We start from the raw sequence: 60,948 nt of genomic DNA, 5'->3' as shown, positions 1-60,948 counted from the left end.
GAAGTCAGGCTGTCTATGTGGGCCCTTTCTTCCTTCCTGAGGAATGCTTGGAGAGCTATAAATTTTCCCCTTAACACGGCTTTAGCTGCGTCCCATAGGTTTTGGCAGCTCGTGTCTTCATTCTCATTTGTTTCTAAGTATTTTTTGATTTCTTCCTTGATTTCCTTCCTGACCCATTCATTGTTCAACATTGAATTGTTTAATTTCCAAGTGTTTGACTTGATTCTCCTTGTCAGTGAGTGATTAGCTTCTATCTTCAGCGCATCGTGGTCTGAAAAGATGGTTGATACAATTTCTATTTTTCCGATTCTGTTGAGGTATGTTCTGGGGCCCAGTACATGGTCTATTTTAGAAAATGTTCCGTGTGCACTGGAAAAGAATGTGTATTCTTTCTTTTGGGGGTGTAAGGCCCTGTATAGGTCTATTAGGCCTCTCTCTTCAATTTCTTCTTGCAGACTCGGTGTTTCCTTGTTGAGTTTTGTTCTTGTCAATCTATCTAGAGGCGATAAGGCCATATTGAAGTCTCCGACTACTATTGTGCTGTTAGTGATGTCCTCTTTGAAGTCTGCTAGGAGTTGTTTTAAATATTTAGCTGGTCGTTCATTAGGTGCATATATGTTTAAGAGTGTGATTTCTTCCTGTTGTACATATCCCTTGATAAACAGAAAATGACCTTTGCTGTCCCTTTTAATCTTTTTCAACCTGAAATCTATGTTGTCTGATATTAGGATGGCCACTCCAGCTTTGTTAAGGGGGTTGTTTGCTTGCAGGATTGTTTTCCATCATTTGACTTTGAGTCTACGTTTACTCTGTTTGTTCAGGTGTGTTTCTTGCAGGCAGCAGAATGTTGGGTTTAATTTCTGGATCCATTTTGCCACTCTGTGTCTCTTTATGGGTGTATTTAGGCCGTTGACATTGAGAGAGATTATTGTGATAGGATTTTGTGTCATATTTCTGTGGTATTTGTTGTTTTTATGTGGCTCCACCTTGTCTTACAGCAGCCTCTTTAGACCTTCTTTCAAGTTTGGTTTTGAGTCTATGAAGTACCTGAGCTGTTGTTTATCCGAGAAGTAGTGTATGGTTCCTTCGAGTTTGAGTGAGAGTTTAGCCGGATAAAGTATTCTTGGTGAGGCATTCATTTCGTTGAGTCTTTTCACTATGTCCCACCATTGTCTTCGGGCTCGGAGGGTTTCTTCTGACAGGTCTGCTGTAAATCTGAGGGGTGCTCCTTTGTATGTGATTTCCTTCTTTGACCTTGCTGCTTGCAGAATTGTGTCTCTATCCATAGCATCCATCATTCTGACTATGATATGCCTTGCAGTCTTTTTATTCGGGTCTCTTTTTGCTGATACTCTTCGGACTCCTTGTATCTGGATGCCTGCCTTCTCCAGCTCTGAGAATTTCTTAGCAATGATGTCTTTGACTGTGTTTTTTCACTGGGGTTACTTCCCTGTGGTTCTGGTACTCCAATGATTCTTATGTTGTTTCTCTTGAAGTCATCCCCCAGGGCTCTGATTCGCTCAATAGCCATTTTGAGGTCGTTGGCCATGATTTGTTGTTGTCTATAAGCTTTCTGCAGCTCATCTTCCAGCTCGCTGATTATGTCTTCAGCTGTAGTTATTCTACTTTTGAGGGCATCTATTGTGATTTTTAATTCGTCTACCGATTCCTTTATTTGTGTGACTTCCGTTCGTAGGTTTGAGATTTCTGTTCTCATTTCTTCCTGTATTTTCTTGGTGGACCGTTCCAGTGCTTCATTCATCTCCTCCTTTAGTTTATTGGATGTCTGTTCCATGGTTGCTTGGAGTAGGTCGACTCTCCTCCAGATTTCCTCTCTGAATTGTTTATCTGAGAGGTCGTAGATGTGAGTAGCCCCCATTGATGTTTCTTGAATTTTTTCTTCTCCCTCTCTTGGTGGAGGGGATTTTCGCTGCTTCCTCATATTGTTACGGAAGTATAGAGTTGGAACTTTGTATTTATTCCTTTTTCTTCTTGTGGAAAGAAGGGGCTCTGATCGTGCTAAACTTCCCTTATTAACTGACAGCTTTTATAGTGTCAGACTAAGCTAATGGCTATTTTGCGTGTTTGAGATCGCAAAAGTGAATTTTTAAAGAAATACAAGTACCGATTGAGCTGAGGTAACAAAGAATAACTGTGGCCGCCTTAGCGGCCTCCGCTCTGAGAGGAGGCCACGCCCACTTTAGACCACGCCCACTAAGATACGGGACACGCCCTCAGTGTCTTCCTGAGAGGGCGCGCCGCAGTTAGGGGGCCAGGTCAGGAGACGGGGTGCGGAGGACACGGGGTGGGGCGGCTGCAGGTCTCGGGGAGTCCAGGCGGCAGGAAGCGGGGCACGGGAGGGCGTTATTTTCACTTCTTTTGAGAAATCTCCTTACTATTTTTCACAGAAATAGAACCAAACACTGACATTCCAAACCAACCTTGAAACCTCGTTCCTCTTTGGGGACATCCCAGTCCACACTAGTCATTTCCAGTTTTGATATCGGCCATTCTCGCTGGGCTGAGAGAATCCACCACAGTCCTTCTGACTGAAATTTCCCTGACAGTCAGTGCTGATAAACACTTCTATGCCTGCAGCCCACGGGGATGTCTCCTCTAGCACAGTCTCTGAGCATGCCCCACACCATTTTATAAAGAGGGATTTACAGTCAGGGATTTCCTAGTGTGGAGCTTTATGAGTGCTTGCAGTAACTTAGGTATTAAGGCTGCAGTTATTATGTTTGATGGGCAAACATTTCCTACCTTTTAATCTGTTATTTTTTTACTTCAGTGCAGTTTGCCTTGCCATGTGAAATCCATAAAACTGATTGGCTTTTTGGTTGTATGTTTGTTTGATTTTGCTTTTATTTTTTTACATTTATTTATTTATTTATTTTTAATTTTATTGAATCACCGTGAGATAGTTACAAGCTTTCATGTTTGCGTTACAATTCCACAATGATCAAACACCCACCCCTCTACCAGTGCATGTTCACCACCACCAATATCCGGGTATGCCCCCCTTTCTCTCCCTCCCCCTTCCTCCAAGGCAGACAATATTCCCCATACTCTCTCTCTACTTTTGGGCATTATAGCTTGCAACACAGACACTGAGAGGTCATCATGTTTGTTCCATTATCTACTTTCGGCATGCATCTCCCATCCCAAATGCTTCCTCCAGCCATCATTTTCTTAGTGACCCCTTCTCTATTCCATCTGCCTTCTCCCCTCTGCTCATGAAGCAGTCTTCCAGCTATGGGGCAATCTCCATGGCCCTTGTATCTACTGTCCCTGGGTGTCAGCCTCATGTGATGTTATTCTATACTCCACAAATGAGTGCAGTCCTTCTATGTCTGTCCCTCTCTTTCTGACTCATTTCACTTAGCATGATACTCTCCATGTCATCTGTTTTAGGGCACTCGGGTTGTTTCCATATTTTGGATATTGTGAACAGTGCTGCAGTGAATATGTAGGTACAAATGCCATTTCTACTGTGCTCTTTCGCATCCTCGGATATATTCCCAGAAATGGTATTGCAGGGTCATATGGAAGCTCAATTTCTAGTTTTTAAATAACTGTCCATATTGTTTTCCAGAAAGGCTGGAACAGTCGGTATTCAAAAGAACAAAAGCAACCAGTGATTTTGCTTTTTGATGTGATTTCCAATCAGACTCAAACTACTAATTATACCTCTCAGGGCAATATTGAGAGCTCTGCCTACATTTTCCTCAATGCTCTTAAGGACTTTGGCCCAATCTCCTGGCCATTAATGAACATAAAATTAACTTCTGTAGTTGATGTGAGACATGAGTTCATTGGCTTTTTATTCTTTATTTGTGCACTTTTTTTCAAGCAGCCACTTGCAAACAATTACTGTGGTAGATTGAAGGAATTATCTCTGGGCTCCAGATACCATTCCGGTGTGTAATCATTTATGCATATTCCTATAACAAACACATAGTTTACACAGGACTCAGTGAGGCCCTGTCCAGCACCAGAACCCACCCTGTTCATTCCAACCTAGCTCAGGCCCTGAAAGTCACACTGAGATTATGTTACAGGCATCAGTGGCTGCCTGAAGTTCTAGAGGCTCAGCACTGGTCATATATTGAGAGTAGAGCACAAATCCATGTCCAGATCACGCTGCACCTACATCCCTAGATCCCACGAAGCACCAGGAATAATGAAAACCAAAGAAATATTATGATTTCAATGGATGGGGACCAAATCAAATGAACACTGAGGTACACAAGAACATTCAGTGCTCTCTGTGTAAGGCCTGAGAGTAACAGGTCTCTCAGTGGTCACTGAGCCTAAGAAAACACTGACAGAAGACTCAAAAATCACAGTGAAGAAATGAAGAAGTTAATGAAAATATCATTTTAGGGCTGGAGGGATGGTGCAGTGTGCAGGGTTCTTGCCTTACACGTGGCCATCCAGGGTTTGATTCTGGCATCTCATGTGGTCCTCAAGCCCAACAGAAGCCTACCTCTTGGGTACACAGCTAGGAATAAGCCCTGAACTGGGTGTGGCAACAAAATAAATATAAATAAAAATAGAAAAACATCATTCCAACTACAATAATGGCACTTAAGTATGGACTTCAAGGGGAATGGAAGAAGGCAAAAATGGAATCGAGGGTTGGGGTTCGAGCACTGTGTGTGCATCTTGTTGCTGTGCCTTGTGCTGTAGTGAGCACAACCACACAAACATCTCTCAGGGTAATGGTTTCTGTGCAAGTACCCAAGGCTCATCTTCATGTGGAATGTAAGTCTGAAGGTCCCAAACCCCGTGAATCATCTGAGAAACTACTGGGAGTCATGAGTCCAGTGTCAGTTCTGGTTTGCTTGTGTGCTGTGGAAGCTGGAACCGCACACCAGACTGTGCTTTTTGCACGGAGAGCTGAGGGGAGAGCAGAAAGCTGTGAAGACACGGAAGGGAAGTGTCCTGAGTCCAAACGCCCCGTGATTTGTGTTCTTCACAATTCCACAGCTGAGATTTCACCGACAATCTAGAACGTGTTTGCACCCCGCATGGACGGTGACTTTAGTTTTGTGTGTGTGGTCAGCATGGAACAAGCATTGTGGATTTCCAACAACACACACTCCAAGTGCAGCAAGACACAAGATTCACTGATTTGTGTCTCCCCCCGTCCTGCATGCTGCTCCTCCTGACACACGTTTCCTACATGTAGACAGAAGCTTGAGCTCTGTACAGAAAGTGCTACTAGTTACCTCGTCCCACTTGAGGGCGCCTGTTGGTTCCTTTTCTCATTTGATGAAGGTGACGACTGATCTCTGTATCCCCTCTCTCCCTCCCGAACCCACCCCTGTCTTCTCAACCCAGGACAGTGGTGGCTCCTCTTGGGGTTCTGACGTGGTTGGTGCCAACACTCTTCCCAGGAACGCTGGCTCTTGAGCTCATGCAGCTCGAGGGTCAAAGTGGAGAGGAACAAGGACAGTGTCACCGTTTGGGGCTTCTCTTCCTTCTATCTCACCGTACAATGCCCAGGGGATACCATGCCAAGTCTGTAGACCACTGGGGACAGGGGGACAGAAGGAGGGTCAGCTCTGTCAAGCACATGCCCCCAAGCCAGTTTCCCCGTGCCAACACCAGGAACTCCCAGCCCCATCTGCTTGAGGTGACAGCGTTTTGGAGAGACATTGGCAAGTGACTTATCCCAGGAAGGCCCAAATGCCCTGGGCAGAGATCTTTTGATCCTGGGCAGGGGTTGGGGAGCAGACAGAGTCCCTGCTGTGCCAAAGCCCCAGCACTCGACCCACCCATAACTGTCTCTCACCCTGCCAGAAAATGGCTCGACTTCAGGATTGATCTCAGAGAAACCAGAGAATCACCTGCACCTGAGGGTCTCAGCTCAAAACCCTGAGGCCTGCCTCCAACTATGTAGCTGTGCAACAGACCCGAACTTCACAGGGCTGCCAGCCAAGGAGAAGAGTGGAAATTAGATGGGAACATTGAGTGGAAGCCCACTGGGCTCATGATAGAAACACTACCACAGAAGGCCCAAGTGCACCTCACAGCTCAGGAATACTCAGATCAGGATTGTAGCAACACCATTAGGAGACAGATGCTGTAACAAGCAGTGTAAAGTCAATTACTATGTGCTGCTCAGGGTGTCGGCTGGAGGGGTGGGGAACTGGGGACGTTGGTGACAGGAAGAGAAGATTGGTGGTGGGATGGTGTTGGCATGTTAAATACCTGGAACAACTGTATGGTGAAGAACTTTCTAAATCACAGTGTTTAAAGTAAGAAATGAGAGAGAGCTAGAGAGAGACAGAGACAGAGAGACAGAGACAGACAGAGAAAGAGACAGAGACAGAGATAACAGAGTTTCCATCAGTGATCGAGTATGAGCAGGTCAGTTCAGACTGAGCTTGTGCTGGGGTCTGCAGTGACAAGGGGGTCTGGGGAAAGGGTCTGTCAGACGCCCCTTAGTCATCTCCAGAAATACACTCCTCCCGGGACACTTGTTCCACTTCAGTGGCATTGAATGTCACCCACTGCGGAGGCACCTGATGGGACAACAGAACCGACTGTGGCACTGGTGGAGGGTGACAAGGGTGGGAACAGCGGGACCCTGAGCAGGGACACCCAAGCTCTGATGGAGATGAAAGATGTGCAGTTATGGACAGAAGCAGAGTGACCTCAGTGGAAACATTGAGATGTGGCAGTTGTAGGTAATTTTTTTTAATTTAGAAAAACAACAGGTTCCATGAAAAATGTAAAAAAGCATATGGAATTGTTCAAATGTAGTCTATAACAAATGTCTGCTCCACGAGAATACACAGTAGACCCCAACTCCAAAATGCAAATATCAGAGAGCCAGAGTGATAGTACAATTTGTAGTTTTCTTTTCTTGCCCTCGCCAAAAGGAAACATCCCCAGCATCCTGTATGGTTCCCCCCAAAGACTGCCACGAATAATTATTATTAAATAATTAAAATTTATTTTTAAAAAATTGTTCACAATATTTGATTACATTTAATAATCAAACACCAATCGCAGAATCATTACACCTTTCTACTACCATATTTCCATCCTGAATACCAACCCCTGCCCTCAAATCAGAACTTAAATCATTTATTTTGTATTGCTTGTTCTGAATAATCCACAAAAAAGAGACAAAAAAAGGTTCCTTAGAGGAAAGTTTGTGAAGATTGTTGTATTTCACCCAGAAGCTCTTTGGCCCTTGTATAAGAGATTAGTAACATGTTGTTAAAGGTTGAGCCTTATCTGCTTTTATACATTTATAGAGATGTATATATATATATATATGTATATATAAATATATTTAACACTAAGATCGGTTGTCTTCTACTTTAAACCCCATGAAATGAGGTGTGCTACTCTTGGTATATTGGTGGGATACAGTGTGACATGTCCAGGGACAGACTGGCTCTTGAGTGATACCCGTCCAAGCATGTGGAGAGCGGCCTTGAGCGTGGTGGCAGTTGAGTTCTGGAGGGTCTCGGCTGCTGGGGATTGCTCACTTGGGGCTGAAGGGGCCTCACCCGGCACCCCTTCGGGTTGCCCGGAATAAAATGGCCATTGCCAGGAGTAATTATTGATTGAAAAGCTATGAGTTACCCCCAAACACCACCAAGTGTGGCCCCAAACAAACAAACAAACAAAACCACAAGAATGAAACAGATTTTTTTCTATTAATTATATACTTTGCAAACAGTTATCAGATACAACAATATCATAATTTAATATGGAAAGTAATGAGTACTGGGAAGGGCAGTTTTATTTTGGATATAATTTTAGAGAGAGACTGATATGAAACAAATTTAAGTATGATTATAATTATAGCACAGCATGTAGGGCGTTTGCCTTGCATCCGGCCAACCCAGGTTCAATTACTCCGCCCCTGTCAGAGAGTCTGGCATGCTGCTGAGAGTATCTCACCCGCATGGCAGAGCCTGAAAACCTATCCATGACGTATTCGATATTCCAAACACAGTAACAACAACTCTCACAGTAGAGACGCTACTAGTGCCCACTCCAGCAAACCGATGAGCAATGGGATGACAGTGATACAGTGATAAATGGTGGTTATATTAAACATATTTTAAACATAAAAACACAAACTATTTTCATTAGAAAATTGAAGTTCAAATGATTGTGATTATTTTAACTTGACTAATACAGATTATTAAAATAAGTGAGGAGCCTCCTATGACCTGTTTCAATGTGTTTCATTACCAAGTGCTCAATCAACCAGACAGGGGATGTGAGTTCAACGCCCCAATGGGACAATGAGATCCAAGGTGAGAAAGTTTCCCCCTATAACAGACTGGGTCACCTCATGCAAATCCCTTTCAGGCTCTGGGGTCAAATGCTCTCTGGGCTGTGGAGCTCACAGCTGTCTCCTCACTCAGGGCTGAGTCTCTGGGGAAGGCAGAGCTGTGCTCAAGAAGATGATTCTGTGGGGTCTTCTCCTCTGCCTGGTGACAGGCCCTCTGGGTGAGTGTCCCTGATATGACAGGGTCTAGGGTAGGGAGTGACTGCAGGGACTGACAGTGACTGATTCTCCTTGTCCCCAGGTGTCCTGTTCCAGGTGCAGCTGCAGGAGTCGGGCCCAGGACTGCTGGCCCCCTCCCAGATGCTCTCCCTCACTTGCTCTGTCTCCAGATTTTCCATCACAACCAGTGGTTACTGCTGGTACTGGATCCGCCAGCCCCCAGGGAAGGGCCTGCTCTGGTTGGGGCCTATATTTATAATGGAGACAGCTGTCCTTCAAGATCCGCGTCTCCATCACCAGAGACACGAACAAGAACCAGTTCTCCCTTCAGCTGAGCTCAATGATCCCCGAGGACACAGCTGTGTATTACTGTAAGAGAGAAACAGTGAGGTGAAGTCAGGGTGAGCCCAGACACAAACCTGCTGGGACAGGCTGGGCTGCAAGGGTCTCCAGGGCCACCAGAGGGCGCTCAGGACTGAAAGGGGAACAAGGACCAGGAGGGGGTCAGGCCCACAAAGGGAATCCTAACAACACAGTAACTAACCCACACTGTACTCAGAGTGACCGCGGGGTCACACAGGGTCCCTGTCCTTCTATAATGGTCTATTCTTCTTGCATCTGATTTTAGTCCATTTGGATCCTTTATAGAGGTCACCTTTATGTATTCACACTTTATAGAGAAAATCTATTTTCTTGAGAAAAAACTGTTTAGATAATATTTAAAGACACTGAATTAAAAGACACTACAAGAAGTATTCCTGTTGATAGATATTTGCCATTCAAATTTTCACAAGATGTCAAATACCCAGCCGATATTCAAGTATACTTATCCTTAATGGGACTTGGAAATTCTACTGGCCTATGAATCAAACATCCATAGTAATCTACCGACAGTGGCCTTGAATTTCACAAGTTAATCTTTTCTTTCTCAGCATTTCTATCTTGTACTGTGGCCCTTTGCTCTCCCTTTGCAGGACTTCCCCATGCGGCCCTTTCTCTGTAAACCAGACTTACTCTAAGGTCTCTGTGAGCTGTGACGGGACTCAGGTGTGAGTGACCTCCACGTGGAGGCAGGAAGGATTCCCTTCTCCATGGGCTGTCTCTGAACACACCCCCCTGGGGAAACTGGTGTGAATCAGGCTGCGCTCATTTCCCAGTGCTCACACTTCCTGTAGCCGATGGTCTGAGGACACACTTCTCTATTCATAGGGGGAATTGGGTGAGTCTGAAGGACCCCCCCCTCGACCACAGGAGGGGGCTGCAGGGGCGCTTCCGACCACCAGAGGGCACTCGGGAGCCACCTCAGAAAAGGCCTCAGCCCCACCAGAGGGCAAAGAGGGTCACCATGTGCTAGAAGCCCACACAGGCCAATATTTTGTCACAACACAGAGACACTCAGCCCCCATCACCCCACACACTTCCATCCAGGCCCAGTTCCAGCGTCTTTCCCAGGACCCTTCCCCATCGCTCCCAGAGCAGCTCCACTTTCAGTGACACCCTCATACCCCCAACCCCCTACCTGTGGTCTGTCCTCTCTGTCCCCAACACTCACCCCACCTGGCCCCCAGAACTGCAATGCCTGGCAGGTGAGTATTAATAAGTACTTTCCTGTTTGTTATTTTTTTGTTATTTTTTGTTATTATTTTTATAGCGTTCTCTGTATATTCATGTAAGATAGAGAACAGCTTTTCCGCATTTTTCTCCGTCTTTCTAGAAAGCTCGTGTGACCTATTTTAAAGGTCCAGGACTGAGAGTAATCCAAGATACCTTCAGGCCTGAGTAAAAACCTATAATATTTCCCTAGAGTGAAAGGGAATTTTTTTTTAGTGAGTCACAGTGAGGGTACAGTTACAGATTCACACCTTTTGTGCTTGTTTTTCCCTCATGCAATGTTCCAGAGCCCATCCCTCCACCAGTGTCCATTCTCCACCACCAATGATCCCAGTATCTCTCCCACCCCCATCCCATCCCCCCCACCTACCCCACCTCTGTGGCAGAGCATTCCAATTTGAGGAGAACGACATTCTTAGGTCAATTCTCTAACTTAGTCTGTCTGAGCTTAGTTCTTACACATCCAAGGGCCTTAGGTAATCGGGATAAATATCTTTGACCCCAGAGATGTTTCCTCTGGGAGAAAGAACAAAGACAGCTGACACAAGGGCTTGCTTCAGTGGATTTTCAGAGGCAAGAGTTCTATTATCCGGTCATTCTGACTTTCTCCTGATTTTAATTTAACTCTTGCTTTCCAAAACATTGGCAATAGTGAGTGACTATTCCTTTTCTGTAGATAGTGGGACCAATTCTTAAAATGTATTTTAAGTATATTGTAAAAACCATTTAACCTTTAATGTGTCATACTATATCATGAAATAGAAAAAATAATGTATACACATTACAGGTTTATATAAAATGAATATTAATAACATCAATTAAATTTGTCATCACATAATAATTCCATACTGAAATAGCAGAGTTTCTGGATCTTTTCCTGGCACAGGCACCCTCAGAATCCCCCACCTGCTCTGGAGTCCTTGTTCTTTCTACAAGTTCAAAGATAACTTTTTATAGAATAGAAGGACATGCAAATAAGACTCTCTCCACAGTGATGAAAACAGCCCAGCCCAGCCTCAGCTCCTGGAGAGGAGTCAGTTCAGCGGTTCCCAGGGGCTCCATCCTGACTCACACAGAACCAACATGGCATGTGGGCTGAGCTGGCTTCTCCTGGTGGCTGTGTTGGGAGGTAACTCATGGGCGACAGAGACACGGAGCATGGGAGAGATGGGAGAGGCAGATCTTCTGTGTGAGGAGAGTTTCCTGACCAGGATGTCTTTGTGTTTGCAGGGGTTCAGTGTGAGGTGCAGCTGGTGGAGTCTGGCTTGGTGAAGCCCGAGGGGAACCTGAGACTCTCCTGTGTGGCCTGTGGATTCAATTTTGGCAGCTATGCAATGGGCTGGGTCAGTCAGGCTCCAGGGAAGGGACTAGAGTGGCTTTCAACCATCAGTCATGGTGGTAGTAAAATATACTATGCCGACTCGGTCAAAGGCCGATTCACCATCTCCAGAGACAACAGCAAGAACACACTCTCTCTGCAAATGAGCAGCCTGAGGGTGCAGGACACGGCCCTGTACTACTGTGTGAAAGACACAGTGAGAGGAATGCACAGTAGGCCCGGACACAAACCACCTGCAGGAGGAAGCAGGGTGAGCTTCAGGGGCGCAGGCCTCCAGGGGGCTCTGAGGACTCACCCCTGAGGAAACGTGGCTCACGACCAGATGAAACATCTTTCTGTAGAGATCAGGACTGACCTGCCCCTCAGCTTTCAGATGACACTAACCCTTCTTGTGGGTTGTGGTTGAGTCCTCCATCCCCAATGTGGACAGTAACGACTTTATCACACTCTCTCTTTTCTGATGAAAAGTTTCCATGATCCTTGACTTCCCTGGGGGCTGAGGGGCACATTGTTCCTTATAGAAATTAGCATGACCCTGTACAGGGATTATCACGGTCTCCTGGTAGGAGTCACTTGGTCAGAAAGAGGAATTTTGGCATGCAGTCATCTGTGTGCTGGCTCCTTCCTTCGGCTCTCAGACACACTCTGTGCCCACTGACCTCTACCCTCTGACCTGCACCCGGGTAGCCTCTACTTGGTCACCCTCCACCTGGGAGTCCTGCTCTGAGACGGGTTGACCTCTTATCCCCATTCACTCACTAAGTGGACATTCAGGTTTTCCTATCCCCTCTACACCCTTCAGTCCTTGTAGAGGAGAGATCAGGTCCTGTGACACGGACAGCACTGACTCCTCCACAGTGAGACAAGAAGCAGGACCCAGAGTATTTGTGCTCTCACTGAGCCCCCATTCTCCCCTCACCCCCAGATATCCCACACCTCAGAGCCCAGATACCCTCCTTATACTGAGGCTCCATACGGAGACCATTGCATATGTGACTCTTAATGATATTCTCATTGTGGTTACACTCAACTTCTGGTCTGCCCCCCCAAGGCAGAAACTTAGGGCTTAGAATCCATGTTTCTCTTTCCCCTCACATGCTGACCACCCCCCCCCCCCCCCGAAGCAGCTCTCCTGGTCTGACGACCTTCCAAAGTCACCTCTTTAAAATCACAAGTGTGAGTCTCAGGCCGGGGCCAAATCCGGCTCGCGTTCCACTAAGATTCGACCCGGGTGGTCATGCTTTTGCATGGCTGCTTTGCTGCTGAACGACCAAGTTCCAGAAGCCAGCTACACTACTTCTGGTCCCAGCAAGTGCTTGAAGCCATGTATTTAGACTGTGAACTAAGCCTTTGCCCCATGCTGCCCCAGGAAGGGGAATGATGCAATTTCCATTATAAATCTCCCTGGACTTAATTACTACAATATAGAATTCCTAAACCGCACTAGAGCCCGTGCGACTTCATATCTCTTTATTCTCATCAATGGAAAACTAATTATCAAATGCTTCCTTGTCAGTAGGCCTGTATTTTTTTTGGGGAAACTCCAACAACAATAGTGATCTGTGTGTTGAAATATGGAATGTAATCAAGGTAAAGAGAAAATGAAGTGAAATTTATCAGCTATGCAGGTGGGGGTGGAGGGGTGAGGGTGGGAGGTATACTGGGTTTTTTTTGGTGGTGGAATATGGGCACTGGTGAAAGATCGGGTGTTTGAGCATTGTATAACTGAGACATAAGCCTGAGAACTTTGTAACTTTCCACATGGGGATTCAATAAAATAAATTTAAAAAAATAAAATCACAAGTGCACCATTAATTCTTTACTTAGGGAACTCGAAGTTCCTTATAAATCATAATTATAAACCATAATTTATTTTTGCTCTTTTTTTGGTCACACCAAGAAATGCACACGGTTTACTCCTGGTTTTGCACTGAGGAGTTACTCCTGGCAGTGCTCAAGGGACCACATGAGATGCTGGGAATCGAATCCGGGTTGGTCACGTACAAGGCAAATACCCTACCCACTGTGCTATCCCTCCAGTCCTGAAAATCATAATATTTTAATTGTTCTACATCTGAAGGAGTGAAACAGCAACAACATGAGTCAAAAACATTAGGGAAGGCTGGAGTGATAGTACAGCAGGTAGGCCGTTTGCCTTGCACGCGGCAAACCCGGATTCGATTCCTAGCATCCCATATGATCCCCCGAGTCACCGCCAGGAGTGAGTCCTGAGTGCAGAGCCAGGAGTCACCCCTGAACATCGCTGGGTATGACCCAAAAAGATAAAAAAAGAACATTAGGGAAAAGAAACATGTTTAATTTAATTAGGTGAAAATAATAGAAAAATTGTTAATTTAGAGTTAAAATTGGTGTGTAAAACTTTCATAATTTTGGTGTGTGATATATTCATAATACAGGTGTGTGAAATTTTTTGATAAATTTAAGAAAGTGTCCTGTTGGTCTTGGTGAAACAGCTTTAGGAAATATTCCCAACATTCCCAGGCACTCCATCATCCTTCCTGAGGTCTTGGGGCCCAGCTCCCCTGGAAACGGCTGACTGTGGAGAGTACAGAGACTGTGCAGGTGGGTTCGGTCTATGAGGATTCACTGTCCCGGCCCAGCAGGTGCTCTGGGACAGAACACCTGGGGACAGACACAGTGAGTCACGTGCTTATACACGAGAGTGTTTATGAATCCTAGAGCCACCTGGTACCTGAGGTGTGTTGTCATCATTCTCAATACTCACGTTTTCTGAATTGTTGTTTGTGTGTCTCTGTGTCTAACCCAGCAGAATTTTGTAGATGCTGCTGAGTGTGTAGATGTCTTGTGATCCTTAATGTTGACTTTTTATTTTATTTTTAAATTTTTTTATAAATTATTTATTTTTTAATTAGTGAGTCACAGTGAGGGTGCAGTTACAGATTCACACCTTTTCGTGCTTGTTTTTCCCTCATGCAATGTTCGAATTGTTGACTTTTAAAACATCAAATTTTAGAGCATATATTCTGGCCCCTTAGATTTAACTCAACACTCAGGTGCTCCATGGAATTAGGGGGTACATGCATGTGACCAGTCTGTGTCTAGGTTCCATGCATTTGGGAGGGGGTGGAGAGCAGTGCCTGATGCCGTTCAGAGCCAATACATTTGTGCCCTTGTGAAATGTGTGAGTCTGAGCACTAAGACCAGGTTCCAGGTGCAAGAGTTTGTGGGTTGAGGACTCTCCAAGATCTCTTATCGGGCACCTGATGGGTCTTGGATTCCTGAATGATGACCCCAATAGCAGAAAAATGAGGTTCACGGTCATATTCTCGGTGCTGAGTTAAATATAGGATGGAGTTAATTGAGGTGCTTCTGGCCAGGCCAACCACACCAGAAAGGTCACTAAGCGAGGCATCTTCCTTGTCCCTAAATAGATTCAGCACCAGTGAGAATGAACAAATCCACGCAAAGAACTACCTTGAATCTCTCAGAGTGAAGCTGCATGAGGAAAAGGGATTTTCATTCAAGGAAAATTACTGAAAAAACACTGTGAAATCTGATTGACATGGATTGGATTTAGCCAATTCAGAATTCACAGGGACAATCACAGTGTCTGTTGGGCCTCAGGATTTGCCTTCACCTTGGGACAACAGGAGCCACCACAGAGGGACACGGAGGGGCAGGGGTCTCTCTATAGGGTAGAGGCCCTGGTTGGGCTGAGTGTGGTCATGGGACTCTCCTCCCAACTGCCGTTTCCCCCTCAGCAATTCCTGTTTCCTGAGAGCTCCTCAGCACATTTCCTGTGCTGGAGGAAGAGGCCTGGATCTGACAGGGCCCCAGGGACAGGCCTGAGTGCTCTGAGCCACAGTCAGCACCTCCTCCCAGGGAGCCCACACACCAGCCTCCCCCGGGTCCCTCCTTTCTCTCCAGAGGCTCCCCCATGCAAATCTGCACTCAGGACCCAGGATTAAAACCACGTTCACAGTCACCCCAACTCGAGCTCCCTCTCCCCCTGACACAGTGTCTGACATCATGACCTCGTGGGAGGAATGTGCATCAGTGTTGGTTCCTCCTCTTTCTGGTGGCAGCTCCTGGATGTGAGTATTCCTTGGACAGAGGCTCCAAGGTGGGCATGGTGTCTCTGAGCCCGTGACTCACTGTGGGTGTCTGTCCCCAAGTGTCCTGTCCCAGGCACAGCTGCAGGAGTCGAGATCAAGCCTGGTGACGCCCTGGCAGATGCTGTCCCTCACCTGCTCGGTCTCTGGATTCCCTATAACTAGCAGCAGCTCTGGTATAGACTGGTTCCACCAGCTTCCTGGAAAGCGGCTGGACTGGATTGGTGGCAGAAATAGTGCAGGGAGCACGTTTTATATTCCAAGTCTTCAGTCCTGAGTCAGCATCTCCAGGGACACCTCCAAGAACCATGTTAACCTAAAACTGAGCAACTCAGTAACTGAGGACACAGCTGTGTATTATTGTGCAAGAGACACAGTGAGGGCAAGTCCCTCTGAACCCAGACACAAACCTGCTGAGGGAGAGAGGGGAGCTGAGTGTGACCACGAGGGGGCGCTCTGCTCCAGGGTCGCCAGGGCTGGGTTCCATTAGCAGCGGGAGAGGGGCCTGTAAGGAGGGCGCTTTCTTCACTCTTTCATTGAAAAATAGCACTGTAGCACTGTCATCCCATTGTTCATCAATTTTCTTGAGTGGGCACAAGTAACGTCTCCATTGTCAGACTTGTTACTGTTTTTTGCATATTAAATATGCCTTGGGTAGCTTGCCAGGCTCTGCCATGAGGGCGAGGTACTCTCAGTAGTTTGCCGGGCTCTCTGAGATGGACAGAGGAATTGAACCTGGATTGGTGTGTACAAGGCAAATTCCCTACCCGCATGCTATCACTCCAGCCCGTTGAAATATCATCACTGTCACTGTATCACTGTCATCCCATTGTTCGTCGATTTACTCGAGCAGGCACCAGTAACGTCTCTTTCCTCTCAGCCCTGAGATTTTATCAACCTCTCCTTACTAGTCTTTTCCAATGATTGGAGGCCCTTTCAGGGTCAATGGAATGAGACCTATCGTTACTGCTTTTGGCATATCGAACACTCCACGGGTAGCTTGCCAGGCTCTGCCCATGCAGGCGGGATACTCTCAGTAGCTTGGCAGGCTCTCTGAGAAGTATGTATATATGTGTTACTGTATTTGTGATATGAATTCGCCACTGGGAGCTTTCCAGGCTCTCTCGTGCAGGCAATAAACTCTCGGTAGCTTGTCAGGCTCTCCAAGAGAGAGACCTAGGCTATTAGATGTATATAATATTTACATATTATATATCACTGTATCACTGTCACCCCTTTGCTCATGGATTTGCTTGAGCGGGCACCAGTAATGTCTATATTGTTGGACTTATTACTGTTTTGGGCACATCGAATATGCCATGCCATGTTTAGCTTGCCAGGCTCTGCCGTGGGGGTGGGATACTATTGGTAGCTTGCTGGTCTCTCATATATATGTATATATATAAATATAATGTATATATATATAAATATAATAGTGCGGCCAGATGCTTCCAGGAGCTTGGTTTTACATTCTCTGGATATTGGTCATTGATTGGATTACACGGGGCCAGGGGCAGTTTCTGGGTGTGACTGCCTAGCTACTGGAAAATGGAGAATCTGGGTGGAAGAGGCCAATTCCCGATCCAAGCAGCCTTGGAGACCTTCGCCCAGGTCGTGCACACCTGGATTCTTCTGCTGGTTCCTTCATGCGTGAGACTCATCCGAATGTGTGGAGAGTGGCCTTGAGGATGGCTGTGGCTGGCTTCTGGAGATGTTCAACTGTTGAAATATATAAAACAAAATTAATAAACCAAGCATATAAATTTCAGTTATAATTTCCTGTTCTGGTACAAATTTGTTTAATCATCTTCCTGTCTAACAGTCCACTAGAGACTGTTCAATCCCATTTGGTAAGGTGTAGCTGATTTTTCTTCCTAATTAGATCATTCCTTTTCACAGAAAGGAGAGATTGCTCCTGTTACCTTCATTATTATCACTGAGGGAACAAAACGACAGTAGTCTGAATGTTGATGCTGAATGTGGATCCCCACAGACCCCCACACTCTGTTGTGGCCTCTGTGCTCGGCCTCTTCTTCCCAGTGATCTGAGCCCCCACACGACTCCTGTCAGGAACCCCAGAGTGTGGTTAGTATGCAGGACCGTTATCATTGGATCCTGTCCATTCTGACGCTTTGTTCTCTGTGTATCACAGATGAATGTGATTATCCGAATTTATCCTTCTCCCTGGACTTACTTCATTTAATCTGGTATTTTTTAATTCCATCCACGTTGCAGCAATCTGTGATATTGTGTTTTCCTGTAGCTGCATAGTACACACTGTGAATATATACCACAACTTCTTATCCATGAAACTGTGATTAAGCATTAGGATTAATTTTATGTACTATCCAGTATATCAAATATTGCACTGAAATTATATTTGCATTTAAATATTACAATTATAATTAAATTATATCTTCTCAAATTGATGTTTTCAGATTTGGGCAATGTTGTCAAAAGTGGAATCACTGGGTTATATGGAAATTCTATTATCATTTTATATAGAAATTTACTAGTGTTTTGCGTTGACATTAAATGAGACAACAATCCACAAGTTAGAATATATATCAGGTAGCCTATCATGAAGAATTAGGGTAGTTTCCATGTCTCTGCCATTATTTTTTTTTTTGCTTTTTGGGTCACACCCGGCGATGCACAGGGGTCACTCCTGGCTCATACACTCAGGAATCACCCCTGGCGGTGCTCAGGGGACCATATGGGATGCTGAGATTTGAACCTGGGTCGGCCGCGTGCAAGGCAAACGCCCTACCCGCTGTGCTATCACTCCAGCCCCCTCTGCCATTATTATAAGCACTACAACAAGCATATATTCACACATTTCTTCTCAAGTAAATGTTTTCAGGTTTTAGTGTAGTTATCTGGGTGAAAACACTTGGTCATATAGAAATTATTTTAGTTAAAGTATTTATTTAATCACCATCAATCACAAAGTTACAAAACTATTCATAATGTGGTAGCTTTGTTTTCACTTTTTTTTTGAGAAACTGCCTTACTATTTTTCATTCATTGGATTAGAACAAAACATTGACATTCCAAACCAACCTTGAAACCGAGTTCCTCATTGAGGACAGCCCAGCTAACACTGGTTGTTTCCAGTCTCGATATCAGTCATTCTCGCTGGGCTGAGAGGATCCACCACTGTCCTTCTGATTGACATTTCCCTGACAGTCAGTGCTGATAAACACTTTCTATGCCTACAGTCAATGGGGATATCCCCTCTAGGCCAGTCTCTGTGCATGTCCCCATAGCATGTTATGAAGGGGGATTTAGTCAGGAATTTCCTGGTTTGAGCTTTGTGAGTGCCATCAGTCACGATCACATGATCACTATCATGAAATACCGTTAATCATCGATTTCTCTAGCGGGCTCCGTTACCTCTCCATTCGTTCTTTCCCTGAGATCTTAGAAGTCTATCTCGACTCGGCTCTCCCAACAATGTCGCACTGGAGGCTCTTTCAGGGTCAGGGAAAAGAGATCCAGCTTGTTACTGGATTTAGCATATGAATACACCATGGGAAGCTTGCAAGGCTGTCCCATGTGGGCAGGAAACTCTCAGAAGCTTGCCAGTTTCTCCCAGAGGGAGAAGTAGGCTACAAGATATCATGCGGGTGCAAAGCGGCCACGCACTTCTGAGAGCTTGCTTTTTTTTTTTTTTTGCTTTTTGGGTCACACCCAGCGATGCTCAGGGGTTACTCCTGGCTTTGCACTCAGGAATTGCTCCTGGCAGTGCTTGGGGGACCATATGGGATGCCAGGGATTGAACCCAGGTCGGCCGCGTGCAAGGCAAACGCCCTACCCGCTGTGCTATCGCTCCGGCCCCCTGAGAGCTTGCTTTTAAGTCTCCCTCTTGATGTTGGCCATGATGGGATTACACACACCTGGGTTTCTCTGCCGGTATCTTCATGCATGAGGCCTGTCCGAACGTGTGGAGAGGAGCCTCGAGCATTGCTGTAGCTAGGTTCCAGTGGCCTTTGGCCACTGGGAGCTCTGCTCGGGGTGGGGAGGGAAGCTGGAGCCCATCCCCTCCGAGGGGCCCCAGGGAAGACAGCCAGGCATGCCGGCAAGAGACTCTCTGCATCACTCTCTTCTGAGAGCTTGCTTTTAAGTCTCTCTCTAGATGTTAGCTGTTGATGGGATTACACACACTTGGGTTCCTCTGCCGGTACCTTCATGCATGAGGCCTGTCCGAACGTGTGGAGAGGCCCGAACATTTTTTCACTGACCCGGTGAGGCGCGTGAGGAGGGGTTTCGAGCCCCAAGGGGCTCTTGCTTTGGCCAAGCACCCAGCCGCACACTGGTCGCGCACAACCTGCTCTGGGGACAGTACCAGGTGGGGAGTTTGACTGGGGCGGTACACCTGTCAAACGGTAATGTAAGTGTTTGACAGGGAGGACAGAAACTTCCCGTGGAGCAGAAGGGCAAAAGCTCGCTTGATCCTGATTTTCAGTATGAATACAGACCGTGAAAGCGGGCCTCACGATCCTTCTGACCTTTGGGGTTTTAAGCAGGTGGTGTCAGAAAAGTATATATCTATATCTATCTATCTATATATATGTATATGTATATATATTATATATGTATGCGTGTGTTTGTAAAAAGGAAATGTATATTTCTAAGATTGGTTTTCTCCTGTTTTGAACCCTGTCAAATGTGGTGCAGTAATCCTGGAGCATGGGTAGAGTATTTGGTTTGAAGTATTGGGTGGTCCCTAGTTTTTATAGCTCCCGAAAGAGAGCAATGCAGAGTCTTTTACCCCCGCGCCTGGCTGTCTTCACCGGGTCCCCTTGGAGGGGGTGGGTTTCAGTTTCCCTCCCTGCCCCAAGCAGTGCCTCCATAGCCGAAGACTTCCGGAGCCCTGTTGCAGCCATGCTCAAGGCCCCTCTCCACACGTTTGGATGACCTCACGCATGAAGGAACCGGCAGAGGAACCCAAATGTGTGGCACCCAGGGCTGAGATCTCCAAGCCTTCTCCGATCAGGACTGTGCCTCTTCCGCCCAGATCCCCCCTTTTCCAATACCTAGGCAATCACACCCAGGGTCTGCACCCGGCGCCATGAAATCCAACCAACAGCCAACATCCAGAGACTATAAGAACAAGTTCCCTCTTATAGACTAGTCCTCCCTCCGGGAGAACCTGACACGCTACCGAGAGTTTCCTGCCCACATGGGAGAGCCTTGCGAACTCCCCGTGGCATATTCATATGCCAAAACCAGTAACAATGATGGATCTCATTACCCTAACCCAGAAAGAGTCTCCAATGCGGCACCATTGGAAAGGACGATAAAGAGTGGCTTCTAAAATCTCAGGGCTAGGACAAATGGAGACATTACTTAGATCGCTTGAGACATTCGACAATCAACAGGATGATGATAGTGTTGACGATGATGATGATGATGATGATGATGATGATGATGATGAGATGATGATGATGATGATAATGATGATGATGATGATGATGATGATAATGATAATGATGATGATGATGATTGGGTGGCTGCAAATGCATCTGAGTGATCTGAATGGGAGATTGACTTCTTTGAAAAAAAATGGATGCTGCCCAATATACTAATAATTGAGCTTTCATATGACCCAGAAATTCTACTCTTGTAATTGACCCCAAAGGACCCAAAGCACTAATTTGGAAATATATCTACAGGCCCATGCTTACTGAATCACATTATTGTATTCACAATAGTCAAATATGAAACAACAGAGTGTCTTAGAATAGTTAACTCGATGGAATATAGTACATCTACACAATGGAATACCATGTGGCACCAGGAAAAATGAAATCATGAAATTTGCTTATAAATTGATGAACTTTTAGAGCACCAGACTGATTGAAATAAGTCAGAAGGAAACACACAAAACTAGAGAGAGATTATGGGGGAAATTGTCTGTCGTGGAGTCAAGGGGAGGATTGGAAAGAGGGTATACTGAGAACATTAGTTTTGGAGAATGTGCATTGGTGGAGGGATGGGTGTTTGATCATTTTGTGAATGAAACTCAAACATCGAAGCTTTGTAACTGTATCTCACCATGATTCAATGAAAAGGGGACAAATATAGAATAATTGCTCTCTTCTATGTGATTTAAACTTTTGTATGAGATCAATAATCTGTGCCAGCAAACAAAGGGACCAGAAGAAATGGTCAATGCTTGGAAGCTTCCTACAAGTGAGTTCGGGAGACGAAGGATAAAAAAGGACCAGCATGGCAGGAATAGATATGATCACTCTGGACAAGGGGTGAAAGTCAAAAGTAAGAAAAGGGACATATATGGTAACCTATATGTATCTATATTGCAATCCATAGACCCCAGAGAGTGAGAGAGGGGGAGATAGAAAGAGAAAGAGAGAGGAGAGAGAGAGAGAACACATACAGGATCCCAGAGATCAATGAAGGGGAAGGATAACTCAAGTGATGATGAACAGATTTTGTGTTTGGATTTTCTTCCTGTCACAATCTTTTGCCATCTCTCTCTCTCTTTCTCTATTTCTCTATCTCTATCTCTATCTCTCTACTTGCAATTCTCTAAGTAAATTTCTTTAGACAATACTATTTTACTTCTATCTCCATCTCCCTTTTCCTATTATTCACAGAGAGACAAAAAGTGGATCTCTGAGTTTTACGTCTTTAGTATTTCACTTGTTCTGCGTGGAAAGATGTTTCCCAGACTTCTAACACGTCTGAGCAGAAACCAAAACTCAAGGATTTTTTCCCATTTGTCAAAGTCCATGTGGTCTCCTGAACATGGCTCTCTCTTTCTCTCCCCTTGCATTTCTCTAAGTAAATTTCTTTAAATAATACTATTGTGTATCACTGAAAAGGTCAGAGTTCAAGGCATATGTGCCATAAAACTTTATTAATTGTATCCTATTCATTTCTAAATTACATATATTTGTCCTACTAATATTGTTATATGATAAACTTGTTGGCAGATGTGTTAGACTCATACTTGGTTTTTGAAAAAGTCTTTATTAATTTATCACAGTCACTGTATCACTGTCATCCCGTTGTTTATCGATTTACTCGAGCGGGCAACAGTAGCATTTCCATTCTTCCCAGCCCTGAGATTATAGCAGCCTCTCCTTACTCATTTTCCCAACGATTGGAGGTTCTTTTCAGGGTCAGGGCAATGAGACCTGTTATTGTTACTGTATTTGGCATATCAAATACACCATGGGGAGAATGCCAGGCTCTTCCATAATTTTCCCTAGTACTACCAGGAATAATACCTGAGCACACCCAAAATCCAAATCACACATCTGGAACTATTATTACAGCAGGTAGGGTATCTGCCTTTCACATGGCTGACTGAGGTTCAATTCCTGGCATCTCGTGATTCCTGTGGTCTGGACCTGGCTCACGATAAGGCTTCTCATTGCCTATACTGTGTGACCTGCAAATGTTATAAATATCCAAATGAGGGAGCTTTCGAGACAGTACAGCAGGCAAAGCCCTTGCCTTTTACTCAGTCAATGCAAATTAAACCCCAGCACCCCATAGGGTCCCATAAGTCCCCAGGAGTGATCCCTAAGCACAAAGCCAAGAGAAAGCCCCGGGCACAGACAGGTGTGACCCAAAATCAAAGCAGGAAAATGTAGAGAAAACATACACATTCTTGAGTCTCTAAACTTCTTGTTTTGGGGTCACTCCTGTGAATAGTGGGTGTCCATGTGGTGCCAGGGGTTGAACAGAGGATTCCCCATACAAAGTACAAGCTCCAGCCCTTAGAGTCATCTCCCAGGTCAAAACTTCTTAGTCTTTTATTGAGAAACCATGATGGACAAAGTTAGTCATGCCTGAGCTTCAGGCATTATGATGGTCCAACATCACCTCACCAGTATCTACTTCCTTCCACCAATGTCCCCAGTTTGCCTTCCACCCACCAGCCTGCCTCTGTAGGGGTCACATTTCCCCCCAATTTTAGGCATTGTTTTATAATACTGTTACTGATGGGGCGTCATGCTTAACACTTTACCACTGTCCAGAACCACCTCTGCTGATCACCCATCATTTAGCAAATTGTAATCTGGAAAATAAGGGTTTTTTTTCCTGCCATACCCACAGGTGCTCAGGGGTTACTCCTGGCTCTGCAATCAGGAATCGCTCCTGGCAGGCTGGGAGGAGACTATCTGGGATGCCAGGGATCATCCTGGTTGTGTTCCAGTCCTGGGAAAATGTTTTAAATAGCTGCTGTGTGACAGGATTTTAGTCTGTTTCCGACCGTTTCAGTGTTTTTGTGACCATAGACCCCTTCTGACCTTGTCTCCTTCCTGAGGCCCCTGGTTCTACAATTCAACCGTCCATTTTCACCCGTGACTACCTTGAAGTAGCCTGGGGGTCCACGTGGGGTATATAAGTAACCCTGTTCTATAAGAAAAAACAAATTATTTGGGGTCTTTTTTTCCTTTGGAGCTTAAGTATGTTTAATCCTAGGTACCAGAAAACAAGAAGCTACAGGCCTAACTCATACGTTTAGTCTTCTCAAGTCTCTGGGAAAAGACTATCTTTACAAGTGTAGGTAAATAGGTGCTAGAGGGACAGGGCATTTGCTTTGCAAGCTGTAAAACAAGGTTCATCCCGGGCATCCCATATTTCCCCCTTAGCACCTCCAGAAATAATTCCTGAGCATCGCAAGGTGTGACACAAAAAGAAACTAAAAAACAAAAAAACAAAACAAAACAAAACAAAAACAAAGGGGGGGAAGCAGACTCAAAAGGCAGGCAAAATCTAATTAAGTATAAAACAGAGTAACTGTTACAAACGTAAGATGCTGGAATGTGTCAATGCTAATACACGGTTTATGAAGTGAGGAAAATGTTATAAACCTAATTGTGGTGATGACTTCACAATTTTCTGACTACACTAAATACCACTAAACTTGGCATTTTCAACGGGTCAACTGCATGGCATGTGAACTAGATGTCAATTCTAATAGAATTAGAGCTTTTCTAATTCTATTAATTTAACAAATCTATTATATTTTGGGGGACAGAGCCATAGCACAGCGGGTAGGCTGTTTGCCTTGCACGTGGTCGACCAGGACTTGATTCCTCCATTCCTCTCAGAGAGCCCAGCAAGCTACCGAGAGTATCCCGCCCACACTACAGAGCTTGGAAGCTAGCCCTGACGTATTCAATGTGGCAAAAACAGTAACAAGTCTCACAATAGAGATGTTACTGGTGCCCACCCAAGCAAATCGACGAACAACGGGACAACAGTGCTACAGTGGTACAATATATTTTTGTTTATATTAAAGTCCTTACTTAAAGACATCTGTATCACTGTCATCCCATTGTTCGTCGATTTACTCTAGCGGGCCCCAGTGACATTTCTATTCCATTCCGTCCTGAGATTTCAGCAGGCTTTCTTTACTCATCTTTCCCAACGATTAGAGGCTCTTTCAGGGTCAGGAGAAAGAGACCTATCGTTACTGTTTTTGGCATATCGAATATGCCACAGGTGGCTTTCCAGGCTCTGCCCATGCAGGCAGGACATTCTTGGTAGCTTGCTGGGCTCTCCAAAAGGTGTAACTTAAAGAATTAAATCGTTTTTTACTATTTTTATTTGAGTGAATTAATATTTATTGTATCACTTTTGCATAATCTCAGCAAAGAACACTCAGTGTCACCTTTTAATTATATATATGTATACATGTGTATATATATATATGTATATATGCTTGATTTGCCAATATTTTCCTACGATGCATTTACCTGAGTCATTCCTGAGCACAGAGCCCTATGTAAGTCCTCACAACTGCCAGGTGTGGCTCAAAACCAAAACAAAAATACCCATTAAAGAATATAACTGATGAACAAGGCTTCTGAAGTGAAGCTCCAGGATTCAATAATGAGTTAGAGATGACAAGAAGCTAAAGCCCCTGAAAACCCAGAGGCTCTCCCTGCAAGGTGGGGACCCAGATGCAGGGGGCGCCAAGTCCCAAGAGCACAGAGTTGCAGGCTAGAAGGGGTGCAGAAATGGGAGAAATGGGTTCAGAGATGCAGAAATCTCAGAAACGCAATTTCCTTCTTCAATATAAATAAGTTTGCTTTTTTCAAAAAAAAGAAAAGCCAAACTTAAGATAAGTATAGGACACAGAAGGATAAATTTTGCATACTTATCAATTTGTGGAGGAAAATTTATCATATTAATAAGGCAATAAAACCTGTATGCAGGTGGTGTTTCTGCAGTTCTTAATATCCCCAATGAAAACCACTGGGGCAATAGGATGGTTTTGTAATCTCATTATAGTATTCCTTGGGGAGTTACAGGATCCCAGAAATAACCTCAGAGCCCAGGTGTGTCCAGATGTCTCCAGGCCATACAGATGTGGGGGCTCGGAGAATGTCCTAAAAGGGCTTGGCCCTCCAGAGGGGAAGCTCTCTGTGCACAGAGTCCTGGGACAGGGCAGGTTTCATCTCCTCAAACAAGGATCCGAACTTAGACCTCTTCACTCCCCTTGAGGATGGACCCGGTGTTTCCACCAGCCCCTTCTCAGGTTGGACCAGGCCTTCAGCTATGAATTCTACCTCCTAATGAATATGCAAATTACATGAGGGACACTTAGTTAAATACAGATGTGTCTGTGTCTTGACAACCTCACACAGCAAGCACACCCACACCTTCAGAAACCCCTGAGTGACGGTCCCCACCATGGACTGGACCTGGAGAATACTCTTCCTGGCGGCAGTGGCTCCAGGTAAGCGTCCCCATTCCTTGGGCTGAGGGAACGGGGCCAGTCAAGTGGAGTCCACCCACTCCTGTCTGCTGTCCACAGGTGTGAACTCCCAGGTACAGCTGGTGCAGTCAGGGGCTGAGGTGGGAAAACCTGGGACATCAGTGAAGATCTCCTGCAAGGCATCTGGATACACCTTCACCAGCTACGTCATGCACTGGGTGCGGCAGGCCCCGGGACAAGGGCTCGAGTGGATGGGATGGCTAAGCCCTAGCAGTGGTAGTGCAAAGTACGCACTGAAGTTCCAGGGCCGACTCACACTCACTGCAGACAAGTCCAAGGACACAGCCTACATGGAACTGAGCAGACTGAGCACTGATGACACTGCTGTGTATTACTGTGCGAGAGACACAGTGTGACAACCACATCCTGAGTGTGTCAGAAAACTGAGGGGAGGCAGCTGTGGCGGGTGAGGAGATGACAGGGACGCTGATCCTCCTGACTTCCTCCTCAGAGAGTCAGTGTCTGAGGCACAGAATTGGGCTCACAGGGCAAGGCGTCATTTGAGGGGAAGGCTCAGAATTTCTCCCTGTCCTTCAGCAACAGCCAAGAGGCAGATGGCTTCTCTCGAGAACACCTGGTGTTATTCATATTTTCTTCTAGTATTGTTTAGTGGCGTGTTCCAGATTGTAGTAGAAGCAACACATGTAAGTTTCGGCTGGGATCATTGGAGGTTCCTGAACAGTAGGTTGACCCATGGCAGACTCCCAATGTTACATGGTCTGTTTGAAATTCTGTCTCTGCAAAAATCCTTTTCTCTGAGATGAAATCCTGGTGTTGGCCAGAGCTCCTTCTGGAGTTTCTGTGGAGCCCTGAAACTTTGTACACGTTTGTATCTCTATATTGCTGAGCTGGAATCCTTCCACTGCACGAGGGGCAGTAGAGGAGATGACCATCTATGAAAGGGACCATGGTCACATTTCTCCAATCACGTGGTGGTAAGGAAATGGTCAGGGTCAGGGTCTGTGAAGTCCTGATGTTGGGGGCATCTCAGTCCAGCCCAGGGGAAGGTCGTTACCCAAGCACAGACTCATGGTCTGGGGTGTTCCCAGGAGAGCTAGCAGTAGCATGGGCCAGCAGAAAGGATCTAGAATGAGGCTTCAGGTGCTGCTCCCTCCACCCCAGGGTCATCCATACAAGCTGAGTTTACCTGGGGTCTGATCTCACCCATTGATCAATATGTCTGGAAACCTGGAAAAAATATGGTATTGAGTGAGACATTAATTTTTGCATGCCTTGCACCTTAGAAATACATAATCAAAACTGATTACTTTGTCTCAATTGATATCGAGTGTGTATATCCATGCACAAATTATAGACCAGAGGAGTAGAATATGGAGAGATTGGTATATGTATCCTATTAATGTCCACTGGTAAGCCTTAGAGAGCATAACTACATGATGAGCTATTAGTCATGCAGAACACAGTATTACTGGGAATATTCATGCTCCCATAGTTGAACTATGACTTTTACATCTTATGCAGAATCCAATTCATACCTGTACTTTGAATTATGTTGCCATTTTGTCAAAATGGTAGTTTACAAAAAGTGAGCAAAACCCTTTCCAATGACAGGTAAAATGCACATATCAGATGTGAGAGTATTTTCATTCCCTCCCCTAGGAGAATACTGAACATACAGGAATCAGGACGACCCTTCAATTCCTGAAGGCACAATAAGCACTTATGGGCAAAGGGTCCAGCCCAGGTTAATGCAGAGCACAGAAGCAGGGGCCTTACCCGAAGGGCAGCCTGGATTATCAGTGTGAGTAGAGCAGAAAGGCGCAGACAAATTCCTAGGACACGGCAGTCTAGAAATCAGACCTCAATGATTGTTCTCAATGCTCCCTTCCTGCCTCTGCACAGAGCAGGCGCCTAGATGGGGCTCCTTGGTGACTGAACTGCTACCTGCAGTTCTGAAGTGTCAGACTGTTCTCTGACTCCCCTCTGTCCTCTGTGTAGTGACAACTCCAAGTGACACTGGGAATGCCACATTCTCAAATCACCAAGCACTCTCCTAGTGCTACACACTTCCAACTGAATCCAGAAAGTCTGGGGCATTGCGCTGACGACATTTTACTCATAAATTTCACATGTATGAGGAGCACCTGGAAAGAGTCCTAATCCTGTCTACTCTGTGTGGGCCTTAGCGTACTGAGTTGAAAAATCACTCAACTTCCTGCAATACAGCAAAAACTAGAGGATATCATGCTGAGTGAGTTAGTGAGCAGGAAAGGGAGAGACACAGATGATCTGTCTCAAAATATGGGGCTTAAAGGATACACAGCAAGGTAGCAACATGGGCTAAGAACAGCGCAATAGGAGAACTGATCCAAACAGTTGAGTGTTTTGGGGGAAGGTTTTGACCCTGATTTCAATCTCTGAATCCTCACAGCATCCTTTTACCTGAACTCGAAGACTTGATCCTGTTTCAATCTCCCAGGCCCTGCACCAAGTGCCAGGGGCGCAGAATGTTGTCCCAGCTGCACACAGACAGGGCACTGTGACAGAATTTCTCCCTTGTGAGCAGAAGTTTGGGGGAGTCTCCTAGCCTTGACACTGGTCTAACAATCCACCTGTGTTCTGGGACAGACCGGAACCTCAGTTCCCCTCACTCAGTCCCCGAGGAGACTTTCAGTTTCCTGTTCTGGGAAGACCCAAGGCATAGAGGCTCCTGCATTCAGCATCTCTACAGGGGGCCCTCAGTTTACATTGGAAATGACAGGAAGAAGTGTTTGGCTGACACTGGGGGCATGTTTTCTGCACCTTCTAGATTCTTGGGAAAATTCTCTCCTCTCAAGTTGTTGAGTTCAAAACTCCCAGATAGTTCAATCCATGCCCTGTCTTCCCTGATGAGGTTTTAGCATGAAGTGAGGAGCATCTCTGTGGGACTGGGGAAATGTCCCCCTTGCAGAGGGCCATTGATCAAATGCTTGGAACCCCATCTCCTTGCATGTAGTAATCTCGTAACTACAGGGACTCTGGGAAAAAGGAGATGGTCCATCTGTCTTGGGCAGTAGATGCTCAAAGATTTATGAGTGCAGAATGACTGGGACATAGCCGCCCTCATAGGCCATAGACCCTTAGTCATATGACAGAGTTTAGTAGGAGAATAATGGGTCCATAGAGGCTGAGGGAGAGTGTCTGTGTGCACTAAGGAGTGTTGGCAGATAGAAGCAGGGTACTCTTATGACTGGAAGAAGCTGCAGGAACACTGGCCTTGACGCTGTAAGGCAAAGGCGAGTTTGAAGTTATGATGACGTCAACGTTGTCTATTTCCCAAGCCTTGAGCCACTGGGCACCAGCCAATCAAGGCCAATTAATATACATTCACTTGTATCACTATATCACTTATCCTGTTGATCTTTGATTTGCTCGAGCAGGCGCCAGTATCGTCTCCATTTGTCCCTGTCTCGTGCTAGTTTTGCCCAGTGGCATCTATCGCTCCAGGAACATGAAGAGCCTCAAACCATTTGTTCAGGGTTTTGATGAAGTCTGACCATCTCAGAGGTGGGCGGCCATGTGATCTTTTACACAACTGCCGCCACGCTCCAGGCCACTTTTCCGGATGCTTGTGCCAAGCTTCACACACTAGTGAAGTTCCACAGAACCAGGTAATACAGCACTTTGTGACCTTGGACTCTATGGACTCTAGGCCCAACGGGATCCAGAAACAGAGATCCTCTGCCTGCTTCCACCATTCTCTGGTGACCCAGAGGTCGCACCATAATATACATTATTCTTAGAAATGTCACAATTTGGGGCCTGGGGAATTCTGTACGGGTCCTATGACCTCTAGTGGCCAAGGGGATGTGTCAGGGAGAATTGCAACACCTCAAGGTATCCAGTGGGACACTGTCCCCTTAATAATGAGCCCAAAGTTGGGTGGTCCACTGAGTGCTCTGAGACTACCTAAAGGGATTCTAAAGCAGGCAAGACTAAAAAACTCTCAGGGATGTGCTCCAGGCAAGAATAGACTAGGAAATTACCATCACTGAGTCATGCTTTAAATGTGATTGATTTTTAAAAGATTTTAAAAATATTTTATAAGTGAATCACTGTGAGGTACAGTTACAAGTTTATGAACTTTCATGTTTGTATTTTAGTCATACAGTGACCATTTACCCGTCCCTAAACCAGTGCCCATTCTCCTCCACCAATGTTCCCAGTATTCCTCCCACCGCCCCCACCCCACACCCCACCACCCCACTCTGCCTTTGCGGTAGGGCATTCCATTTTGTTCTCTCTCTTTCTGGGTGCTGTAGTTTGCAATAGGAGTATTGAGTGGCCATTATGTTTGGTCTATAGTCTACTTTTGGCACTCATCTTTCAACCCGAATGGGTCTTCTCACATCCTCTACTTGGTATTTCCTTCTCTATCTGAGCTGCCCTTTCCCCTAGCATGGGAGGCCAGTTTTGAAGCAGTGGGGCAGACCTTCTGGTCCTTATCTCTACTACTCTTGGGTGTTAGTCTCCCATTCTGTTACTTTATATTCCACAGATGAGTATGTTCTTTCTTTGTCTGTCTCTTTCTTTCTAACTCATTTCACTTAACTTGATACTTTCCATGTTGATCCATTTATATGCAAATTTCATGAATTCATCATTTCTAACAGCTGCATAGTATTCCATTGTGTAGATGTACCAATGTTTCTTTAACCAGTCATCTGTTTTTTGGCACTCCTGTTTTTTTTTTCCAGATATGGTTATTGTAAACAAAACAAAAAAATGTGATTGCTGGTTGTGTGATCACCCTATGGCTACAGCTCTGTGAATATCCCAGCCTTGCTCTTAAGCTATCGAACTCTTCTTAGTATTTGATGTGTTTTAGGCTTCGCTGGTGAATTGCCTCTTTCATCCTCCTTGTGAAGCTTGCTAGGATCCCTAATTTAGTTAAAGTTTATCTTTAACCTTTCCTTTTAATTTACCTCTCATTGTCTCAGTTCCACAAGTTACTCTTGATTACTTATAAGACAAAACTTTCTGGTAATTCTGAACTTTGTATTTGTACTGCTTTGTATTTGAAGTGCTGTGTGTTTGTACCTGCTTTCCTATCTCCCCTAAAGCCTTTTTATATTTTTACTATAGTGCAATGTTCTTTGATTAAAGTGTGGAGAGACGATTAATGCTATGCTCCTAATATTTGGGAGTTGATTGAATATGAAATATATCTACTCCTAGGAAAAATGGTGATAATTACTTGACTCAGGCTTTACTTGCTGTATTTCCTAACACCCCAAAAGTTAGGTCCCATCTTGGGACTGGGATGGACCCGGGGCAAGTGGAAAAGCTACCCTGGCATCAAAACAGGACATTCTAGGAAGCACAAATGCATGGTCTTGATGCAAGCTTATACAACCTAAGAGACAGGACTCCCATGGGGAAGGACAAGCTGAACTGGCCTGAGGACTTAGTCTGGGATTTATGGTAAAAGGCTTGTTTGCTCTCAGAGCCCAGAGAACTAAGTGTTGGGATCTTTGTCTCTTACTGTGCTTATCCAAACAATTGAAGGCATTTATAACAGATGCATCTAGAGCCAAAGATAAAAACAATGTAGATGTCCCCGGGAGACCATGTCTTCTTGAGTTCATCTCCCCAAGATAATTTCCTCTGTCAAATGTTTATCTATGTAATGATCAAATGATCCATCACACCTATTCCCTTACCTTAACCCCCCTTCAGACAGATGTTCTATAAATATGCTAACAACTCTTCATTAAATAAACCATTTTCACCATCTAGCTGTGCCCCCCACCTCTCCATGGGGGGGCTGGGGAAGTGGGGAGGTGGCTCTGGTCGAGGCCACCAAAGGCACAGGCACCATGCACAAGAGTCAGATCAAAATGGATTAAAAATCTCAACATCAGACCAGAATCCATTAGATACATTGAAGATAAGGTGTCGGCAAAACTCCACAATACTGAAGATAAAGGTATCTTCAAAGATGACACGCCACTGACCAACCAAGAGCGAACAGAGATAAACAAATGGGACTATATTAAACTAAGAAGCTTCTGCACCTCAAACGATACAGTGACCAAAATACAAAAACAATCTACAGAATGGGAAAGGACATTCACCCAATATCCATCTGTTAAGGGGTTGATATCAAGGGCACATAAGGCACTGGGTGAACTCTACAAGAAGAAACCATCCAACCCCATCAGAAAATGTGGCAATGAAATGAACAGAAACATCAGTCAAGGAAGATATCTGAATGGCCAAAAGGAACATGAAAAAATGCTCTGCATCACAAGCCATCAGGGAAATATGGATCAAAACAACTATGAGATATCACCTCACACTACAGAGACTGCTCCATATCCAAAAGAACAAAAGCAACCACTGTTGGCATGGATGTGGGAGAAAGAGACTTTCCTTCACTGCTAGTATGAATGCTGATTTCTTCAGCCCTTTTGGGAAACAGTATGGATGCTTCTCAAAAAATTAGAGATTGAGTTTCCATTTGACCCAGCAATACCACTTCTTTCAATATATCCGGAGACGCAAAAAAGTATAGTTGAAATGACATCTACACTTGTATGTTCATCACAGCATGGTTTACAATAGCCAGAATCTGAAAAAAAATGAGTACCCAAGAACAGATGACTGGTTAAAGTAACTTTGATACATCTACACAATGGAATACTATGCAGCTGTTAGAAAAGATGAAGTCATAAAATTTGCATACAAGTGGATCAACATGAAAAGTATCCTAACTGAAATGAGTCAGAAAGAGAGGGACATACATAGAAAGATTACACTGATCTGTGAAATACAAAGTAAGAGAATGGGAGACTAACACCCAAGAATAGTTGAGATAATTACCAGGAGTTGGCTCCATGGCTTAGAAGCCGGCCTCACATTCTGGGGAAAAGGCAGCCGAGATAGTAAAGGGAACACCAAGCAAAGGGGGTTTGGAGGATCCACTGGGGATGGGAGATGAGTGCTGAATGTAGACTATAGACGGAACACGATGGCCACTCAATTCCTCTATTGCAAACCACAACACCCAAAGGAGAGAGAGAGCAAAAGGTAATGCCCTGCCACAGAGGCAGGGTGTGGTGGGAGTGATGGAGTGGGGTGGGGGTGATGGGAGTGATACTGGGATCACTGGTGGTGGAGAGACACAGTGAGGGGAAGGCCGGGTGAGCCCAGACACAAACCTGCTGAGACAGACTTGCCTGCTTGGGTCTCCAGGGCCACCAGAGGGCGCTCAGGACTTAAAGGGGCACAGGGACTAGGAGGGGGTAAGGTCCACCATGAGAATCAGAACACCATAATAACTAATCCATATTGTATTCGGAGTGACCTCTGGTCCCTTCCCTGCCATCACTCAGTCTTTGGGCAGGTCCATTCGCAACGCCCTGCAAGGATCATTGTGCCAACTTTGATGAAGCTTCTCACACTTCCTACAACCTGTTACCACCCAGCCTTAATGAGTCAGGCTGGATCCAGCGTCTGTACCAGGACCCTTCCCCATCACTCCCTCAGAGCGGCTCCATGATCAGTGACACCCTCACATCTCAGTCCCCGATTCTCTTCCCCCAACACTCACCCCCCATCAGACCCTTCCAGAGCTGGTTCATGCGGCTGCCTCTGTCCTTCAATGACCACACGCTCCAGCTCATCTGTCCGTCCAGCACACAAACTCAGCCCAGTACTTCTTGAGATGTTTCTGTCTCTCTCTGTTTTTATCTCCATACTTGCCCCTTTCTATGCTTTCCATCACATCTCTTGCACAGCGCCATCCATGGTTTTCATTATGGTCCAGGAATCTCCGCTTTCACCTGAGTTCCTTCAGCTCAGGTCTCAGTGAGGCCGTCAGGTAACGTTCCCGTGTGTAATGTGTGATCCCTCCATGGCTCTGCAGGAGAGTGTGATGTCAGGGAAACTATCCAGATACAAATGCCTCAGGGTTCTTCCCCTCTGGCACTCCTCCTGGTGGGACTGTCCCACAGCCTCTCCCTTCTCTTGGGTCCAGCAGGGGCAGCCTAGGTTCTCACATGACGTTGCAATTCCTGTCATAGAGGATGGTTCTTAGTTTGTCTTATTAGTATTATGGTGTTCCGTTTAATAGGCACATAAGTATCTTTTTATTAGAATATTATTGAATTATATATTTTATTTTTATTAATTTATTTATTTTTTGGGGGGAGCCTCTTTTTGAAGCGAGCAGACGCTATTGGGCTACACTAGCACGTGACAGGAAGGAATGGAGACGTTACTGGTGCCTGCTCAAACAAATCGATGAGCAGCCCGCTGACAGTAATACAATGATTTGCTTTTGGTTTTTGGGTCAAATCTGGCAATGATCAGGGGCTACTCCTGTCTCTGCACTCAGGAATTACTCCTGGCAGTTCTTGGTGGACTGTATGGCATACAAGGGATATACTCCAGGTCAGTTGACAAACACTCTACCCACTTTACTATCCTCTGGCCTCAGCCAATCAGAATTGACTACAACTTTCAAGCTCAGGTTCCTGATCTATTTTCACTTTTGAAGATCCCTGAATCTGATACAGGGTCACATTCCCCTGGCCTTGATACTCTAATCTTGAAATTACAAAGCTTTGCTGAGTGCACAACAGCGCTCCTGCCCACCCAAATCCATCGAGAGCTGAGGGAAGGGAACTCTAAGAACTCGACAGAGAGTCTTCTCTTCTCAGGCAGATTGTGGGGCCCTAGTCAAGTTATTGTCATGGGACATTTGCTCTCAACAAAACTACATTATAGACTCACAGAAAAACTGGATGCTCTTTCCTGAGAAATGTCCTTGCCTGGGTGGGCCTGGACAGGCCTTCCTCACTCACCGAACCCATCCATCCTTTCGTGTCAGGGATGACAGACTATGTGGCCTGGGGCACAAGTGGTGCTGAGGGAAAGTCTCTGCAGCCCCTCCAAGAACCAGCCCCTTCCCTGCTCCTCTCGACACATAGGAAATGCTTCCCGACAGGGCCACACTCTGAGGGGCTCAGGGTCTCTCATGGGGGCTTCAAGCCTGTGCCCTGAGCAGTAGTACAGGCCCTTACCTCACGTCCCAGATGAGACTCTGCTGGATGGTGCTCAATCCCCGAGTCAGGCCACTTCCCATTAGCTATAACTGCCTCATTGCCCGGTGTGTGTCTCTGATGGCTCAGGGGTATGTAACAACATTACATCTGAGATGGCCTGTCATTCTTTATGTGTCCGATATTTAGTCGGTTGTACATGGAACAGTTGATCCTCATTCCTTCATGTAAACTCACAGAGAATAGAGTCTTTAAACACCACATCCTGCTCTGAAGTGTGCAGTTGGAAGTAATCTCCCCTCACCCAGCTGGGAGGATGGATTCCCTGAGGAAAAGTCACCTGAAACTTTCAGAGACTCAGGCTCAGGCTCCCTCAGCTGCCGGCTCAGTCCCTCCACACGACCCCTGTCACTGTCCTCTGGGCTGTTGAACACTGGGGTGTGACACCCTGGAACAGCTGCAGGAGGACAGGGAGGACCGAGAGTGTGGACTCCGCTGCAGCCTTTCCTGACAACAACGTCAGGAACTTGGAAACTCACCCAGGCCCTGACTTGCCATGTTTCAGCGTTGAGGGAAGCCCAGGACTCCAACTTCCTGATGGGCTGAAGGTTCATCGAAACTTTTCAGTTTCTAGCTTTCTTCTTATTCAGATTCCTGTAAAATTCTAGAGCAACTTTTATTCGGTTCTACCCTTCTACAATGCTAGTGTGACCTTCTTTGTTAAAGTTCTGGGCTGAGGTTAATCCAGGACTCCCCCCACCAGGCATGAATAAGCAAACAGAACAATCCCTCCATAGAGGGAAGCCCACTGAGGGTCAGTCTCCTCTGAACCAACACACAGGATGCATTCTGGGAGCCTGTGTGCGGGGTGAGGTGTGGAAAGAGAAATAACATGGGCCAAGAGGAAATCCTGAGGTGAAGGGTTTGCCCACCATTTGGGGGTGATGACCACTACAAGGGTGTCCATGTATGTCAGTGATCATGAAACACAATGTTCTGTGAGTCAGTATTCTGGGCAGGGCGTGGCCTGATGTGAGCTTTGTTACTGCTCAAACCCTTCCAGGGTTCTAAGTCGGGAAGGAGCAAGGGCTGCTGTGAAGAGTCACACTCCATGCCCCTCCTGCACCCTGGGCTCCAACATGCTTCAGGGCCACAAAACATTCAGGATAAACACACTTGTTCTCATTTCAGGGGAGATATTCATGATATCTCATTGGTTCCTGTTTAGTGTTTTTTATTTGGTTGTTTGTGCCACATCAGGTGTCCCCAGGCCATACTCCTGCCTCTGTGCTCAGGGATCCCTAGTGCTGGGGCCTTGGGTAACCACATGCTGTGCTGAGGATAAAGCCTGATCAGCTGCATGCAGGAGAGCACCTTACACCTGTACTGGTGCTTCCTCCGTTTTTTGCTGGGACCAGTCCTGGGGAATGGGAATACGCCAAGGGATGCTGCGGGTGTCAATGACAAGAGAGACAAGAAAGGAAAGGCGTCGAGACAGGGGCCTGCCATCCTCATGCACAGAGAGCTTGAATGCCAACGCTTTCATAATCATCAATTAGAATAGGGAATCATCAGAAGAACAACTCACAAGTTAGGTCACTGGCTAACGCCATCTGTCTGGGCTAAGCTTTTACACATCTTAGGGCCTTAGTACACGGGGACAAACATCTTTAACACAGGGGATGTTTCCTCTGAGAGAAAGAGCAGAGACAGAGCAGACACAGGAGGCGGCCTCAGTGGTTTTCCACATCTCAGGGTCCTGAAATCTGGCCCTTCTCATTTTTCTACCTAAACATTTGATACCTGGGGAGAAAGGGACTCTCATTCATTGTTGATGGGAATGCAAACTGGTCCAGGCTTTTTGGGAAACAGTATGGATATTCCTCCAAAAACTAGAAATTGAGCTTCCTTATGACCCAGCAATGCCACTCTTTGAATATATCCGAGAGATGCAATGAAATACAGTGACATGACATTTGCACTAGTATATTTATTGCAACACAGTTTACAACAGCCAGAATCTGAAAAAGACCTAAGTGTCTGGAAATAGATGATTGGTTAAAGAAACTCTAGTACATCCATACAAGTGGAATACTACACAAATGTTTTAAGAGATGAAATCATAAAATTTGCATACAAGTGGATGAACAAGGAAAGAATCATGTAAGGGAAATTAGTCAGAAAAAGAGGGACATAGAATGACCGCACTCATTTGTGGAATATAAAGTAGCATAATATGGGACTAACACCAATGACAGTAGAGAGAAGGGCCAGGAGGATCACGTCATGGTTTGGAAGGTGGCCTCATATGCTGGCGGGGCAAGGGGCGGGGAGGGAGGAGGGGGAAGGCATTAGGGATGGAGAAGGAACCACTAAGTAAATGATGGTTGAAGGGATCGATTGGGACATGTGTGCTGAAAATAGACCAAGGACCAAACACGATGACCTCTTAGTATCTGTATTGCAAATTGTAATGCACAAAATTAGAGAGAAAATAAGGATTGCATCTGCCATAGAGGCAGGGAGTGGGGTGGGGTGGGGGTGGTGGGTGGGTCACTGGGAACAATGGTGGTGGAAATGTGCATTGGTGGAAGGAAGGTTGCTCAAGTATTTTGTGACTGGAACATAATCATGCAAATTTGTAACTGTATTTCACGGTGAAACAATAAACCTTCTTAAAAATAAATTGGATGCCCATCAGAGTTAAACTGGGAGTGACTCAGTGACTCAGTGACTCAGTGACCTTTGTCTAATGCTGGGACCAACTTGTTCCAGATAGGAGCACAGTATACAAAGATTTTCAGCTTTATTGTGTCAGTTTATATCAAAAAATAAAAGTAGCACTATACACAAAAAATGAATGATATTCAAAAATGCAACAATGTCGCATAATTTTTTGTATGTAATAATTGAATGCTGTCACACCTCAGTTCCTAATCTTTTCAAGTCACAGCATCCCCATATAACCACACCTGCCCTGAGTCCTACAAACTCTCCCAGCTCAACCAAAACTTTATATACAGAAAGAAGACATGCAAATGAGTTGTTCCCTTTGATGATATAAAGAGCACAACCCCAGCTCTGAGAGAGGAACTCAGGGATTCTGTCAGACGGAAACAACATGGCATGTGGGCTGAGCTGGCTTCTCCTGGTGGCTGTGTTAGGAGGTAACTCATGGGCGACAGAGACACTGAACATGGGAGAGATGGGAGTGGCAGATCCTCTGTGTGAGGAGAGTTTCCTGACCAGGATGTCTTTGTGTTTGCAGGGGTCCAGTGTGAGGTGCAGCTGGTGGAGTCTGGAGGAGACTTGGTGCAGGCCGGGGGGTCCCTGAGACTCTCCTGTGTAGCCTCTGGATTCAATGTTGGCAGCTATTGGATGAACTGGGTCCGCCAGGCTCCAGGGAAGGGCCTAGAGTGGGTCTCAAGCATAAGTAGTGGTGGTACATACTATGCCGACTCTGTGAAGGGCCGATTCACCATCTCCAGAGACAACAGCAAGAACACGCTCTCTCTGCAAATGAGCAGCCTGAGGGAGGAGGACACGGCCCTGTACTACTGTGCGAGAGACACAGTGAGGGGAAGGCCCTGTGGGCCCAGACACAAACCACCTGCAGGAGGAAGCAGGGTGAGGTTCAAGGCTGCAGGCCCCCAGGAGGCTCTTAGGACTCGCCCCCAAGGAAAGGTTGCTCATAACCAGATGAATCGTGTTTCTGTGGAAATCGGGACTGACCTGTGTCTGAGCTCTCAGATGACACCAACCCTCCTTGTGGGTTGTGGCTGAGTCCTCCATCCCCACTGTGGGCAGTAATGACTTTATCACACTATCTCTTTTCTCATGAAAAGTTTCCAGTGACAGGATAATGTTACTCCCTGGGGCCTGAGGGGCACATTACTCTCCTGTAGAATTAAAATGACCCTGTTGGAGTTACCTAAAACTGAGCAACTCAGTAACTGAGGACACAGCAGTGTATTATTGTGCAAGAGACACAGTGAGGTCAAGTCCCTGTGATCCCAGATACAAACCTGCTGTGGAAGACAGGAGAGCTGCAGGGGTGCATGTGACCACGAGGGGGCGCTGTGATGCAGGGATTCCAGTGCTCTGCTCCAGGGGCAGGGGAGAGAAGCTGTGAAGGAGGCGCTTTCTTTACTCTGTAGGTGAAATATATGAACAAACTTTAATATGTTACCTATATACATTTTTATAACTACTTTTTCTCCTATTACAAATTTGCTTGTTTCTCTTCCTTTCTCAGAGTCTACTAGAGACTGTTATGTGCTGCTAGGTAAGGTGTGGTCGATATTTTTTCCACAATGGTCATTCCTTGGTGGAAGATATATGTATGTCATGCAAATATTTTTCCCCATTTAGTAGGCTGTTTTTCACCCATTTACTGAATAAAATATTTTTGCGTTAATGAAAAAAAAAGATCATTCCTTTACACAGAAAGGAGAGATTTCTCTCGTTTTCTTCTTATTGTCACTGAGGGAACACGATGACAATGGTCTGAGTGTTGATGCTTGTGGGTCACAAAATCCATGTGCTTCTCCCAGCACCAAATCCCCACAGACCCCCACACTCTGCTGTGGCCCCTGTGCGCGGCCTCTTCTCCCCAGTCATCTGAGCCCGACACCCAACTCCTCTCGGGAACCCCAGAGTGTGGTTCGGATGCAGGGGCCGTTATCATTGGATCCTGTCCATCCTGACACTCTGTTCTCTGTGCACCACAGATGAATGACATCCTCTGAATTGGCCTTCTCCCCCTGACAAACTTCATTAATATTCTATTGTTCCATTCATGGTGCAGAAAACGCTGATATTATGTCTTTTCTTATAACTGCACAGTATCCCACACTATATAAACACCACAACTCCTTATCCACAAAATTGTCATTAAGTATTAGGATTGTTTCCATGCCCTGGCAACTATTCTAAATGCAGCAATGAACATACGCTTACAAATATTTTCTCAAATGACTTTTCACACTAGATTGAAGTCACCAAAAATAGAATCAATTGTTACTTGGAAATTCTATTTTCACTTTTTAAAGAAATATCATACTGTTTTCCACAGATAATTTCCCACAAATATAGAAAGAGTTTTTCCTTTGACAATGTTCCAACACTGTTTGTTTTTCCAGTATTTTTCATATAAGCCATTCTCACTGGGGAGAGATGGTTCCATTGTCCTTTATATTAACATTTCCCTCATAGTAAGTGTTGATAAACACCTTTTCATATGCCCACAGCCCATTGGAATGTTGCATTAGGAAAGAATCTGTTTATTTCCCACACCACATTATGATGAGTGATTTGTTCTGAAGTTGAGTTTTGTGAGTTCTATGATTATCTTAAATATTAGGTTCGATGTGTTGGATCTAAGCACAGCTTAGATCTGAGCTTCAGTGGGTCACATTTTCTCCCATTAAATAGGGTATTTTAATTTAATTGTTGTTTACATTACCATTAAAATCTTTTAATTGACTTAGTCCCATTTATTTATTTTAGTTTATCTTATCTCTGACAATGGAATGAAACTATAGATGATCCCTCTAAGATCAGTGTCATGGAGATACTGGCCAAGATTTTTCTCTGTGTATATTAAGGATTCTGCTGTCAACGCTGGACCATAAATCCCGTTCTAATTATATTCTGTATCTGCTGTGAGATATGGATTTAATTCTATCTTCTATTGTTGTTTTTGTATGTGGTGTTGCTTTCCCAACATCATGTGTTGAAGAGATTTTCCTTGCTTCACTCCATAGGATGGAATCCTTTTCCAAAGTTTCACCGTAAAAAATCTAAGGATTTATTCTGGGCTTCCATTTCTATGCAGTTGCACTGAGAGTTTATATTCCTGAAACTCACAGGTCAATTTCCATAGCTTCATGATATTATTTAAAGACTGTTCCCCAGGGGACATCCCAGGTCTCAGTGAGGCCCATCAACACAAGAACCCACAGTTATTCCTGCCAACGGACCTCTGGCCCTCCCAGTACCACTGAGAGAACAGCTCAGGCTTTGCGGCTGCCAGAAGTTACTAGAGCCACAGACCTAGCTGAATAGAATCAGAAACTTCACCAGATCCATGCCCAGCCACAGGGCACTCACACTGTTAACTCCAAAAGAGCACCAGGAACAATGAAAAAATGATTATTTTGTTTTAATGAATATGAATCCAGGTCAGAACATCAGAACATCCGAAGCTCTGTGTGTGTGTGGAGAGCAAGAATACTCTCAGTACTCTCTGACCTGAAGAAAACACTGACAGGGAGACTTGGGAATCTCAGTGAGAGAAGGAAGGGAACAATGATCACTGTCCTTCAAACAGAACTGAAGGAAAGAACGAACTCCATGGCTGAATGAGGAAACAGACAGAAACATACTCTGCGTTTGAGTGTTGTATATCTATCTTGGCTACTGTACTTGGTGCTGCCGTGAACACGACTATGATCATCTCCACTAGTTAATGCTTTTTCCAGGAGACACAGAAATTACCCGAGGCTCAGCTTAGTCTGAAGGAGAAGTGCTGAGCCCTGGTGACTCTCTGAGAATGCAGTGAAGAGTGAGGCCAGAATTGAGTTTGTTTCACCTTGTGCTTGTGCAAGGAGGGACCACATACATGCTAGAACCTTGCTGTGTGCACAGAGTCTGAGTGAGGCCCTGCGCTGTGAAGACATGTGAGGTGAGTCCAGACTCTGAACCTTCAATGACCCACCCACAGTGATCAAAATTCCACCTGAGGACTCACCAACTCTCTCGGCTGTTTGTGCACCCAACATTGAAGGTGACTTTGTGTTTGTGTTTGTGATTGTGGTAAGCTTGTGACAAACGTTTTGTGTGCCCAACAATTGCTTACTCTTAGCTGAGTTTTAACACATGGTTCTTTGTCATCTTTTTTCAATTTTCCTCCCATAAAATAATTATTTGGGGATCAAAGTGGAGCCAAAGTTTTCTCCCATTTCATGCTTTGAGTCTCTCTGTTTATATAGCCTAATCAATGTAAATGAAATGACTACAAGAATCAAAAGACAAGAAAACACTGGGGGAAAATATCTGCCTGCCCATTATCTGATGTAGTTTTAATAAAACATGTATAAATCACTTGTATAATTTAACAAAAAAATAAACCCCATCTGAAATGGGGGTTTGGAAAGGATACACCCTTAAAGGCGACACTGAGTAAAAGAACTGTTGGAACAAATTCTCCCCATCACTTATCAGAGAAATGCAAATTAAAACAATAATGAGATATCACCTCATGCCAGGGAAAAAGTCACATCTCACAAAGAACCCTTTGTACTAAGCCAATATACTAAGAATTGAGGTTCCATATGACATTGATCCCAATGGACATGAAACATTAAATTGGAAATATATTTGCATGCCCATGTTTAATGTATTTACAATAGCCAAATGTGTAACAACGTGAGTATCTGAGAACAGATGACTGGATGGAATATAGTATATCTACACAATGGAATACCATGCAGCTATCAGGAAAAATTACATCATGAAATTTGCTTATAAATGAAGGGATATGTAGAGTCAGGGTGAGTGAAATGAGTCAGGACAGTGACATATATAGAATAATTTCACTGTTCTGTGGGATTTAAACTTTTGTATGAGATTAATATTCAATACCAGGAAACATTGGTGCCAGAAAGACATGTCAATAATTTTGAACTTGCTATAATTATGTGGGGGGTGAAGGACAGTGAAGGACCAGTATGACAGGCATAGTTAGATATGATCACTCTGGACAAGAACTAAGTGCTGGAAGTAGCAAAAAGGACATACATAATAACCTTTCAGTATCTGTATTGCAATACATAGATGAGAGAGAGAGGGGAGAGAGAGAGAGAGAGTGGACCCATAAAGGAACTTCAGGATCAATAAATGAGAAGGATGGCTCAAGTGAGATGACCAGATTCTGTTTGGACTGTCCTTCCTGTCACAATCCTGTACCATCTCTCTCTCTTTCTCTCTCTCTTTCTCTCTATCTGCTTGCATTTCTCTAAGCAAATTTATTTAGATAATACTATTTTATCTATGTTCCATTTGCTTTCATTGGAACAAACTTCTCTCATTGCAGCAGCTATGTGTACCTGGGTCGAGAACTCAACATGAAGAACAACTTGATGCCACAAATGGGCAGGAGGAAGAGAGCAGTGTTGAATGCCTTCAAGAGCACCAAAAAAGTGGTTATGAGGACAAAGAGCCTCGGCTTTGGGAATATCTTTTCAATTCCACCATTCTTCCTTCACTAACATACGCCACAGAGACCTGGGCCCTACAAAAACAGGATGAGAACGTTATTCAGGTATCCAAAAGAGGAATTAAAAGAGCTATGCTTGGAGTATCACGTTTCACTCAAGTGAGAGAAGGAAACCAGAGTTCCATCCTCCATCAACGATCAAGAATCAGGGATGCTGTCTTGTTCGCCAAGGCGTCAAAAATCATATGGGCCGGACATGTAATGTGATTCAGAGACGACTGCTGGACTAGAGATGTTACCCACTGGATTCCATGGGACGTCAAAAAACTGAGTGGCCTACGAGACAGTCAGACTTTGTTAAATCCCTGAATGAATGGTTTGAGGCTCTTCATATTCCATGAGCAAGCAGGAATCATTGGACTACACTAGCACGAGACAGGGACAAATGGAGATATTATAGGCGCCCGCTCGAGCAAATCGAAGATCATTTGGATGACAAGTGATACTATTTTGCTTCTATATTTATCTATCTTTTCCTATTCACAAAGAGACTGGAAGTGAATCTCTGAGTTTCAGTTCCTCAGGTTTTCATTTGTGCTGCTTAGAAAGATGTTTCCAGACTTCTAACATGTCTGATCAGAAATCAGAACTCAAGGATTTTCTCATTTGGAGAAGCTCATGTGTTCTCATGAACACGGCTCTCTCTTTCTCTCCACTTGAATTTCTCTAAGTAAATTTCTTTAAATAATATTACTTTGTATCACTGAAAAAAATTGGTTAAGTAATAGGTGCCATAAAGCTTTATTTATTTTGTTCTCATTTTGTGTACACTTATATTTTTTAGAATAATACTGACATGTAATAAATATGTCTGCAGCAGTGTTTGACTCATGCGTGGTTTTTAGTCTCCATTATTTCAGCAAATTTAATATGACATATTTTTAAGTCTTTAGTTATATATTTAAATCCTCTATTAGATTGGTAGTTTATATCATTATATTTGAGTGAAATATTGATTGTATCACTTTTACATAATTTCATCAAATAACACGCAGTGTCATCTTGTAAATTTTATATATATAACTATTTGATTTTCTAATGTTCTCCTAGGATGCATTGACCTGAGACATTCCTGAACACAGAGCCAGGAATAAGTCCTCAGAACTGCCAGATGTGACTCAAAACCAAATGAAAAGGCCCATAAAAGAATATGACTCATGACAAAGCTTCTGAAGTGAAGTCCCAGGATTCAATCCTGTATTAGAGACACCAAGAAGTTAAAGCTCCTGAGAGCCTAGAGGCTCTCCGTGCAGGGTGGGGACAGGGTTGCAGGAAGGGCCAAGTCCCAAGAGCACGGAGTTGCAGGCCTGATGTGGGTTCAGAGATGAGAGGGGTTTCTCTTCAGAAACAGGAATACTATATGACGGAAATCGAATCATTTACAGTCTTGTAAGGTTCGATCTCACAGTGATTCAAAAAAAGTAAAATAATAATAAAATTGTTTAAAACAAACTAAATTTTGCGCTCTTGCAAAAAATGAAATTGAATTAAGTATAAGACACAGAAAGTTAAACTCTGACACTTATCATTTGGGGAGAAAGATTTATTAATTGATAAGCAGTAAAACCTGTATTTAGGTGGTATGTTTGGACTTAATATCTCCAATGGAAACCACTGGAGCATTAGGATGTCTTTGTGGTCTCATTCTAGTATCCATTTGGGAGTTACAAGATCCCACAAATAACCTGAAGGCCCAGGTGTGTCCAGATGTGTCCAGGCGATACAGATGTGGGGGGGCACTTAGGGGAAGGTCCTAAATGGGCTTGGCCCTCCAGAGGGGAAGGGGGTGTGCTCAGAGTCCTGGGACAGGGTAAGATCTCATCTCCTCAAACAAGGATCAGAATGTGGCACTCTTAATTCCCCTTAAGAATGGACCCGATGGCTTCCACCAGCCCCTTCTCAGGTTGGACCAGGCCTTCAGCTATGAATTCTACCTCCTCATGAATATGCAAATTACATGAGGGACCCTGAGTTAAATACAGATGTGCCTGTGTCCTGACAACCTCACACAGCAAGCACACCCACACCTTCAGAAACCCTCGAGTGCACGGTCCCCACCATGGACTGGACCTGGAGAATTCTCTTCCTGGTGGCAGTGGCTGCAGATAAGTGTCCCCATTCCTTGGGCTGAGGGAATGGGGCCAGTCAAGTGGAGTCCACCCACTCCTGTCTGCTGTCCACAGGTGTGAACTCCCAGGTACAGCTGGTGCAGTCAGGGGCTGAGATGGGAAAACCTGGGGCATCAGTGAAGATCTCCTGCAAGGGGTCCGGATACACCTTCACAAGCAACAATATCAACTGGGTGCGGCAGGCCCCGGGACCAGGGCTAGAGTGGATGGGATGGATACGTCCTAGTGATGGTGGTACAGGCTATGCACCAAAGTTCCAGGGCAGAGTTACCTTCACTGTGGACAAGTCCAGGAACACAGCCTACATGGAACTGAACAGGCTGAGCACTGAGGAGACGGCCGTGTATTACTGTTGGAGAAACACAGTGTGGCAACCACATCCTGAGTGTGTCAGAAAACTTAGGGGGAGGCAAATGTGCTGGGTGAGGAGATGACAGGGACGCTGATCTTCCTGACTTCCTCCTCAGAGAGTCAGGGTCTGAGACACAGATTGGGGCTCACAGGGTCAGGCTTCATTTGAGGGAAAGGCTCAGAATCTCTGTCTTTCAACAACAGCCAGGAGTAAGATGGCTTCACTCTAGAACACCTGTTATGACTAATTTTTTTCTTGTCAGACTCTGCAAGTGTGCTTCTCCAATGTTAGAGGAAGATACGCTTGTGAGTAGGTGCTGATCCATAGAAAGTCCTTGGACTGTTGACCTATTCATGGAAAACTCCAACCTATCCACGTTTTGCAATCTGATCATATCTTTGAGGAAATGTAAAGAAATGAAGGCCAGTGTTGAGTTCATTTCCACTTATGGCTAGAGAACGGACACAGGTAACCAGCTCTAGGTGGTATGTGAGCCACGTGCAATTGGGTTATGTCTGGCCTCATTCTTTTAGTTCTCCCTTCTGTGATGAGTGCCTGAAGGGACACTGCCCACAACAGTCTCCTCTAACCATCCTTGTCACTGGAACAGAGCTGGTGCTCACAGAGCAGGGATCAGCATAGGCAGAGACGATATAAAGTGGAATTAAAATCCGAGCTTATGACATTTCTCTAACTACTGTGCAAAATTGTATCTATACACATTTATTGTAATTTCATTGCATCAGCAAAATTTTTTCTCTAGATAAAATCCAGGTGTTGGCAAGGCCACCTGCTACAGAGATTGTGAAACCCTTCCCCTATGTGCATACTTGTGACTCCATATTCCATACAGAACCCTGCCATTAGATAAGGAGAGAGGAGGAGACGATGCATTATCAAAGTGGCCACAGTCTCTTTTCTGGTATGGCCTGGTGTGAAGGAACTGGGTAGTGTCAGTGTCCCCGTTTCGACCCTCACAAAGGCTTTCTGTTATCAGTCGGAGGCAGCAGATGTATCCCCTTATAACTCTCCCTCTCCTGCATAACCTTGATCTTGAGGCATCATTATTGGGGGAAGTTCATTGCCCAGCACAGACACACAATCTGAGACGTGCCCAGGAAAGCTGGCAGCAGCATGGACCTGCATAGAGTCTCCTGAACTAGGCCTCAGATGCTCCTCCTACTCCCTCCATCCCCATGTCTCACTCATCCTTACCTGGGGTCTGCTGTCACCTGCCTCAATTTTACTAAGAAATAAAGGCTAGTTCTTAAGCCACTACGTTCAGGGTTCCTTTGTAACTTAAAAATTAATACCCAAGAGTTTCCTCTTAGTATCACTTGATTTAGAAATCAGACACCACTGGGCAAATGCATGGACACAGGCTGGTAACAAAGGAGTCTCTGTTTTGTATTGATTTTTCCAGAAACCCAGAAGGAAATATTTGAGGAAATACCTGAAATCAAAGACTAGAGAAGTGGAACATGTAAAGATATTAATCCCTCTGATTATTGTCAATGAGATGTCCCAAGCAGACATGAAAGTGTCCTCACCATGGCCTAATCAATGCACGCAAGTCACACTAATGACTGAGCATATGGGTGCATCGTGACTATGAACTTTCCTTCAAAGCTGCCTCCAAAATATGTAAAAATGGTAAATTTACAAAAAGTGAATCAAACCCTTGCCCCATGAGATGGAGAACACTCACGCCCGATTCGAGAACATCTTTGTTCCCTTCCCCAAGGAACATTGCCTATCCATTTGTCAGAGTGAACTTCATCCACTCTTTCTGGCAAAATAAGCACATTATGGGCCAAAACTCCAACCGAGGTCACATTAGTGATGGTTGGGGTCACTATTAGGCAGGAAGGATTCCCTTCTCCATGGGCTGTCTCTAAACACACCTCCCTAGGGAAACTGGTGGAATCAGGCTGGGCTCATTTCCCAGTGCTCACACTTCCTGTCCCCACTGGTGCTGAGGACACACTTCCTCTATTCATGCTGAAAATCAGGATTCTGAAGTACCCCGCAGACCACAGGAGGGGCTGCAGGGGCGCTGCCGACCAGCAGAGGGCACTCGGGAGCCAACTCAGAAAAGGCCTCAGCGCCACCAGAGGGCATACAGGGTCACCATGTGTTAGAAGCCCACACGTGCCAATATTCTCTCACAACACAGAGACACTCAGCCCCCATCACCCCCACCCACTCCCATCTATGCCCAGTTCCAGCGTCTTTCCTAGGACCCTTCCCCATCTCTCCAGAGCAGCTCCACTTTCAGTGACACCCTCATACCCCCAACCCTCTCCCTGTGGTCTGTCCTCCCTGTCCCCAACACTCACCCCACCAGGCCCCTAGGACTTCAACACCTGGCAGGTGAGTGTTAATCAGTACTTTCCTGTTTGTTATTATTATATTTTTATTATTTTTGTTATTATTTTTATAGCTTTCTCTTTATATTCATGTAAGATACAGAACAGCTTTTCCTCATTTTTCTCTCTCCTTCTAGAAAACCTGTGTGACCTATTTTAAAGGTCCAGGACTGAGAGTAATCCAAGATGCCTTCAGGCCTGAGTCAAAACCCATAATATATCCCTAGAGTGGAAGGCTATTGATAGTGATTCTCCATCATCACACCCTACACACACTTACACAAACAGGAAGCACTGCAGAGAGCGTGAGGGAGAGATGAGGCATGGGGGGAGGAATAACATGGGCCAAGGGGAAACATTGGGGTGAGAGGTTCACCCATTATTTTGGTGTGATGATCATTGTACAGGTGTCCGTATATGTCAGCGCTCATGAAACATTATGATCTGTAAGTCAGTATTCTGTGTAAGGCCTGGCCTCCTGTGGTGTTTACTGCTAATCAAATACTGACATGGACATGGTAAGAAGGAGACATGGGGTCGGGCTGATGTCAAGAGTCACACGCCGGGGCTGGAGTGATAGAACAGCGGGTAGGGCGTTTGCCTTGCACGCGGCTGACCCGGGTTCAATTCCCAGCATCCCATATGGTCCCCCAGCACCGCCAGGAGTAATTCCTGAGTGTAGAGCCAGGAGTAACCCCTGTGAACAGCCGGGTGTGACCCGAAAAGCAAAAAAAAAAAAGTCACACGACATGACCTCCATGCATACTAGTCTCCAACATCCAGGTTAACGCAAAATTCAGAACAAATACAACTTGCTTTCATTACAGGAAAGAAATTCTTGACAGCGGCTAACCCGTATTTTGTTTGATTTTCTTGTAAGTTATTTGTGAGATTTTGTCTGGTTTGGGGGATATACCTGGTGTTTCTCAGGGTGTACCTGACTCTGTACTCAGGAATTACTTTTGAAATTGCTGTGGGAAGCATATGGGATACTGGAAAACAATCCTGGGTCAGCCGTGTGCAAGGCAAGTGCCCGACACTGTGCTATCCTTCAGTCTCTGTTGGATTGGATGTATTGTTGTGCCACTCTGGGTATATTCCTGGCTCTGTGCTCAGGGATCACTTCTGGTTGGGGCATGGGAAACCATATGAAGTGCAAGGAATGAACCTTGATCACCCAATGCAAGGGAAGAAGCTTACCCCTCTGCTGCCTCTACATCTCTGGTTACTTGGGACCAATCCTGGTGAACAGGGACAAACCGTGGGATGCTGTGAGTATTTTAAAGACAGACTGAAGAGAGAAGGGGTGGGGGGTTGGGGGACTAACATTTTTGAGGACTGAGAGCTCCTAATGCCCAACACAGTGAGTTATCACTTAGAACCAGGGATCATCAGAACGACATTGTTAGGTCAGCTGCCTGACTTAGACTATATGGGCTAAGGTTTTACACATCCCAGGGCCTTTAATATCAGGACAAACATCTTTAAAAAATTTTATTACTGAATCACTATGAGGTACAGTTACAGACTTAAAAACTTTCCTGCTTGTGTTTCAGTCACACCCATCCCTCCACTAGTGCCCATTTTCAACAACCAGTGATCCCAGCATCCCTCCCGCCATCTACACCTCATCCCCTCCACCCTGACCCGCCTCTGTGGCAGGGCATTCCCTTTTGCTCTCTCTCTTTTTGGGTGCCGTGGTTTGCAATAGACGTATTAAGTGGCCATCATGTTTGGTCTATAGTCTACTTTCAGCCCACATCTCCCATCCCGAACAGACCCTCTTAGCCCCCTTTACTGGGTGTTCCCTTCTATATCTGAGTTGACTTTCCCCCCAAAATGTGAGGCTGTTTCCAAGCCATGGAGCAAACCTCTTGGTCCTCATCTCTACTATTCTTGGGTGTTAGTCTCCCATTCTGTTGCTTTATATTTCACAGATGACTGCAATCTTCCTATATCTGACTCATTTCACTTAACATGTGAAACTTTACATGTTGATGCACTTATATACAAAGTTCATTACTTCATCTTTTCTAACAGCTGCATAGTATTCCATTGTGTAGATGTACCAAAGTTTCTTTAACCAGTCATCTGTTCTGGACATTTGGGTTTTTCCCAGATTTTGCCTATTGTAAGCAGTGCTGCAATGAACTCATAAGTGTAGATGTCATTTCTAGTATACTTTAATGTATCTCCGGGATATATTCACAGAAGTGGTATTTCTGGGTCAAATGGTGTCAAATGGTCAAATTTCTAATTTTTTGAGAAGCAGCCATACTGTTTTCCAAAAGGGCTGAACCATTTGGCATTCCCACTAGCAGTAAAAGAGAGTCCCTCTCTCCCCACATCTGTGCCAATACCTGTTGCTTTTGCTCTTTTGGATGTGGGTCAGTCTCTGTGGTGTGAGATGATGTCTCATTGTTTTTCTGATCTGCATCTCACAGATGATTAGAGGAGAGCATTTTTCCATGTGTCTTTTGGCCATTCGGATATATTCTTTGAGAAAGTTTCTGTTCATTTCATCACCCCATTTTCTGATGGAGTTGGATGTTTTTTTCTTGTGGAGTTCAACCAGTGCCTTGGAAATCCTTGATATCAACCCCTTATAAGATGGGTATTGGGTGAATATTCTTTCCCATTCTGTAGATTGTCTTTGTATTCTGGTCACTGTAACTTTTGAGGTGTAGAAGTTTCTCAGTTTAATGTAGTCCCATTTGTTTATCTGTTTCCACTTGCTTGACCAATGGTGTGTCACCTTTAAAGATATCTTTAGCTTCAGTATCATGGAGGGTTTTGCCGATCCTTTGTTCCACTACCTTGCTGTTTTAATTATTACCGCTTTGTTTGAGGTTGGAGAAGGTGATGCCTCCCATCTTCTTTTTCCCAAGAATTACTTTAGCTATTCATGTTGACTTATTGTTTCTTATGAATTTAAGGAGTGTTTGATCCATTTCTTTGAAGAAAGTCATGGGCAACCTCATAGGGATCACATTGAATTTGTACAATGCTTGGGAGAGTATTGCCATTTTGACAATGTTAATTCTCCTGATCTCATGAGCAGAGGATATCTTTCCATTTCCATGTGAAGGACAAACACCTTTAACCTCAGAGATGTTTCCTCTGGGAGAAACAGGACAGACAGAGCAGACACACGATCCTACCTTAGGTTTCCCATATATCAAGGCTACTCTATCTGGCCATTCTGCCTCATTCCTGATTATGTTTCAACTCTTGGTTGATGACTTATTCATAACTTGGAGTGATTCAGAGGATTACTTTTGTCTCGATAGTGGAACCAACTCTTACAATATGTCATGAGAATATTGTATAAAGTATTTAAGCTTTTCTGTGACAAATGATGCATGCGACAGAAGAATGATTGTAGATATTACATGATAATCATCAAAAATAAAGACAAAATATCACAAATTAAATTGGTTATTTATAATACTTGCATGACAGAATCTTTCCTGGGTCAGAAGACAGCCCAGAACCTGACACGTGTTCTGGAGTCCTACACTTACTCTTCAGGTTCAACAGAACGTTTTATGCAGAAGGAGGATATGCAAATGAACGTCTGCCCATAATGATGAAAACAGCCCAGCCCAGCCTCAGCACTGGGAAAGGAGTCAATTCAGGAGTTCCCAGGGGCTCCATCCTGACTCAGACAGAACCAACATGGCCTGTGGGCTGAGCTGGCTTCTCTTGGTGGCTGTGTTAGGAGGTAACTCATGTGCAACAGAGACACGGAGCATGGGAGAGATGGGAGTGGCAGATCCTCTGTGTGAGGAGAGTTTCCTGACCAGGATGTCTTTGTGTTTGCAGGGGTCCAGTGTGAGGTGAAGCTGGTGGAGTCTGGGGGAGACTTGGTGCAGCCCGGGGGGTCCCTGAGACTCTCCTGTGCAGCCTCTGGATTCGACTTTAGCCAATATGGGATGCACTGGGTTCGCCAAGCTCCAGGGAAGGGCCTAGAGTGGGTCGCAGTAATTTATTATAATGGTGCTACTACATACTATGCTGACTCTGTGAAGGGCCAAATCATCAGATAAAACAGAAAGAACATGCTCTATCTGCAAATGAGCAGCCTGAGGGAGGAGGACACGGCCCTGTACTACTATGTGAAAGACAAAGTGAGGGGAAGGCCCTGTGGGCCCAGACAAAAACCACCTGCAGGAAGAAGCAGGGTGAGCTTCAGGGGCTCAGGCCCCCAGGAGTCTCTGAAGACTCAACCATGAGGAAAGGTTTCTCATGACCCAATGAATGAATCATGTTTCTGTGGAGATCGGGACTGAACTGCCCCTCAGCTCTCAGATGACCCCCCCAGGTACCTTGTCCTGTGGGTTTTGGCTCTAAGTATTTCATGCCAATTTTGAGTAGAAAAGTTTGTCACACTCTCTGCCTCCTGATTGAAGTTTCCAGTGGTGGGACCATAACTCAAGTAAAATCATCTTCTAAGGATTTTAATCCTCACCCTGGGAGAGTCACTTCACAAAGTGAATCAATGGCCTGTATTCACTCTGTTCTTGTCCTGTCCCTCTGCTTTCAGACACACACTCTGTCCCTTCTGACTTTTCCCCTCAGACCTGTGCTCAGGAAGCCTCTACCTGCACATTCGCCACTTGAGAGACCTTCTCTCTGGGATGGGTTGAGCTTTGTCCCCTCATTCACTCTCCATGTGGACCTTCAATGTTTCCCATTCCCTCTGCACTGCTTGGCCATTGTAGTGGAGAAACCAGGTCCTGTGACATGTGCAGCTCTGACCCCTCCTCAGTGAGACAAGAGACAGATCCCATGGGAACCTCTAACTCATCCTCAGATGTCTTGGGGAAACCATAGCAGCTCTGGATGAGTCCTGTCATGGAATTCCAGTGCTCACAAGGAGACACCCTCAGCCATGGCACCAGCTGCCTCTCCTCAGGGAATCTGACTCTCTCAGGACTGGGTTCCTCATGCTATGTCTCCCACAGTTACACAGGGCTGTGAGCTAAAACCTCAGTCTGCTCAGTGCTCTGTAGACTCTGCTCATAGGGGACTTCATGGTGCCCCTCAAGGTCACAGGAAGTCACTGACAATGTGGGAATCTCATATCCCACCTTGGGTCTCTGTTCCCTTGACATTGTTCTGGGCCCTGTAGTACCTGCTCAGGTGTCAGAGCCTTTAAAGTCCTTCTCTGAGGCTGAGTCTTCTCCAGTCAGCCCCACACCTGATAGGTGGAACTAGGAGTGGAGCTTTGCAGGATGGAGGGACCTGGAATTGCTTGTGGCCATCACTGTCCTTCCCCTCATACAAGACCCTCATCTGCAAGGCCACCATGAGAAAGGGATTCTGACTTCTAAGGAGTACTTGGGTCACCAATAAGGCCTTCGGTGCACAGACTGGTCAGTCAAGGCTCTGCTCTTAACAATTGCTCCTAGTGGGGCATGGGGATGCTGGGGATCAAACCCAGGTGGCCTTTTATAAGGCAAGCACTGTTCCTGCTGTTTTATCACTCCAGCCCCTCTGACTTGATATTTCTTCCCCATCAGACCTGGAACTCTGTGCCAACAGTTCTTTTATGTTAACCATATACAAAGTTACAATCATTATAGGCATGAATTTCAGCCCTCAGTTTGTCCCAACACCCCCCACACGATCCTCAGACACAGGTCTGGTGCCCCACAGTCCCCTCGATTCTAAACCTCTCCCTGTACACAGCATTTCACCTCCAGGTTCCATCTCAGTGCGGGAAGGTCCTACAGGCTTCCCCTGTGCTTCTGACCAACACCCACTGGTCAGAGGCTCATGGCTTCATCCTCGGTCACATTACTGTGAGAGACTTGCTCTCACATCTTAGAAAAGGTTTTCCTCTGACAATTCCTAATGTATTTTCGAAAAGTAGAACTAAAGAAAAGCCAGATGGAAGAGATACACAGGACAAAGAATGACGAAGGACCCAGAGCATCAATGCTCTCCCTGAGCCCCCACTCTCCCGGCACCCCCACATGCACCACAGCCCAGATCCCAGGGACCCTCCTTACACTGAGGCCCCATACAGAGACCATTGCAGATATGACTCTTAATGAACTTTTCATTAAGGTTAGTCATGGATCAACCTCAGTACCGGCTCAACCCTGAGACACTGAGCTGGGGATTAGAGTGTAAATCCCCCCTCCCATCACATGGAGACTCCACTGAAGCTGCACTCCTGTTTTGGTGACCTTCCAAGACACTTGTTAAACATCACAAATGCATTTTTCAATCCTAATAACTTAGAGAACTGAAACAGTCTTATCGGTTCAATGTCAATAATAAAGGCAAATATTTAAGGTATGTTTTTACTAAAAATCACACTATCATCCAAAAGACCATATAGCTAAATTGAGATAAAATTGATCAGTATCTAGTCATCATGTGGAGGTGGAGGTCATTTTGATGACTAGATAGAGTAAAACAACTAGAGGAGAGGATTATTCATGACTTCTACGCAGATCTCTTTGACTGCCACTTCGACCTGCCCACATACCAAATTCAGCAGGATGGATATGTCGTACCCAACGTCCTTCCTTCTGAAATCCAACATGCCATTTCATTGTCAAAAACGCATACAGCACCCAGTCCAGACAAGGTCATACCTGAATTCTTGAAGAATCTGCCACCAGTACTCGTCAATACACTGGCTCGGTGTGAAGGCCCCGCCCTGTCCAGCAGGTAGGACCCTTTGTGGGGCTGAGGAGGGGACGCAGCCGAATGAACAGACGCAGAGACAGAAGAAGGAGGAGAAAAAGAGAGAGAGCTTTATTCACTGGCAGCTACAGCATTTTATACTTGCCTGCTGGGAGGCAGGTAGTGGTATGCGTGCCCGGACCCCATCTATCATGTCAGGCACAGGTGTTGGCTAGTGGGATGGTAAGGTCAGTCAGGTCAGTAACGGCGACCTTGTTAGAGAAGTTTTAATTAGGCCCCTGTTGGAGAAGTGCCAGGCTCTGCCTTACTTGAAGATAAGAGCCAGGATTGAAATATGGCCTCCTACATCTGGCTTCCTACAGCTCGGCTCTTCACACGTTACCTGTCCTAATGCAAGGCTCCATCCAAATGGAAAACCAGCAGGGCCGTTCTGTTGTACAAGAAGGGAGACATCCACGACATCAGCAACTATCGCCCTACCTGCCTGTTGTCTGCTGTCTACAAGCTGTTCACTCAAGTCATCCTGAATAGAATAGGCAGAACACTAGACGAAGGACAACCATGCAAGCAAGCCGGGTTCTGAAAAAGATTCAGCATGATCGACCATATCCACACGGTGACCAAGCTCATTCAAGCTTTTCGAGAGTTCAAGATGACACTCTGTCTAATGAACATCGATTTAAAGAAGGTCTTTGATTCTGTTGAGACTGAAACGGTCATCGAAACCCTAGCCAAACAGGGCATTTATACTGAAAACATCAGGATCCTCCACAAGCTGTATTATGGATTCACCACAAACATCTCACCATTCAACAAGGAAGTAATCATCCACTTAAAGACAGGGTTTTGGCAGAGTGATGCCATTTCACAGAAACTCTTCAGTGCCACCCTCGGAAACGTCAGGCGATGACTGGAATGGGAAAGGAATGGGAGTGAAGATAGACGGTTGGCAACTACACCACTTCCGCTTCTCTGATAACATCTGTCTAATAACACCAAACATTAGCTAAGCAGCACAAATGCTGGCTGACTTCAACTGTGAATGTGGAAAGGTTAGACTGCAGCTGAATCTCACCAAGACAATGTTCATGAAAAATGAACTCGTCCCTGACATTCCATTTGCTCTCAATAGAATTAACATCTCTGAATGCAGCAGCTATGTGTACCTGGGTCTAGAACTCAACATGAGAAATAACCAGGTGCCACAACTCCGCAGGAGGAAGAGAGCAGCATGGAACGCCTTCAAGAGGGTTGAAGAAGGGGTTAAGAAGATGAAGAACCTCCAGTTCCAGGCACATCTTTTCGACTCCACCATTCTTCCTGCACTAACATTTGCCTCAGAGACCTGGACCTTAGGAAAACCGGATGAGAACACTATTCGGGTATCCCAAAGAGGAATCAAAAGAGCTATGCTTGGAATATCACATTTCACTCAAGTGAGAGTAGGAATCCGGAGTTCCACCTCTGTCGACAATCAAAATCATGAACTCTGTCTCGTTTGCCAAGGCATTGAAAATCAGATGCACCAGACATGTAATGCGATTTAGAGACAACCACTGGATTAGAGCTGTTACCGACCTTATTCCACCGGACGTCAAAAGACCACATGGTCGCCCACCTATGAAATGATCAGACATCTTTGTCAAAACCCTGAACGAATTGTTTGAGGCCCTTCGTGTTCCTGGAGCAAGCAGATACCATTGGGCTACACTAGCACGCGATATGGATGAATGGAGACATTACTGGCACCTGCTTGAGCAAATCAAAGATCAACAGGATGACAAGTGTAACAAGTGATCCAGTAATCATAAAGATCTGTTATTATCCAAATATGGACAATAGATGGTTTCTATGGTTTGGGGATCACACCTGAGAGTTCCACATTTACCTCCTATCTCTGTGCTGGTCCCCTACAATGTTCAAAGTATCAGGCTAGTAGTACAGGAAAATGAACTTGAACTGTCACATGCAAAGCATGAGGTCATTCCATTGCACCTGCCCAATTTGCTGTCAAGAACAAAATTATAGGGGCTATAGTGCCATCAACAGGTCAACCTGTACCTTTGGGATGAGAGAAGTACATCAGCAGCCTGATGGTGCCTTCAGAATTCCTGGTACCTCAAATTGCCGCTGTGCCTTTGGCCAGAACCCAACAATTTGGGACGAATTTTACCAAGAAATTAAATGGCCAAAATTTAGGGTTGTTGGAGCAACACCCACAAACCATCTTTGGTTCAGCTATACAAGCTTATTTATTAGCCTTATTTCAGAAACCCATAGATAAATCTCAAAAGAGATTAAATGCCACTGTTAATCCCAGGCCAGCACGTGGATGAACATACTGGGGTAAATTGAAGGGGGGTGAGTTGGCCTGGTGACCCACCCAAGCAGAGCCCGCAGCAGCCGCTTGCTTCAATAATCCAAAGTCACCATCATTCTCCCAGCCAGACTCCACTGTCTCAGAACAGACCTCACCAAGTTATCACTTGTATCACTTCTCATCCAGTTGATCTTCGATTTGCTCAAGAGGGTGCCAGTAACGTCTACAGGAGCACAGGAATTATTCCTGGCAGTGCTCAGGGGACCATACAGAATGCTGGGAATCGAACCCAGGTCGGCCGCGAGTGAAGCAAACGCTCTATGTCCTGTGCTATCGCTCCAGCCCCTCGTTCGAGTTTTGACAAAGAAGTCTGACTATCTCATAGGTGGGCGGCTACACACTCTTTTGACATCCTGTGTAATACAGACAAATGAGGCCCATTGTTGTTACTGTTTTGGGCATATTGAATACGCCATGGGTAGCTTGCCAGGCGGGGTACTCTCGGTAGCTTGCCAGGCTTTCTGAGAGGGATGGAGGTTTTTAGGGCGGCCTCCAATTGCCCTTACAGGTGTTCCCATGGTTCATACCATATTTGAAGCCCATGAAATATGGTGCAAAAATTATGGAAAATGGGTATTAAGTGTCCTATGCTGTGTCCAAAACATAATGCCCAAAATTAGAAAGAGAGTATTGGGAAATTGTCTGCCATAAAGGAAGAATGAGGACTGTGATGTGGGTGGTGGAAAATGTGCACTGGTGGAGCAATGGGTGTTCCATCATTTTATGGCTGAATCTCAAACAGGAAAGATGTGTAACTCTATCCCACAATTAAAAAAAAGTAATATGGAGTTCATGCCCAATTAAATCAGCTTAATCAATGGCTGAACAAATATTAGTAATCCTACGTTATTAAAAAAGTATAAAATTATTACTGTCAGCTATAAGTATATAGTAATGAGGAATATGAAATGACTGATGTAAGGTTATGTTCATTTTAAATTTATTTTATTGCTTTACAAATTACTAATTATGATAAAGGATGGGTTTTTTCAGTAAGGAATTTTTTACTGAATAAAATAAGTAAGGAATATGACAAACATAAATGAGTCAAGAATGATTGTAAAAAGAAATATATCTTATTTAATATGCTGAAAATAGTGCAAAAACGATAAGTAAAATATACAGTTAAAGTTGGTGGTTGAAAAGAAGTTTTCACCAATTTCATACTTCCATTGGGTTTTGGTAAATCAGCTTTAGGAACTGTTCCCAACATCATTTCCCGTTCACCCCAGTTCTTTCCTGAGCTCTGGGGTCCAGGCTCCATGGACACTGCTGGTTTGGGTGGAGCATGGGGAGACAGCGCAGGTGAGGGCAGGGTTGTGAGGATTCCGACTTGCTGTAGCACTGTCCCGGGTGTCCTGTCCCAGCACAGCTGCAGGCCCAGGACCCCAGCTGTGCTGGGACAGGACACCCGGGACAGAGCTACAGCAAGTCATGTGCTTGTATACTAGAGAGTCTATCAATAGACTTAGTGTTACACCCCACTTTGGAGAGACTGCAAAAGTATTGAATTGGTAAAGAGAACTGCAGCCACATACTGTGTCCTGTTGGGGCACAGGGTACTAGATTGTCCCCGAGATCCCGGGCACCCCTGTGTGCCCACTCTATCTCCATGCTGTCTCTAACTTCTGGGTGGCTCCTGCACTTCTCCAGCACCACCTGGACTGGCTCCCTACAAGGTACGGGAAAGCGTGCCCTGACCCTGAGCCGTGTAAGGGAAATTGGTTCCTCCCACTTGCTCATATGACTGCAAACTCTCCTTGTTCCCTCACGTCTTGTCAGGATGGGAGGCAATGTTTGTTTCAGTACAGTCAAGAGTCCATCTTGCCTGCTCCGAGTTACACACTGGAATGTAGTTTTGTGGTATAAATCTGACAGGAGTCATTTGTGTCATTGGTGGAGGTTAGAGGCCCTGCCCCACAGTGCACTGATGGAAAGGCAAGAAACTCTTCTTGTCCATCTCTTACTGGCTCCGAGGGCTCTCACTGAGCTCAGGAGAATTCGGGTGCCACATTAGAGCTACTGCGGATGTGAGGGGGAGACTCACCCACCCCCAATCCTCACACTGCCTGATTTGTTTTGCATCTGTGTTTCAGTCCAATTGTGTTAAATTTGTGGGGTACATTGATCACTTTTGATAAAAAAGTGGAATTTTTAAAAATAAAATATTAGAACATATTTTTTAGCCCCTTGAATGTATCTCGATCCTCTGGTTCTTCCTGGAATCAGGAGGTACAATATGTGACATAGCCGTGACTAGGCTCTATTCATTTTGGGGGTTGTGGTTGGGCCACACCTGGCAGTGTTCAGGGCTTGTGTTCTTATACGCTTGTCATTTGTGAGTCTGAGCACTGAGACCAGGCTCCCTGCCCAACAGATTGTGTGCTGAGGATCCTCCATGAGCTCTTTCTATGCTCCTGACAGGGTCAGGATTCCTCAGTGATGACCCCAGTGCAGGGACCTGAGGTTCATGCTGGCCTATGGACCCTGAGTTATATACAGGACAGAGCAGGATCAGGTGCTGTTACCAGGCCAACCACACCAGGCAGGTCACCAGGCAGAGGCCCTTACTTGTCCCAATTAAGCCCATCATCAGTGGCAATCACTGTTCTAACAAATATCTTAAATAGTTAAGGATAAATCTGCTTCAGAAAAAGGAATTTTAATCTAATATAAGTGTAAGAGGAAACTACTATAAAAGTTGATTGACTTTGGGTTCAATCCAGCTGTCAAAATTCACAGTAACAATAAGCCTGGATGGTCAAACCCAAATTTTGTGCAAACACAGTCAAAGAACAGGAGCCACCACACAGGGACATGAAGGGGCAGGGACTGTCTATAGGGTAGAGGCGTGGGGGGATGGGTTTGTTTACCAGGGACCTGAGACATGGGACTCTCCTCCCCAGCTGCCTCTTCCCCCTCAGCAATTCCTGTTTCCTGAGACTCCTCAGCATGTTTCCTGTGCTGGAGGAAGAGGCCCGGCTCTGACAGGGCCCAGGGACAGTCCTGAGTGCTCTGAGCACAGTCAGCACCTCCTCCCAGGGAGCCCACACACCAGCCTCCCCCTGGTCCCCTCCTTTTTATACAGAGGCTCCCCCATGCAAATCTGCACTTGGGACCCAGGATTACAACCACGTTCACACTCACCCCAACTCGGGCTCCCTCTCCCCCTGGCACAGTGTCTGACATCATGACCTCGTGGGCAGGAATGTGCATCAGCGCTGGTTCCTCCTCTTTCTGGTGGCAGCTCCCGGATGTGAGTATCCCCTGGACAGAGGCTCCAAGGTGGGCGTGGGGCCTTGAGCCCGTGACTCACTGTGGGTCTCTGTCACCAGGTGTCCTCTCCCAGGTACAGACAGCTACAGGAGTCGGGATCAGGCCTGGTGAAACCCTTGAAGATGCTGTCCCTCACCTGCTCAGTCTCTGAATTCTCTCTGACCAGATATTCTGTGCAGTGGGTCCGCCAGGCCCC

At 45.3% G+C, this 60,948-nt stretch overlaps 1 protein-coding gene, 1 pseudogene and 3 gene segments (V, D, J or C); all 5 read left to right on the top strand.

Annotated features, from left to right (window-relative positions):
* Positions 1-11,179: 11,179 nt before the first annotated feature.
* On the top strand, positions 11,180-15,806 carry LOC101556507 (immunoglobulin heavy variable 3-23-like). The segment is given in 4 exon segments: positions 11,180-11,225; positions 11,327-11,647; positions 15,436-15,511; positions 15,593-15,806. Coding segments are annotated over 4 exon segments (657 nt in total).
* Positions 15,807-26,212: 10,406 nt separating this feature from the next.
* Positions 26,213-26,653, top strand: LOC101541582 (immunoglobulin heavy variable 1-2-like). The segment is given in 2 exon segments: positions 26,213-26,258; positions 26,337-26,653. Coding segments are annotated over 2 exon segments (363 nt in total).
* An 11,773-nt stretch (positions 26,654-38,426) lies between these two features.
* On the top strand, positions 38,427-45,544 carry LOC129399828 (immunoglobulin epsilon heavy chain-like). The gene is made up of 5 exons (XM_055121177.1): positions 38,427-38,472; positions 38,574-39,077; positions 39,561-39,590; positions 42,030-42,121; positions 45,452-45,544. The coding sequence occupies exons 1-5, from the start codon at positions 38,427-38,429 to the stop codon at positions 45,542-45,544; spliced, it is 765 nt and encodes a 254-aa protein (XP_054977152.1).
* A 98-nt stretch (positions 45,545-45,642) lies between these two features.
* Positions 45,643-46,377, top strand: LOC129399827 (immunoglobulin heavy variable 1-8-like). The segment is given in 3 exon segments: positions 45,643-45,694; positions 45,767-46,077; positions 46,327-46,377. Coding segments are annotated over 3 exon segments (414 nt in total).
* A 5,690-nt stretch (positions 46,378-52,067) lies between these two features.
* On the top strand, positions 52,068-52,668 carry LOC101546172 (immunoglobulin heavy variable 3-30-like; annotated as a pseudogene).
* Positions 52,669-60,948: the final 8,280 nt, after the last annotated feature.

This window comes from Sorex araneus, chromosome X (genome assembly GCF_027595985.1).
Source record: "Sorex araneus isolate mSorAra2 chromosome X, mSorAra2.pri, whole genome shotgun sequence".
NCBI lineage: Eukaryota > Metazoa > Chordata > Mammalia > Eulipotyphla > Soricidae > Sorex > Sorex araneus.
The sequence above is the reverse complement of the archived record's forward strand: the minus strand, read 5'-3'. Positions and strand labels throughout refer to the sequence as shown.

Coding starts and splice junctions, on each gene's coding strand:
- LOC129399828 (XM_055121177.1), top strand. CDS start 38,427: ATGGCATGTGGGCTGAGCTGGCTTCTCCTGGTGGCTGTGTTAGGAG. Junction 38,473..38,573: donor CCTGGTGGCTGTGTTAGGAG/GTAACTCATGGG, acceptor TTGTGTTTGCAG/GGGTCCAGTGTGAGGTGCAG. Junction 39,591..42,029: donor AGACTGTTATGTGCTGCTAG/GTAAGGTGTGGT, acceptor ACCCACCCACAG/TGATCAAAATTCCACCTGAG.